General features: G+C 39.9%; 1 protein-coding gene and 1 pseudogene across 5 annotated transcripts; both read right to left on the bottom strand.

Annotated features, from left to right (window-relative positions):
• Nucleotides 1-16,976: 16,976 nt before the first annotated feature.
• Nucleotides 16,977-34,004, bottom strand: Zfp457 (zinc finger protein 457). 4 transcript variants are annotated; one of them, XR_015674295.1, is made up of 6 exons: nt 33,881-34,004; nt 24,316-24,442; nt 23,744-23,839; nt 20,248-21,778; nt 18,789-18,920; nt 16,977-17,314 (listed from the first exon to the last, which is right to left on the bottom strand). XR_015674295.1 is itself a non-coding variant. In XM_087640050.1 (4 exons), exons 1-4 carry the CDS (start codon nt 33,884-33,886, stop codon nt 20,505-20,507), a joined length of 1,503 nt encoding a protein of 500 aa, XP_087496176.1. In that variant the 5' UTR covers nt 33,887-34,004; the 3' UTR covers nt 16,977-20,504. The 4 variants fall into 4 exon arrangements, 1 of the variants encoding a protein (XP_087496176.1); XR_015674296.1 differs by having other exon boundaries at nt 18,847-18,920; XR_015674294.1 differs by having other exon boundaries at nt 16,977-18,920.
• Nucleotides 34,005-41,227: 7,223 nt separating this feature from the next.
• LOC134485873 (zinc finger protein 728-like) lies at nt 41,228-58,397 on the bottom strand (annotated as a pseudogene). Its single transcript, XR_015674301.1, has 5 exons — nt 58,290-58,397; nt 58,114-58,153; nt 48,268-48,394; nt 47,709-47,804; nt 41,228-42,815 (listed from the first exon to the last, which is right to left on the bottom strand). The product of XR_015674301.1 is annotated as a zinc finger protein 728-like (transcript).
• Between the last annotated feature and the right edge of the window lie 3,141 nt (nt 58,398-61,538).

Below are 61,538 nucleotides of genomic sequence, written 5' to 3'. Positions count from 1 at the left end.
GAGAGGCCCAACAAGCAGCTGACTGAGTCAGACACCCATACTTACACCCAAACAGTGGACTGAAGTTGGGGACCTCAGTGATTGAATTAGGAAAAGGCTGGAAGAAGCTGAGAAGGAGGGCGACCGCATAGAAGAGCAGTAGTCTCAACTAACCTGAACTCCTGAGATCTCTCAGACAGAGCCACCAACCCGGCAGCATACAGCAGCTGGTCCAAGGCCCTGACATATATACAGCAGAGGACTGCCTGATCTGACCTCAGTGATAGAAGATGTGAAAGGAAAGTTATACAGATTTAAGGTTTAAAAAAGTAAGTTTCAAAATTCACAGACTCAGGGCTAAAAACCATAAAAGGCAAGCCCAGGCAAGTCCAGGCATGAAGGGGCCCTCCCTGCCACTAGAACTAACAAGACCATAAAGATAAAGAAAAGGAATGCAGGAACCAGCCCGAGTTATCAGGACTGACTCATAAACTATCTAACAGGAGGGCATCTCCCCCAGCTTACTCAGAGTCACACTTTAACCAGATGTCCTTCAAACCCTGATAAGCCTGGCTTCTAAAATCCTGATGCCCCAGTCAGCACGTACTCTTCTGCTGTGTTGTAATCTCACTGCTATGTTGGAATGAGCCAATACATTATAGCCGCGCCAGAAATTAGCCAATTGTGTGTAGGCGCCGACAAACCCCCTAGTTTTCCCTATATAAACCCCTGATTTTTGAGTTTCGGGGTTGACTCCTCTGTCTCCTGAGTGAGATATGTGTCAGCCCGGAGCTCCGTTACTAATAAATGGCCTCTTGCCTTTACATCAAGCCGGACTCTCGTGTTTCCTGGGGCACGCCAACCCGAGACTAGAGCAAGGTTCTTTCAGATGTACCTAATCCTTGAGAGATTTGAGGTCCCATGGAAGGCGGGGTTTAGTGGGGAGGAGTACCCTCTTGGAGACAGGCTTCTAATATGCATTTGTGTGTTCACGTATGCTTGTGTTTGTTACATGGAAACTTAACTGAGGTACTTACTGATTCATATTAGAGGTGCTAATCCTTGAGGATGCAGTATTTATTCACAATTCTTCTGCATTGTTCGCTATTTCCTAGTGGAATTGTTTAATTCAAGAGGAGGAGGAGCTACCCTGGTGTAGGCCCAATGTGAGCACGCAGAATCTAAAGGTAGCCTCATTCAAGCAGGATATTAGGAACCCATAGTGTGTTTCACAAGCACATGTAACAGCAGTTCTAGGAGATCAGACCCCTTAATCTGTCATCTTAAGGCTTATGTACAAAAATGTATAAACACACAAGCAAGAGCACACATACATGTATGAATGCACATATTCATGCACGCAAATGTTCATAAACTAAAACAAATATTCACGATTAAAAATTTTAAGCTGAGTGTGGTGGCATACATCTTAAATCCCATGACCAAGAAGCAGAGAGTGTTTGATATCTGAGTCAGAAGCCAGCCTAGTTTTAGATTGAGGTACACAAATGTTATGAGTGCACAGAGAACCCTGTCTCGAAAGAAAAAAATAAAAACAAGAAAAAAAATTGAATCTCAGAAAAGGAATTGATATTTGAAGAAAATATTATCTCCCCACTCTTTAAATATATACAAAAACAAATGGTCAAATACCTGCCAGTTGACTTTTTAAAAAAAAAAATACATCCTTTCATCAGTGATAAGCAAATAATCCAGTGAAATAGACTCCTTGCTAGTGAAGTTCTCAAGACCACTATGTCCACCACACTGAGCCTCTCCCATTTCCCCCAGATGAATTACAGGCCCCTTTATCACTGCATCTGTTACAAGGAGGCACAGAAGCTGTGTAGAGTTCCATATTTTCTCTGTATACATACTGTGCTGGGTCATTAGGCCATTATTGAATGGTTACCCTACAGAAGACTGAGCAATGGACGTTATTATATGACTTTATAATACGTCCACATGCTACCCTCCACAACAGTAAACATTATACTATCCATTTGTGCATATGGGAGGGTTTACTACTTACCTAAGTGAACATGTGTCTTTTGTCAATCCTCGTGTGTCTGTGGTTATTCTTTTCTTGCTTTGAATAGATCTACCTATGTATTACATGCAGATACCCCTGGACCTTCTTTGCAACAGAATTATTGAGTGTTCATAGCATAGAATGCTGTGAGCATTCTATTTCAAAGAAATAGCTCAAGGTCTGGACATCAGAACACTCATCTCGACTTTGCACATCAACAAATGTCAGTAATGAATAGACACATTTGATATAAATTAGATTTATATTTCTTTTAGAATGGAAGGCCATTTGACCTTACATATCTGTGGAAATAAACGCATTACTTTTTACTTCGTGAGTATTAGTTGGATTCTCTCTTGTTGTGATGGAGTACTCTGATAAAAAGCAATTTGGGGAGGAAAGGTTTTACGTGGCTTACACCTCATAAATCATCATTTTAAAAAGCCAGGCAGGATTTAAACACTAAACTTAAGACAAGAACAAAGGCAGAGACTGTACCAGAATATGGTTTCAGCTGGCCCCACCCTCAGTAGCTCCATTGTTTAATTTGGGGTTCTATTTTGTTTTAAAATGGATATTTTTTATTTACATGTCTAATGTTATCCCCTTTTCCAGTTTCCCATCAATAAACCCCCTATCCCATGCCCCCATTTCTTCTATGAGGGTGTTCCCCCACCCACCTCTTGCTGCCTCCCTGTCCTGACATTCCCCTACACTAAGAAATTGAGCCTTGGCAGGACCAAGGGTTTCTCCTCCCATTGGTGCCCAACAAGGCCATCCTCTGCTACATATGCAGCTGGAGCCATAGGTCTGTCCATGTGTATTCTTTGGATGCAGGTTTAGTCCCTGGGAGCTCTGGTTGGTTGGCATTGTTGTTCTTATAGGGTTGCAAACCCCTTCATTCCCTTCAGTCCTTTTTCTAACTCCTCCAATTGGGACCCATAACTTAGTTCAATGGTTTTCTGCAAACATCTGCCTCTGTGTTTGTTTACTCTGGCAGAGACTCTCAGGAGACAGCTATATCAGGCTCCTGTCAGCATGCACTTCTTGGCTTCAGCAATACTGTCTTTGTTTAGTGGCTGTATGTGTATGGGGTGAATCCTAAGGTAGGGCAGTCTCTGGATGCCCTTTCCTTCAGTCTATGCTCCAAACTTTGTCTACATATCTCCTACTGTGAATGTTTCTGTTCCCCTGTTATGAAGAACTGAAGCATCAGAACTTTGGTCTTCCTTCTTCTTGACCTTCATATAGTCTGTGAATTGTTTCTTGGGTATTCTGAGCTTTTGGGCTAATATCAACATATCAGTGAGTGCACACAATGTGTGCTTTTTTTGTGATTGATTACTTCACTCAGGATGATATTTTCTAGTTCCATCCATTTGCCTATGAATTTTATGAAGTCGTCGTTTTTAATAGCTGAGTAGTACTCCATTGTGTAAATGTACCATATTTTCTGTATCCATTCGTCTGTTGCGGGACATCTGGGTTCTTTCCAGCTTCTGGCTATTATAAATAAAGCTACTATGAGCATAATAGTGGAGCATGTGTCATTGTTATATATTGGACCATTTTGGGGAATATACTCTGGAGTGCTATAGCTGGGTCCTCAGGCAGTATTATGTCCAATTTTCTGAGGAACCTTCAGACTGATTTCCAGAGTGGTTGTACTAGCTTGCAATCTCATTAACAGTGGAGGAATGTTCCTCTTGCTCCACATCTTTGCCAACATCTGTTGTTACCTGAGATTTTTATCTTAGCCATTCTGACTGGTGTGAGCCTGTATCTCAGGGTTGTTTTGATTGGCATTTACCTGAAGACTAAGGATGCTGAACATTTATTTACGTTCTTCCCAGGTGTTCAATATTCCTCAGTTGAGAATTCTCTGTTTAGCTCTGTACCTTATTTGTTAATATGGCTATTTGATCCTGTTGAGTCTAATATATATATATATATATATATATATATATATATATATATATATATATATATATGTGTGTGTGTGTGTGTGTGTGTGTGTGTGTGTGTGTGTGTGTGCCCTCTATTGGATGTAGGATTCCTAATCAGTTGCCATTTTGTCCAAATGACAGTGTCCTTTACCTTACAGAAGCTTTGCAATTTTATGAAGTCCCATTTGTCAATTCTTGTTCTCAGAACATAAGCCATTGGTGTTCTGTTCAGGAAATTTTCCCCAGTGCCCATGTGTTCGAGACTCTTCCCCACTATTTCTTCTATTAATTTGAATGTGTCTGGTTTGATGTGGAGGTCCTTGATCTACTTGGACTTAAGCTTTGTACAAGGTAATAAGAATGGATCGATTTGCATTCTTCCACATGCTGACCTCAAGTTGAACCAGCACCATTGGTTGAAAATGCTATTTTCTTTCCACTCAATGGTTTTAGCTCCTTTGTCAAAGATCAAGTGACCATAGGTATGTGGGTCATTTCTGAGTCTTCAATTCTATTCCATTGAATACCATACAGTTTTTATCACTACTGCTCTGCAATACAACTGAAAGTCAGGGATGGTGATTTCCCCAAATGTTATTTTATTTTTGAGTATAGTCTTCACTATCCTGGTTTTTTTTTGTTATTCCAAATGAATTTCCAAATGGTTCTTTCTAACTCTATGAAGAATTGAGTTGGAATTTTGATGGGGTTTGCATTGAACCTGTAGATTGCTTTTGGCAGGATGGCCATTTTTACAATATTATTCCTGCTAATTGATGAGCATGGGAGGTCTTTTCATTATATTTTTACAACAACAGCCCCAGAATCCAGAGACACAAGAACCCCCACCCAGCCAGGGGCATGGTCCCTTCTGGTCTGTACCCAGTCCCACAAAACCCAGAGGAAGCTCGACTCCCAGGTGCTCTAACATGCCCAGGATCACAGTTTGAAATTGCACCTGGAGCAGACCTGGGGCTCTGGCTCCAGACACTCACAACACCCACAGGAAGCTAGACTACCAGGTGCTCTAAAATGCCCAGGATGACAGGATCACAGAAGAAGCTTGACTCCCAGGAGACCAGACATAATCAAGAGCACTGGAGCTCTGACACATTCAAGACTACAGAGGCCACAACATTTTTCAACACCCAGTGTAAGTGGGACCCCCACAGGAACAAGAGACAAACAAACCCCTGCCAAGCCAGTTCCTAGTTCCTTCCAGCTTACACCAGGGCCTAGTGCAAACCAGGGCTCTGACTCCTCTCCCACTCCTGCAACACCCTGAGAAAGCTGAACTCCCAGGAGTTCTGACACAACAGAATCTCAGGAGTTTAGTCCCACAAGGATTTCTGGATCCCAGAGGCAACTTAACTCCCAGAAGCTGACAAACCCAGGATCTCAGGATCACAGGATCTGAGGATCATAGGATCACAGAGAAAGCTGGACTCTGAGGAGTTCTATCACAACTGGGATCACAGGATGGACAGGCTTCAGTCAAAGACAGAAAGGGCAGGTAGCACTAGAGTTAACCATATGGTGAAAGGCAAGCACAAGAATATAAGCAACAGAAACCAAGGCTACTTGGCATCATCAGAACACAGTTCCCCCACTACAGCAAGTCCTGTAAACCACATCACACCAGAAAGCAAGATTCAGATTTAAAATCACATCTCATGAGGGTGATAGAGAACTTTAGGAAGGACATAAATAACTCCCTTAAAGAAATATAGGACGGGGGTTGGCAATTTAGCTCAGTGGTAGTGCGCTTGCCAAGCAAGCGCAAGGCCCTGGGTTCGGTCCTCAGCTCTGAAAAAAAAGAAAGAAATATAGGACAGAACAGTTACCAGGTTGAAACCCTTAGAGAGGAAACACAAAAAACCCTTAAAGAATTAAAGGTAAATACAACCAAACAAGTGACAGAATTGAACACAACTGTCCAGGATCTAAAAATGGAAATAGAAACAAAAAATAAATCACAAAGAGAGACAACCCTAGTTATACAAAACCTAGGAAGAGATTAGGAGTCATAGATGCATAGATGCATCACCAACAGAATACAAGAAATAGAAGAGAGAATCTCAGGGGCAGAAAATATCATAGAAAACATTGACACAACAGTAAAAGAAAATACAAAATGCAAAAAGCTCCTAACCAAAACATACAGGAAATCAGGACACAATGAGAAGATCAAACCTAAGGATAATAGATATGGAAGAGAGTGAAGATTTCTAACTTAAAGGGTCTATAAATATCTTCAACAAAATTATAGACAACTTCACTAATCTAAAGGAAGAGAGGACCATGAATATACAAGAAGCCTACAGAACTCCAAATAGACTGGATCAGAAACTCCTCCCATCACATAATAATCAAAACACCAAATGCACAAAACCAAGAAAGAATATTAATAGCAGTAAGGAAAAAAGGTCAAGTAACATATAAAGGCAGACCTATCAGAATTACACCAGACTTCTCACCAGAGACTATGAAAGCCAGAAGATCTTGGGCAGATGTCATACAAACCCTAAGAGAACACAAATGCTAGCCCAGGCTACTATACCCAGCAAAACTCTCAATTAACATAGATGGAGAAACCAAGATATTCCATGACAAAATCCAATTTACACAATGTATTTTCACAAATCCAGCCCTACAAAGGATAATAGATGGAAAATTCCAACACAAGGAGGGAAACTACACCCTAGAAAAAGCAAGGTTTTAACAAACCTAAAAGAAGACAGCCACACAAACATAATTCCAACTCTAGTAACAAAAACAACAGGAAGCTACTGTACCTTTCTCTTGAGCTCCTCTGGACTCAAAAGGGCTCCTCAGGTTTTTGTCCTAGAATACTGTTTCACCTGTGTCCTGCCAGCTGCTACTCTGTAGTTCCTGCAAGCCCAAATAGAAATTTATCTCTTACTCCAAGATTTTCCATAAGGCTCTTCCAAGCAAAAAGTGAGAAGAGAGAGAGAGAGAGAGAGAGAGAGAGAGAGAGAGAGAGAGAGAGAGAGAGAGAGAAACATTTTTGAAGGGTCAATTGCTACCAAAGAAGTCAATAACTCCTCCCCTAAACCTGTGTCACCATCATGATGTGGGATTCTAACCAAAGTCAGTAGGGACCAGAACCTATTCTACTTTACAGTGGGGTTTCTCAAGGCCATCAAACTAACTTTGCCTTGTGTCATTGAGCAAAGATCACAAGACCTCTTCCAATCAACTTGCCTTAAAATAGGCAAGAACTTTCCATTCTTTAGCGTTCTTATCGATGGAGGCTTTAGAGGTACACCCAAACTAAATATCTTTAAGATACACAGACAAATCAATCTGATAAATCTATCTAACCTTGTATATATTGCTAACAATTAGGGGTTCGATGTACAATGATCAAATATCCTGTAACAATGCCCACCACATACTAATCAATACACTGCAAAGTCACTCAAGTCCCCAATAAAAAGACATAGACTAGTTGAATGGATGTGGGAAAAAAAATCCATCTTTCTGCTGCCTACATGAAACACACCTCACCATCACAGATAGTTATTGCTTCAGAGTAAAATGTTGGAAATATATTTTCTAACCAAATGGACCTAAGACATAACCTGGTGCAGCTATGCTAACACCCAACAAAATAGAAATCCAACCAAAATTAATCAACAAACAAACAAAACAACAAAATGAGCCAAACATGAAAGAACACTTTATACTCATCAAAGGAAAAATCCATAAAGATGATGTTTCTATTCATCTCAAACACTATCTTCTCAGATGCTAAAATTACCCCCACATAATCCACACACCTCTAGCATTCAGGGCAACACGACTGCATGTTTCTCTCTATTCCATTCTTTGAGCATCCATTGCTCTGGATGTCCTAGAGCCTTGGCTTCCTGATGTCACTGGCCCTTGGTAAAGACTATTTTACCTTCTTCTTTTATAAGTTGCAATTCTGTATCTTGAACATATCAATGAAACTATATAGTATCTATCCCTCAATGCCTGAAATAATTTCTAGTTTCACTCATATTATCACAGTTCACAATACTATTTTTTTTCTGAAAAACTGGTAAACTTAAATTACATTTCCCACATTCCTAGTCCTCTCATGTCCCCTGACAGTACATTTAAAATATGACATATTATTCTTTAGTTATTAGTATTATATGTATGTGTATATGCATGCAAATAACTATATAATTATGGCAGCTCCTCAGTGTCTCCTGTATTTATGTTATCAGTAGTAACCCATATTACTGAATGAATATGAGTGGGCTCAGCCCTGAGAACATCAGTTCTCCCTCTCTTGGCAGTTCTTAGGTGCCCATACTCTATTGTCTAGCCAGGAGAATCCCCCTGCAGAGCATCATGTGCCATTGTCATTGCTCAGGTAGGCATGTTGTTGGGTTTCAAGGGTGCAGCTTCCCTTTACTTTTTAGGATACACAGTCTCACAGAAGACCTCCTGGGCCTCTGGCTCTCATAATCTATCTACCTCATCTCCAGAAATATCATGATGGTTTAGTATATTGGCATTAGTATATTCTCAACGAGCTACCAATGGCTGTCTATGGTTCCAAGTATGATGTACATCTTCTCAATCCACATTTAAGTCCAATTAGACAGCTGCTGCTAATGTCAAATGTGAGAGGCCTGTGGCACATTTAGGATATCATGCCACACTGCTCATTGCTGTGGTTCACTGGTGTGACAGCTAAGCAGAAACATTTATTGCTTTTTTTCCCAATAGAAGCTGGTAAAACACCTTCCAACTATATGAAACCTTGTCCCTAGGCAGAAGGACTTCAGGTCAGATGCAGGTGTTATCTTGTATCTGCAGTTCCTTTGGTCTAATGGTCTTTTCACTATTAGAAGACTATTGCCACAAGACTTTTGTTACAGTAGAAATATATACTTTGTAAAGAATGTCACATGGAATAATATCTTTAAAGAAAAGATGGAGTTGAGTAACAATGAGGATGTCAACAGAACTCTAAGTCCCAGGCAAACTGAAGAAAATTGGTGATTCAAACATTCAGGATTTTCTCAAGTGAAAAGCAACTGAACTATCTTAAAATTGTAGTTCTTTGGGCATGTTCCCATTTTACGAGAAAATGAAGAAAGAATCTAACAAATATTTTTAGTTTTATACCATAACTATAAGATCAACAAGACCAGAGAAAAGAGATCAGTGTGCAGAATGGCAAGAGTCCAGAGCACAGTGAAGATGGAAATGTTATTCTCTGAGGGAATTGAAACAGATCCCCAATGGTGAATTAACTGCAAAGATCATTCCCTATGTAGCCCCACACTGTGTAGCCTCTGTTGTGCATGGTCAAGTGTCTGATGTCTTGAAGCCAATCTCCTGTGGGATTCTGTGGAGGAGGGGCAATGGGCAGGATATTATTTAGTAGACATTTTACCCAGTAAAGGTAGTGGCAAATATTTTATGGGCATATGAAACTGGCATAATTTACTCTCGATGCAAAACAAATGTAAATAAGGTCTGTTATGATGAAGGCAAACTGTCATTTATTAAAAACTACTATATATTCTTACACTAATTAGGAGATAGATATTTATGCTGCAGTTGACTGGAGACTGATCCCAGAGGCAAGCTGAGAGCAGCAGAATTGACGGAATAGATATATTAAAAACTCTTGCATTTCCTACTAGTGTCCCTCAGAGACATCTTTTAAGAGAACCTGGTAAAAGTAAAGACAAGTGAGACATTGGTGGGAACTCAAACTGAGACACAAAGAGAGGGCTGAATTCCTGATCAGGTTAAAAACAATAGTGACCTTCCATTTAGAAGGTGTTTATCTACAGATGACACAGTTTAGTGATTAAAATACACACCACACACATCATGAAGCAACATCTCCTAGAACTTGGCTTCAAAGCTTTATTCACATAACAGTGATTTAAGTGACACGATTTTAATTTTAGTTTGAAAATAAAAATCACATGCTTTGCTCTGTACATCAGGTGCCTAGATGAATCTGTGATGAATCTGTGGATTTTTATTTTATTTTATTTTTTTATTAACTTGAGTATTTCTTATTTACATTTCGAATGTTATTCCCTTTCCCGGTTTCTGGGCAAACATCCCCCTAATCCCTTCCCCTCCCCTTCTTTATGGGTGTTCCCCTCCCCACCCTCCCCCCATTCCGCCCTCCCCCCCCAACAATCACATTCACTGGGGGTTAAGTCTTAGTAGGACCAAGGGCTTCCCCTTCCACTGGTGATCTTACTAGGATATTCATTGCTACCTATGAGGTCAGAGTCCAGGGTCAGTCCATGTATAGTCCTTAGGTAGTGGCTTAGTCCCTGGAAGCTCTAGTTGCTTGGCATTGCTGTTCATAAGGGGTCACGAGCCCCTTCAAGCTCTTCCAGTTCTTTCTCTTTCCTTCAACGGGGGTGCTATTCTCAGTTCAGTGGTTTGCTGTTGGCATTCGCCTCTGTATTTGCTGTGTTCTGACTGTGTCTCTCAGGAGAGATCTACATCCGGCTCCTGTCGGTCTGCACTTCTTTGCTTCATCCATCTTGTCTAATTGGGTGGCTGTATATGTATGGGCCACATGTGGGGCAGGCTCTGAATGGGTGTTCCTTCTGTCTCTGTTTTAATCTTTGCCTCTCTATTCCCTGCCAAGGGTATTCTTGTTCCCCCTTTTAAGGAAGGAGTGAAGCATTCACATTTTGATCATTCGTCTTGAGTTTCATGTGTTCTATGCATCTAGGGTAATTCAAGCATTTGGGCTAATAGCCATTTATCAATGAGTGCATACCATGTGTGTTTTTCTGTGATTGGGTTACCTCACTCAGGGTGATATTTTTCAGTTCCAACCATTTGTCTATGAATTTCATACAGTCATTGTTTTTGATAGGTGAGTAGTATTCCATTGTGTAGATGTACCACATTTTCTGTATCCATTCCTCTGTTGAAAGGCATCTGGGTTCTTTCCAGCTTCTGGCTATTATAAATAAGGCTGCTATGAACATAGTGGAGCACGTTCCTTTTTTATAGGTTGGGACATCTTGTGGGTATATGCCCAAGAGATGTATAGCTGGATCCTCAGGTAATTCAATGTCCAGTTTTCTGAGGAACCTCCAGACTGATTTCCAGAATGGGTTTGTTTTTTTTGGGGGGGGGTTCTTTTTTTCGGAGCTGGGGACCGAACCCAGGGCCTTGCTCTTCCTAGGCAAGCGCTCTACCATTGAGCTAAATCCCCAACCCAGAATGGTTTTACCAGTCTGCAATCCCACCAACAATGGAGGAGTGTTCCTCTTTCTCCACATCCTCGCCAGCATTTGCTGTCACCTGAGTTTTTGATCTTAGCCATTCTCACTGGTGTGAGGTGAAATCTCAGGGTTGTTTTGATTTGCATTTCCCTTATGACTAAATATGTTGAACATTTCTTTAGGTGTTTCTCAGCCATTTGGCATTCCTCAGCTGTGAATTCTTTGTTTAGCTCTGAACCCCATTTTTTAATACGGTTATTTGTCTCCCTGCGGTCTAACTTCTTGAGTTCTTTGTATATTTTTGATATAAGGCCTCTATCTGTTGTAGGATTGGTAAAGATCTTTTCCCAATCTGTTGGTTGCCGTTTTGTCCTAACCACAGTGTCCTTTGCCTTACAGAAGCTTTGCAGAATCTGTGGATTTTAAAGAGTTCATATATTTTTCTGAGTCTTAAAGTACCAGTACAATGAGTGTATTCAGTAAACAATAGGAACATGTACCCCAATTCATCTGACTTATTTTTATATAGATTCTGGAAGGAAGAGAACAACAGAATACAGTCTTAAAGAAGTGCTTGCTGACAGGAGCCTGATATGGATGTCTCCTGAGAGGCTCTGCCAGAACCTTGCTGATACAGATGAGGATGCTTGCAGCTAACCATCTGATTAAGCACAGGGACTCCAATGGAGGAGTTAGAGAAAGGACTGAGGGAGCTGAAGGGGCTTGCAACCCCATAGGAAGAACAACAATACCAACCAACCCAGAGCTCCCTGGGACTAAACCACCAAACAAAGAGTGTGAGAGACCCATGGCTCCAGTTGCATATGTAGCAGAGGATGGCATTGTCTGGCATCAATAGGAAAAAAAGCCCTTGGTCCTGTAAAGGCTTGTTTCCCAAGTGTAGGGGAATGCCAGGGTGTTGAGGTGGGAGTGGGAGCATCATCATAGAAGCGGGGCAAAGGAGGAGGGGGATATGGGAGAGGGAGAAAAAGGGATAATATTTGAAATGTAAATACATAAAACATCCAATAAAAATGAGGGGGAGGGAGGGAAGGAGGGAGGAGAGAGAGAGAGAGAGAGAGAGAGAGAGAGAGAGAGAGAGAGAGAATTGGCAGGGTCACCAGACACTTTTCATACAAAATATGCCACTGATACGTTGATACGTTATGGCATTTAATAATAACTATGTAAGACACTGTGACAGAGATGTTAATAGCATAAAATGACAATGTAATGAGAATCTGTTTTTTTTTTTTTTGGTGGGGGGGGAGCTATTCCTTACATATCTGCTTGGCTCCTGTTCAAATCCTTTGTCATTTCTTTTCATGGCCACTGACATAATCACATAGATTGGGAATAAAGAAATGTCATACCACCACAACTCTCCTCAGAGTTTTCCAGAGATGACATGTTTAACACAGTAAGGTTCATCCATGAGCTATAAGAACAAATATCTCCTTCCCTCATACGAACATTAGGATATAATGAAGGAAGCCTGGGAGGAGAGAAAGAGAACTACACACCAAGGGGACCTGGACTTAAACTTGTGCAAGAGAAAGGAATCCCATGTTAGCAGTTTGCATTTCTCATTGAAGATGGCAGTTACCATGTGAAGGACAGTGGAGGATGTGGTTTTGTTCCTCTAACTGTAAGAAGCATCTGAAAGTGGCTGAGCTTCTGGGACAGGAACATGGGAAGGTAGCCAAGCTGCAGCTTCAGAAAAAGATACAGAGATGTAAACCACAGTAGCCTGCATCAGTTAAGAACTTCAGGAAGGAAATGATGGCATCTCAGCTTAGATATTAAAGGAGGAAACTGGAAGAATTCAGGGAAGACCAGAAGAAAGTATCATTAGGTCATGGCAGAATCTAACACAAGCTCTATTACCCAAAGGAGTGAATATTTCCTGCAAATAGGAGGAATATTAAAGCACAGGAAAAAGAAGAATTAGTCCCCACATAGTAAATGCAAATTAGTATCTAGTCACCAAAATATAATGTCTTTACAAAGAATAGGTTAATGAAAAAAGTTTAAATAACATGTGGAATTAGGCAACAGAAGTTAAGCACACAAAGTTTGCAAGTCAGAAAAGTGTTGATTGCATGGGTTTCTGTCATGGTACTCCCTCTAAGAAACAAGAAATGAACCATAGAAAAGCCTTTCTTATGTCCATAAAAAATATTTAAATGTTTTCTGACACAGACCTATGTAGTCAATTCTGGCCTTAAGTTTGCTGTAAAGCAGATAACCAGAAAGAGGGTCCTGCCCCACCTCACAAATGCAGAGATGAAAGGAATGTGCCTTAGAGTAGGGTGAAGTTTCTTTTTATCACAGGTCTGTAGTGGGTTTGGACTAGTGCTGCTTATATTATGTTAATTTGGGTCCATAAATTTGTTTGCATGAGAATCTGCATGTCTGCAAGTAAGACCCTAAAGGACCCTGTGACCCAGTTAGTTCTGATTGGTAAATAAAGCCTGCAGCAGCCAATCACTAAGCAGGACAGATAGAGGTGGGACTTTTAGTATTCCTGGTCTAGGGACAGAGAGGAAGGAGTAGAGTAGGAGTAGGAGATCCACCATGCACTTGAGAAGGTGAGAGACAGAGGAAATAGCCACCATATAGGAGCTAGAGGAATGTGTCCCAAGAGCCCCCACTCCCACCCCACAATTGGGTCCAGGGCATCAAAGATGGAATATAGGATTTAGTAAGTAATAGCTCGGGAATACAGGAGGGAGGTAGATTAGTCATGTGAAGGTTAGGTAGTGACCCAGCCATTGATCTGTTCTAGGAATATAACAGTATAAGATTGTGTGTGTGCCTTTCATTTGAGAACTCAGAACATTTGGGTGGATAGCAAGGAATGTGATACTGCTAGAGTCAACTTAAGTACTGAATTAGCTACTACTACACAGATGTTTACTTTAAATCACTACACAGGAGTCTGTGGGTTCTTTCTCTTTGCTGACACAAAAACCTGTGTGATGGTTTGTGTATACTAGGTCTAAGGAGTGGCATTATTAAAAGGTGTGATCTTGCTAGAGTAGGTGTGTCATGTGAGTGTGGTCTTAAGACCCTCATCCTAGCTGCCTAAAAGTCAGTTTTCCACTAGAAGCCTTCAGATGAAGATATAGAACTCTCAACTTTGCCTGTACTATGCTTGCTTGGATGCTGCCATGCTCCTACCTTGAGGATAATTGACCAATCCTCTAAACCTGTAAGCCTGCCCTAATTAAATGTTGCCCTTTACAAGACTTGCACTGGGGGCTGGAGAGATGGCTCAGAGGTTGAGAGCACTGACTACTCTTCCAGAGGTCCTGAGTTCAATTCCCAGCAACCACATAGTGGCTCACAACCATCCGTAATGGAGATATGATGCCCTCTGACATGCAGATATATATGCAGAATAATGTGTATATAACAAATAGATCTTTAAAAAATAGACTCGCATTTGTCAATTGGTCATAGTGTTTGTTCACAGCAGTAAAACCCTAAGACAGAAGTTGGTACCAGGAGTGGGGTATTGCTCTGATAAGCCTGACCTGACCATGCTTTGTTTAAAAGAATGTGGATTTGGGAACTTTGGATTTGGAAAGCCATGGAATGATTTAAGTGTGTCTTAATGAGCCATTATAGTAGGAATATGGAAGTCTTTGTTACTGTGAGTGATTTGAACTGTGCAGACCTGGCCCAAGATGTTTCAGAAGAGAAAATTTCAGTAAGTGACACAGAGACTGCTTTTGTGGTATTTTGGTGAAGAATGTAGCTGATTTTTGCCCTTGTCTGAAGAGTCTAACTGAGGCTAAGGTAAAGAGATTTATATTAATTGCATTGACAAAGAAAGTTTCAGAAACACCCAGCATAGACTTTGTTCTCTGATTAAATCTCATGAAAAGCATTTTGAATAAGCATAGCAAGCTTAGAAAGAAAAAATATAAAGGGCATCAGGAAGTGAAATGGAGTTGAATCCTGTGTTCATAGATATTAAATTGAATTAAGGGAGTGTTGACCTTGGGGCAAGATCCCATCTAGCTAAGTTTAGGTTCAGGTATTTAGGTATAAGTCTTTAAACACAGGAGGCAAAGGCAAGCATTCAAGGCCAGTCTGGGACAGAGCAAGTTCTAAGTGAAGAAAAGCTTAAATATAACTATGGTTGTACATACCTTTAATCCCAGTGCTTAGGAGACAGGCAGGAGTTCAAAGTCAGTCTACAGAGCAAGTTCCAGGACAGCTAAATTTAAGCAGTGAAGAAGTTGGAAAACAGAAAGCTGGCAGTAACGGAATATAACAATTGGGCCATGTTCCAGACACAGGAAGCAGCAGAACACAGTAGCTTTGGTCATTTAGCTCTGGCTTTATATTCAAGGGGGAAAGATTATGGGGACAATTGATGCTGGTTAGCTAGAGCTAAGAAATCAGTGGTGATTAAGAAGAAATCATCATAACTGAAATGAAATCATCTGCCAAGTGTTTTCAGAAAGCACAAAGAAGCTGTGTTCCAGAGATAGTCAAGGTTGTACCTCATGCTGCAGCTATATCTAGTAATGTATAACCAGGTGGTACTGGTTTTGAAGCTGTTAAGGGGTCATGAAGAGCAGCTGAGGCTAGGCATTGTGAAAGGCGAGGAAAGGCCATCTATGAAGTTGCAGCTTCAGTTTCAGTTGACAGCCCAGGACTGAAGGGGTCATGCAAAGGATTTGAGACTTGGCATCATAAAAAATACTTAGGAGAGTCTCTTGGTAAAGCTTAGATGCAGTGGAAGATTCCAGTTTACTGGAGATGCCAGTACTATGGGATGATCGCCAAGACTATCAGTAGCCATGGAGTGGATCAACCTAAGCTTAGAGTGCTACGGAGGGCAAAGGTGGAGAAGTGACACCAGCCTTTGGAGGAGTCCAGAAGTTCATGTGTGGATCCCAGACATTGAAACAAAAGCTGTAACACTGAAGTTGCCTTGGAGACCCCAAGATGTTTAAGAGGTAGAACTGTGGGCTATCTGCTGAGAAAAGCTGCTAACAGAGAGTAGATGTAGCCGAGGAGAAAGAAGTGTCACTGTCAACAAAGATGAAAAAGGAGTTGGAGATCTGAAGAGTGTTTTGATGTCAGACATAGGGATACATAGTTTGGTGTTGGCTCAGCTGGTTTCCTGTCTGGCTTTGGGGTTTACAGTTAAGTGATTTGATGAATCTCAGAAGAGACCTTAAACTTTGAACTTTTTACATTGTTGAAACTGCTACAGACTATGGGAACTTTGGAAGTTGGACTAAATATATTTTGCATTATGCTATGTTTAGTTGGGGCCCTTATAGATTCATATGCTTGAACAACCCTATGGGGGCCAGGGATTGGAATGTGATAATTTCTATGTGCTTGGTCTAGGGAGTGGCACTATTACGAGATGTGACCTTGCTGGAGTTGGTGTGTCACTGTGGGCATTGGCTGAAGCCCCTTATCCTAGCTGCCTAGAAGTCAGTCTTCCAGTAGCTTTCAAATGATGCAAAACTCTCAGATCTGCCTGCACCATGCTTCTCTAGGTGGTACCATGCTCCCACCTTGATGTTGATGGACTGAACGTCTGAACCTGTAAGCAGGCCCCAATTAAATGTTGTCCTTTATAAGATTTGCTTTCATCGTGGTGTCTGTTTATAGCAGTAAACCCTAACTAAGACAAGTTCATTTGAAAGTTGCCATTAAAAATTGTTTAAGATAGTTAAGAAATGCAATTTAATAGCCAGATATTAGGATCCAAGAATCACAAAAGAATGATACTCCAGACTCGAATAGTATGCAAAAGCAAAGAGCATTTATTCAGAAGAATTTCCTACATGCAGGGGTCTCTGCATTTGGGAATGGAGACCCTTAGTAGACTCACAGGCCCAGCTTTGATTGTCAGTTAGAGGAATTCCAGGAAGGGTTCTGTGCCCTTTAACCTTGATTGATTAGCTCTATTTCTACAGGTGTAACTGATTCTACAATTGGTTAGGCTTTGGAGACTTCCCATGGGATTTGCTTAATCATTTTAGGTACCTATGCTTACTTCAGGCCAGATGACAAAGTGTCCTCAGATTGGCTCATGGCTGTGGTTGGATGATCATAGGTTCTGGTTTCCATGTTCTAATCTGGAAAAGAAAAATGTAGTCCTAGTATCACAAATTGCCAATTTGCAGCCTGTCATGGAGTCGGCCCCACTCTAGATAATTCAGTCCTCTTAAGTCATTCACACTTGTGGATTTGTTAGGTACTAGTTCAGTTAATCATAGATATTTTCTATGTCAATGAGATAGTAAACAGCTAAAGATAAGCAACATTTACTTATTCAAATATACAGAAACTGTTAGATGGTCTTCAGAAACATTAGAAATCTGTAGAATATGGCATTAAAAGATATTTTATTAATTTTTGACAATTAGAAAGATCAACTCCTGGTAGCACCCCTGTACTACTTTGAAGATGATGACGAGCATCAGGGACCTCCTAATGGAGTTTGCTGCAAATGTGGCATGCTACCATTGGCTCAACTGCTGATCGGATACTGTCTAAACTGTGGACAAGCAGGACACAACTTAGACTGCTGAACTCTCCCAGGACAAGATAGAGAAATCCTTTATATATCTTGTTCACAGAGAAATCTGTAAGGTATTCTGGGCCAATAGTCCAATGCTGCAGGGGAATTTTTGGAGACTGCCAAGCTGCCAGATGTCCCTAACATTTCTATAGTTTGGAAGCTGCTTGCTCTCCACTTCCTGTTTATTCAGGAAATATTTCCCTTCTCAGGTATATAATGGGTTAAAGACCAGTTAGCTATAGTCTCATAATTAAGCTTAAGTTGATGTTTTAAGGCACAAAAATATGTTTTTAGGTTGGTAAATGAAGTTATGATAAAATGTTATTTAGATACAAAATGTTGAACTCACAATAATAGAGGACAGACTATGTTCTTCAAAGTTAGCAAATAGAAATGGACTGGTCATTTTGAACGTAATACTTACCATATACTATGTAGTTCATTGATGTTAGAGAAAGAGTCTTTTATTTAGATAAAAGGTGGGAATGTTGCAGGATATTTTATCACATTATGAACCCCAAGATTGTGAACTGGAAAACCCTTTTTGTATTGTGGCTTAGCCCTAGTACACACCTTTAATTCAAGAGTCAAATAAATACAACCATAAGTGAAGAGACAGAACAAGCAACAAGCTAGCAGGGAGTGAACATAAATAAACAGAAAGGCAGAATTTTGAAGTGTATTTAAGACAGGGTGGAAAAGGAACAAAAGAGCTTTTTCCATCTGGGATGTCAGTGGAGAAGTAAGGTCAGTTGGGTGAATTCTTTGATTCTTTGAGCTAGCAGGCTTTACAATGATATCTGGTTCCTGAGTCCTCATTGGTAAAACTGAACAGGAGTTTTTGTTTCTAGGCATAGCTTGAGTACAGAATTCAAAGCCCACTCCCACAATGACACACATCCTACAACAAGGAAACCCAAAAGCCCACATCTCCTAATAGTGTCACTCTTTATGGGACAAGAATTCAATCACATGAGTCTATGAGGGCCATACCTATTCACCATCATAGTATTCTAAGAGATACATGCCTAGTCCACTCAATAGAGTAACTTTCTCTGAAAGCTGGTGGAAAATGGAGGTACAAACCCACAGCCAAACATTAGTCAGAGCACCCAGGTTGGAAGTCTCCATCAGGTTTTTTCCTTGGAACTTGGGGAATCCTGCAGAAGAGAAGGAAAAAGTATTCTAAGAACAAGATGGGTTGAGGACACTGCAAAAGAACTGCCTGAGGAATCATTTAAGCGGGGATCATATGGTGTTTCACAGAGACTGAAGCGGGAATCATGGAGCCAGAAGCAGTCTGTATTAGGTTCACAGCATACATTATGGTTGTAGACTTTGGGTTTTTGTGTGCATTCTGACAGTCAGAGTGGGGTTGTCTCTGAGGTCTTGCCTGTTCCTCCTATTGGGTTGGAAGAAACCCAGTTGATATCTCTGAAAGGCTGGCTCTTTTCTGCAGGCGATACAGTGGGAGGGACAAGTCAGAGGGAGACAGGAGGTGGGCAGAAATAAGACAAGTTGCTGTGGTTGGGCTGACACGGTTCCCATCCCTGAAACAGGGCCAGCATGTGGCTCCATAAGTGTTGATGGCTGCTGTGGTCATAAGGCTTGCTTGTATAATAATGTACATATATGTTCCTCCTTCAAGGAATGTCCTCTCTGTTAATTTTTAATGACTCCATGATAATTAACCAGGAGTCAAAGGTGTAGCTAATGCCTCAGCAAAATGGTAAATACTAAGACCAGCAGGACAGTCTTTAAGGCTATGGGAAACAACCCTGAAGACATGAGTCCAAAGATATAGAATTTCTCAGCAATGCAAAATATAAGAAGGCAATATGAATTACATGAGTGGCTTCACAAATCTAAAAAAACAAAAGCAGCTGCACTCAAAGACAACTTGTCAGAAGATACTATGGAAGACATAAAAAGATTTAGGGAGGAGTAATGGAAGAAGATACCACCCAGCTTAGTTTTTTGTTTCTGCTTACAAGGGCAGGAAGATTCATGAGTTCAGGGTCTGCTTGGGACAGAGCAAGGTTAGGCCTGGTTGTGGTAGGAATGGCAATCTCAGAATGAGGTTCCACACAGCTAGCTTATTGTCTATGCTTAACAGGAGCAGGCAGATGTCTGAATTGTTTTGCAATGTTGAGAAAAGTGCTTCCAATCTCCCAAGAATCAGGGGGTTGGGCTTATGAGATGCTGATTCATGGGATAATCAAAAGGGAACTTGGATAAATTGCTGGGTTGACATGTAAATAAGACTGGGTTTTAATCTAAAAAAGATGACCTATCCAGAGAATTTTTCAGAAGAGCAAGCGAGAACTGCTTAGAGAACTGTCTGGAGCAGAATATACAGAAAGCAGTCTCAAAAGCTGTCTCGAGCTCAATATAGGCTACTAGCTTGGACCCACAATTTAAATTCAAGTTATTTTTTCACCACTCCCAAACATCCATTCTCTCAAAACCCCTCTCCAAGCCACATACTTCACCATGTTAGGTATTCTCTCCTGTTTGAATGATCGTGTTTAGAAAGTAAAGATGAATAATGTAAGGCCTTTCCATGTGCTTCACCCTTGTATAGCTTTCCTTTTGTATAAATTTCCTTATGTTTGGAAAATCTTGATAGAGAATGGAAGGCCTTTCCACAGACTTCATCTTTGTACAGTTTCTCCTGTATGAATGATTTTGTGTTTAGAAAGTAATGATGGATATTGGAAGGCCTTGCTACATATTTCACACTTCTATAGTTTCTCTTCTGTATTAAGTTTCTTATGTTTGGAAAGTCTTGATGGATAACTGAAGCCCTTGCTACATATTTCACCACTGTAGGGATTCCCTCCTGCATGAACTTTCTTATGTTTGGAAAGTCTTGATGGATAATGAAAGGCCTTGCCACAAACTTCACATTTGTAGGGTTTTTCTCTTGTATGAATTCTCTTGTGATGAGAAAGTTTTGATGAAATATTGAAGGCCTGGCCACACACTTCACATTTGTAGGGTTTTTCTCCAGTATGAATTCTCTTGTGTACAGAAAATATTGATGGACAGTGGAAGGCCCTGCCACATATCTCACACTTGTAGGGTTTTTCTCCCGTATGAATTCTCTTGTGTACCGAGAGTAATGATGGAAAGTGGAAGGCCTTTCCACATACTTCACACTTGTATGGTTTCTCTTCTGTATGAATTTTCTTATGTTTGGAAAGTCTTGACGGAGAACCAAAGGCCTTGCCACATACTTCACACTTGTAGGGTTTCTCTCCTGTGTGAATTATCATGTGTTTACGAAGTGATGATGAAAAACAGAAGGCATTCCCACATATTTCACACTTGTATGGTTTTTCTTCTGTATGAATTTTCTTATGGTTGGAAAGCCTTGATGGATAATCAAAGGCCTTGCCACATATGCCACACTTGTAGGGATTTTCTTCTGTATGAATTATCTTGTGTTTAGAAAGTCTTGATGGATAATGGAAGTCCTTGCCACATACTTCACACTTGTATGGTTTTTCTCCCGTGTGAGTTTTCTTATGTCTGGAAAGTTTTGATGGATCGTGAAAAGCTTTGCCACAAACTTCACAGTTGTAGGGTTTTTCTCCTGTATGAATTCTCTTATGGTTGGAAAGTCTTGATGGATAATTGAAGGCCTTGCCACATACTACACATTTGTGTGGTTTCTCTCCTGTATGAATTTTCTTATGGTCAGAAAGTCTTGATGGATAATGGAAGGTCTTGCCACAGTCTTCACATTTGTAAGGTTTTTCTCCTGTATGAACTATCTTGTTTTGAGAAAGTAATGATGGATATTGGAAGTTCTTGCCACAATTTTCAGAATTGTAGATTTTTTCTCCTGTATGATTTCTTTTGTGGTCAGAAAATAATGATGGAAAATGGAAGGACTTGCCACATTCTTCACACTTGTAGGACTTTACTCTTAAATGAGTTCTCTGGTGATTCTGATACACGTTTTTGTGTTCAAAGCCTTTGCCATATTCTTTGCACATATAGCCTTTTGCCCCTGGTGAGGAAGGGTTGAGAAATGAATGAAAGCAGATTAATATTCTGTATATTTACAGTATATATTTTAAAAATCGAAAATTTACTTATACTTGCATTTGTCTATAAAACTGATAAGCTACATTGAAATTTCTACCATTACTCATTGAAACCTAATTTATAGCACAGCATAGGTGAAAGTCATGCAAACTTCCACTGAAATAAGAAGACCATGACTACAAAGAACTAGAAACAAGGGAATGTTAATCAAAGTCAAAATTGTAAGGAAAGCATAACATCAACTGTGAAAACCCATAATAGCATCATATAAATACAAATCAAACCCTTAAACAAATGTAAACATTTTATGATGAGTTAATAACAAAGTATAAAATAGTGTAACATGGAAAATACCTGAATAAACAATATATATATTATTTTTTCTGAGTATACAAAACCTGAATGAACAATATACATGTATGTGTATATGTATTTGTATGTATATACATTGAGTATACATATACACACATTAAAAGTATATAGTTTAATTTTGAAAGTTCAGTGGCATTAGAACTCTCCTGCACTGTGGCTGCTGCTGCTTGTAGGTAGTGACATTCTGAGTGTCCTCGTTAGTAATCCCAAGTCGCCCTCTGTGTTTACATGTACTGAGGTAACTGTAAACTAATGGAACCTGGAAGAACTTTTCCACATTTAGGAGCTTTTGTACAGCAAGGTCACATGTCCTGATTAAAAGAAGAAGACATAGTATTACCCATATGCAAGGGAAAAAGCTGAAATGAGGAACTGTCATTGTGTTAGCTGTCTGTTGAATTGGGAAGCGATGGCACAGGTTCTTAAATTTGTGTTTCTCAAATGTGAATTGTAGTCTGATGCTGCTCTGTGTAGACTGTATGTGCTATGAGTAGTCTCAGCACTGAACATGCACTGATAACCTCGCAGATGAACGAACGCAGCCTTTGTCCTAGGTTTCCCTACGCCTCACCGAGTGTCTGAGTGCTGGAGAACTTGCGTATCCTGTTTGCTAGCAGAGCTACTTCCTGCTTTTTCCTTTGTTGTTACATATTTTTATCTTTGAAGTTTAATTTTTACTACTGTTAATTTAAGTAAGATTTGTTCCATGTATAAAATGGCATTGCCAGTGAGAATCAACAGTTGAGTTCTAACTAAAAAAAAAAAGAAAAAAAACACTTTCCATAATAACATGAAATAATAAATTTCAAGGACCCAAGGCAAAGAGTTTTATAAATATCTTTAGGCATAGTGTTTTTGTACATCATGTAAAGATTATCCTCGTATTATATAAAAACTGATTTTTCCGCCCCCATATGTTGTTGCCAACCAGACATGGCATTGTAATGCTTATTCTCAGAATCTCCAATCTCAAATTTGTATAAGTAATGGTCCCATTTATTCTTTTACTTGTCAATAAAAACTAATCAGCCAATGGCTGGGCTGAAGAGAAAAATAGAACTGGACTGCTGCCATCCCAGGGAAGAAGATACACACACACACACACACACACACACACACACACACACACACACACACACACAAATTCAAATACACAGAGAAGGGGGAAAGGAAGACTAGCTATGAAGGAGGAGTCCAGAAACACATTATTGTCTTTGACTCTTTCATTTGTGAGCTGGCTAGGGATAAAGAAAAATCATAACTTTTAAAAATGCATGTACACATATCTTATGAAAAACATAAATAGCCTAGTTAAAGATTACATAGAAATGACGGAGCTTAGGCTGTCTTGGAAACACAAGTTAATCTCATGGTAGAAGAAGACAAAACTTATGGGACTCAAAGCATCCTAAACATTACATGATGTTCTCCTTTGAAAGAAAAATAAAATCAGATCTTTAAAAGGTGAGTTATAACAGAATATTTTGTCTCAATGGCTTTATGTTGTATCTTAAAATTCCCTACTCTTTTCTCTGACACCCTCCTTCTGACACACCTGGGTGCACAGTGATGGCCTCTTGTTTCTTCATATCTGAAGAGTCTTTTATTTGTTCCAGTAATGTGACCAGGTATGGCTTAGAGGAAGCAAGACCTGTTTGTGGGAAAAGGGAACATTGTTAGTATGTTCTCCTGGGAAATAAAATGTCCCTCCAGGATTGTGTGTGCAAGGATGAAAAGATTTAAAAATTAAACAAAAAAAAAAGGCATGTACAGGATTAGTTCTCATGTGTTTTCTGTTCTAAGTATTCTATTTCAGAATACTTAGGAGGGACTTAGAGTTTGTGGGTTCCAAGCTTCATATCCCTCAGTTACAAGGAGAGCTTTAAAACCTAAGTGTGTGTCACAGTCTCTTTAAGGCATACCACTGACGTTCTAATACAAATGATACATTTAACGGGGTGGTATGAACACAAGAAGAAATAGTTCTAAGCTATATGAATAATGTTAATTTTCCTTTAAAGTACTCTATGAACCTCACTGGGGAAGCACAAGTTCCCATGAGGTACTGTACAAAGGGAATAACTTTCATACTGACAACTAAGAATTCATCATAGAATTTGTCCTCACCCAAGAACACAAGGTTGCTGTAATTTTCCAACATCACATCCCGGTACAATTTCCACTGATCAGGACCCAAGCATTCCCATTCCTCTGCTGAAAAGTACATAGCCACATCACAGAATGACAACATATCCTGAAAAAAAAAAAGAATAAACACCACACATTATTGTTGGGGGGTTAGTCTGGTGCTTCTATGTATTCAAATGCTAATTTCTATACCCCAAGATCTGGCTGCCCCAAGACAAGTGAATTCTCATGTACACCAGTGTTTGTTGTGTAAACCTTGCTTTCCAATTTAAAACTGTTGGTTAAATCAAACTGGCAATAATCAATTATGGGGGAAAATAGAGGTAGGCAGGGATTAGTGACTGGGCTGGAGGTCAAAGGTAAAGACCAAGTGGAGGAGAAGGAGAAATAGAGAGGGGAAGGAGAAGACGGGAGGACAGAAGGTCTCCATTAGACATGCTAAAGTGAAATGCCCCTGCCTCCATTCTGGACAGACTGATGGACCAGAAATAATTCAGGAAAGACTCAAACAGCAAAGATTTGGGGAACACAGATGGGGAAGTAGCCAGTCTACTATTTAGAAAAAATAGATTAGGAGTAATGCCCCAGTAATTGAGCAAACACCAAATAAATAATAAGCTGAGTCTCATTCATTTTGAAGCTGAACTGGGATAGAAATAACCACTTTTATTCAATAAGCTGATTATAACCATGAATAATAATATAAGTACCAAGAGACATCATGTGCTTCTGCATATAAATCTAAAGGTGGCCCTGACTGAGAGGAGAGCTGTAAATACTTCTGATAGAGATAAGTAATAGCCCTAAAATACTATTGATGTGATGCTGGGGGGTAACACAGGACTCATCTCTAAGGAAAGTCAATGGCGGAAGGTCCCAGAAATTTCTGTGGTTTAATACTTTAAAGGACCACAAAATGGAGAACAAGAACAACTACAATACAATGTGCTGGGGCTGAAGAGATAGCTCAGTAGTTAAGAGCACTGTTTACCCTTCCAAAGGACATGGATCCTAAATGCCACATAGCCAGTTACAACTGTCTATAACTCAAGTTAGAGATGATCAAACAATCTCTTAGATATGAATAGTACCAAAATATAACACATTGATGTCTGAGTTACAGCTTCTATTCCTGCCATTAAACTCTATGATCAAATATCAGTTTGAGGAGAAAGGGGTTTATTGGGCTTATAAATAGCATGGTTCATTATTGAAGGAAGTCAGGAGAGAGATTTAAACAGGACAGGAACCTGCAGGTAGGAGATGATTTAGAGATAATGAAGGGGTTCTCCTTATAGACTTGCCCTACATGACTTGCTCAGCCTGCTTCTTTATAGAAACCATGGTCACCAGCCCAGATGTAGCACTTTGAATATCAGTGTGTGCCACGTTCCATCAGTCACTAGGAAAGCACTCTACAGGGTAACACGCAGCCTGATCTTAGAAGTGTATTTCCTAAATTGACGTTTCCTATACTCACATATAGTATAGCTATACTTTATTTCAAGTGTACATTACTCTAGCCAGCACAATGAAAAATAGAAAAACAGTACATTTTTTCTTTCTTTTTCTTTTCTTTTTTTCCTGGAGCTGAGGACCGAACCCAAGGCCTTGTGCTTGCTAGGCAAGCCCTCTACCACTGAGCTAAATCCCCAACTCCTACATTTTTTTCTTAACATATACATTTAGTTCCATGATTGTATTATAATACAGCACACATTGTGCACATAGTCTCACAGTAGAGAGCTGTGGTGATGGAGAAGATATTTCTTAACCCAATATGCACAATCACAATGACCAATACGATGAAGATGCAAATCTGATGAGCACCTTTCAGCTGAGGTCCGCATCCTGAGCATGTACAGAGAGATGCAAATGACAGTGCACTAAGGGTCTGAGTTTGAGCAGTCAATGGGTAGAAGAATACATGAAGAATTGGTAGATAAAAACAATCAAAATATATTAGCAAGGTTTAATAGGAAATTCAGCAATAAGTTCAGTCACTGTGGGGGAATCTAGCCAGACACAAGGCTGCCTCAGAGGCCCCATGCAAGGACAATGGGAACTTTAGTTCTCTGTCTTCGTCCAGTAGTGGACGTGGCCAGGCAAATCTGACACAGGATGCAGTGCCATGAAGGAGTCAGTTACATGGGGATCTCACACTTCTCCTGTGACTGTGGTTATCTGCCCCAAGGCAGCTGTTTCTGAGCTACCATGTGTTCTCATTGCCAATATTGTGACTCATCTCTGGTGACCTTGGCCATTTTCCATCTACTAATATTACAGTGCTTGTTGTACCTTGCTTGCCTTTGGGTCATCAGTTCATAACCTGCTCCTGCTCTTTATCCTGTTCCAAACTATTGCTTTTGTCTTCTTTATGTCTTTTTCTTTTTCAACCCAGGTCCACCCATTGCCATTTGAGGTCTTAATTCCCATGGGTTCAGTACAAAATCCATATCCTAAAATTCCTTTATCTTACATAAATGAAAAAAGACATCCATTGATCAATATTCTGCCAAGTTTCCTTTTCCTGAGATTATTGGCCAATGGAATAAACATTATATCTTTAACTTGATTTATAATCTTTTGGATTCAACTTTTGATACTCTTAGATTTCTGAGACAGCATAAAAAGAGACAGAAGACAGAAAACAGACAGGAGTCTGATCTTTGACACACAGGAGTAAATTGATTAGCTCACAAACTGAAAGACAGACTCACTCTCATGGGAAATTGAGTATAAAAAGAGAGGAAAGAAGGCTGAAATCATTTATAGGGGCAGAATAAGGAGTTTGGGAATGAGGCACAAATTCCATTTTTCTCTCCTGAAGTCTCTCCTTTGCCAAGTTGTTTTCTAAAGTTGAGACAGGTTAACTCTTCAGAAATTCCTCTCTAGAAAGAGTAAGAAGACTGGCAAAGTCACTTGTAATCTCAGAGCACCAAGCAAAGTGGATTAGTTCTAGTGACCTGGGTCAGCAGTGCTCCTGATACAGGTAAGTCAGTCTGATAGCATAGGAAGCAGGGTCACACAGCAAGTGGTACTTGTCTATTTATGCCTGAAGCAGTAATGTCCATTCTCATCTGACAAATCTTGCTTGTAAAAACAGGATTCCAATGTGAATACAGCTGACTTTCCTCAACCTTACTTCTCTGCTACAACTAGCAAAGCGATGTTTTGTGGGACAGCCTGTCATCCAAGCTAATCTGTCTTGCCAAAGCAGACAACATCAAGAAGGAGAGACTGCAGACCTGCATGAGGCTCCTAGAGCAGCAGCATCTTCCTCATTTCCCCCAACTGATAGAAAATAGAAATATTTGCAATTACACATAACTTAGATGAACACTAGCCCCTCACTTGTCTCTTTACAAGGTACAAGCCAGATTTCTCCATTCACACAACACTCATCCCATATTCCTGTGCACCTTTTCGTGTGTACTGATATGTAGTCCTATCTGTTGCTCTCAACTTTTTCCTGATCTTCTTCTCTTTGTTCATGCTCACAAATCTAACAACATTCATGTTGTAACAAATGACCATATTGAATCTTGTATCATCATTAAATAGTATCTCAAATTAATCAAATTGTGTACCACAATTCCCTTATTATTTTCTTTATGATTTAGTTAAACTTCATATTAATTAAAGAAGTTCACTTCCAAGGACACTAAGATGAACTCAAAATCAAAGAAAAGGGGAATATAATGAAAAATAGGGTGTTAAAAGAATACAGAGCTGTTTTATAACGGAAAAGAATAAAGGGAGCTATTATGAAGTAAGACTTAAACCTAATTAAACAATATTTAATTTTCCTGTGGATGGGCTGACTGCTAGGACATGCCTGCATTTTCTCCTAAAAACCTTATGATCAGTTCTCATAGAAAAATAAACAATATAAAAGGTCACACTGGTATTTCTCCTCAATATTCTACGAGATAGAAATATTGGCAATTATGCATTACTTAGATGAACACTAGTACACGGATTTTATAAGTACAATCATAAACTTCACCAAAGACTCCAAAACATTTTTAAAAGGCATAAAGAAGCATCTCAGTGCCATTAAAGACAAAGGTCATAAGGAGAATGAATGCTGCTGTGATGCCCAAGAAACCAAGAACATCAGAATGATGGAAATGATAAAACATTCGAGGATTTCAAACTGGAATTCAATAAAGAGAAACACTGAAGAGGTCTCTAGCAACAATGAAGACAGAAGTCAAAAGCCCAAAATCCAAAATGAAAGCTTAAAAGAAAAACAATAGAATTAATCAGCAGAAGACAGCATATAAGAACTTAAAAGATAAGGTAGATGATCTAGAAAAAAATAAAATAAGAATATGAAATAAAATAAGAAAAAAATCTGTGGGAATGAAACATATAGGAAATATTAGAGACTGTGAAAAGGCCATGTCTTCAAATTACAGGTATAGATGAGGGAGAAAAATTCCGAGGCAATGGCACATATATGATCTTCATAGAGGCTGTAAAAGAAATCTTCCCTAAACTAAGGAAAGAGATACCCATAATAAATTAAAAAATTCTACCAATAACACTAATTGGATAAGACCAGAAAATAAAATACTCATGGAATAAAAAAAATCTGTAAGTGAAAAAACACATTTATTAAAATAACAGCCTATATCTAAATGGATCTTTGAAAGCCAAAAGAACCTGAAGAAATAAATGTCTTCCAAGTCCTAAAGAAGCTATGACGTCCAACCTAAGCTACTGTACCACACAACTGTCTGCAGTAGCTGAAGGAAAAAGAAAAACTATCCACAATATAAAGAGCATTTCAAGAATTATATTCTATAACCCAAACCTATAGAAAATACAGATCACAGCATTTTAGGCTATAGAGAGGGATGAGCACAGCCACAAGCCTCTAGAAAGGAATGGGAAGCAAAAATTACTAAAATACAAAGGGCCACTGAGAACACAAGCAACACTGAAAATGAGGAACGCAGTGACAATTAGCACTCACATAAAAGAACAAGGATGCCCATAGTCCTCCAGTCCTCCATCCAAGAGAGTCAGGATGATAACTTTTAAATTTTCCAAAAAGGGCAAGTTTTCAAAATGTTCCTTTTTGATTGTCTATTTTTTTTGTGTGTGTCTGTTGTAATGTCTCCTTGTTCATTTCTGACCCTTATCATTTGGGTCCTATTTTTCTTGGTGATCTGGGTCAAGTGTCCCTCAATCTTGTTTACCTTCTTAATGAATCTTCTGTGAATTGGATGATCATTTGAATCTTGTTATTTGACCTATGTTCAATTATTTTCCTTCTGGTTATTTTGTTTCTTTGTTTTCTTGTTTTGTTTTTTTTCTTTCCTTTTTATTAATTTGACAGGATTTGGATTGTGTTTGTTCTTATATATCCAAAATTTCTTCATTTTACCATTTTTATCATTTCTCTGTATTCTTTCTCATAGTTTCATGTAGGTAATTAGAACTACAATCTTCACCTATAGGATTGACCTCAACAGGTCTCAAAGCTTTAGTCTTCTTGAGATTTTATTTTCATTCTTGTGTATGTTTTACATATAAATAAACAAAATCAAAGGGGGAAAATTAACACTCTTAGCAGACTCAAATCAAATGGGGTGACCGAAATTTCAATAAAAAGTTTTCCAGCTAAAAAAATATTCTATGCCCAGATGGATTCACAACAATTCACAGAGGCATTCAAAGTGCTACAATTAATCCTTCCTCAACCATTAAATAAATATATGAACATAAGGCCCACCTAAAACCTATTTCTATGAAGCTATTATCACTCTGATAACAAAATTAGGTAGAGACACAGCACAAACTACAAGACAAAAACACTAGTAGCCAATATTCATAAGGTAGTCAGATTCGAAGTGCTCAAAAAAAAAACTTGCAAAAAAAATATAGACACATGTCAAAAACATTATCAACCGTGACAAATTGGCTTTATCCATTAAATGAAAGAATGGTTCATCGTATGCAAGTCAATAAATGCAATAAATGACAGAATATTATGGACAAAAATCACATGGTCATCGCAACTGGAGCAGAAAGATCTTCAATGTACTCCAATATGCTTTCATGATAAAGTGGAAGAGAATGTAGTACAAGTGGGTTGTTACTTCAAGGGAAGGAATGCCAAAATGAAGAAGAAAGAAAGAGAGAGAGAGAGAGAGAGAGAGAGAGAGAGAGAGAGAGAGAGAGAAAGAGGGGGAAGAAGGGAGAGAGGAAGGAAGAAAGAGGGAGGAAGGGAGGGAAAAGGGAAAAAGAAAAGTGTCTTTGGACTCACTGACTGAAATATTTTTTTTTTTTTTGGTTCTTTTTTTTTCGGAGCTGGGGACCGAACCCAGGGCCTTGCGCTTCCTAGGCAAGTGTTCTGCCACTGAGCCAAATCCCCAGCCCGACTGAAATATTTTAACTTAAAAGCAGAAAATTGGGGTTGGAGAGATGGCTCAGCGGTTAAGAGCACTGACTGCTCTTCCAGAGGTCTTGAGTTCAATTCCCAGCAACCACACTGTGGCTCAGGAGCATCTTGTAATGAGGTCTAGTGCCCTCTTCTGGCTTGCAGGCGTACATGCAGGCAGAAAGCTGTGGGATGTATACATAATGAATAATTTTTTTTTTAAAAGCAGAAAATTATAGCAACCTGTGCAACTCAGGTTTATTCATTTGTCGTTTTGAAGCCCATTAAAATCAGTACAAATAAGGCTTGTGTATTCCTTTCATGGCCTCTGACAGCCATCACCAGGAACTGAAAGACATCACCCAACACAAGGACCTTTCAACGTTTTCCATAAATGACTTGTCAAACATGACAAGGTTCCCACCTGAGTCTGTTAAAATCAGTAAGTCCTTCATTCATGTCATCACTCACATAACATTCAGGTGAAATGAAAAGAGCCGTTGAGGAAAAGGGCAGGATTGCTCACAATAGGAGATTGGACTCCTCCCTGAGGAAGAGGGAGGAATCCCACCTTGACAGTTTACTCTACTGCCTGGATGTTGGTGACACCAGAAGTGAAGGACAGTGGTAGATGTGGTTATCACTTCCCATCTGTAGAACTGCAATGCTGTTTCTTAAAAGATTCATGTAAATTCAGAAGAAATCTCCCCAAGATCATGACAGAAAATAACAGAAGAATATGCAAAGATAACTAACACTCCCTGCAAATACAGAGGAATGGTCAAGGCAGGCAAAGAGGAGAATCTTTCCCCACACTATAAATAGAAACAAGCTTCTAATTCCCAACACTAGTCATTAGCAAAAAGATGCTAGTGAAAATGTGGGTTTAAGATTTCAAATACATTCCATAGAACTTCCTAAAGCACATTAGTAACATCTTTATAATTAGAAGATGTCAATTGTATTAATTTCTGTCAGGTCACTGGTGCTCAGAAGTGAAAGGAACTTGAAGAAGTTATTATAACACCCAAAGAACTATGCTTTAAGAATCTTTTTAAAACACAGGGTCTCATATAGACTAGGCTAAACTTGAGTTGAGTATGAAGGAGAGGATGACTTTGAACCCCAGGATTCCTGACTCCTCCTCAAAATACAGACTTGACAAAAATGAATCACAAAATACACTTAAGCTCATTCTTCAATCACTAGGCTGTGGAATTTTAAATATATATAAATATTTGGTGCCTGTACCTTATATGTGACCATGCTGCTGGACCACTGTAAGATGTGCTTTGCTGTACAGGACAACACAATTCGCACTTTACAAATTGTTATATTTTTCCTACAGATTACCAAGATTAACTATCCTAGATAAGGTTGCAAAATCATTGAAAATCCCAGTAGATAGGACAAGGTGGTCTGCAGTCCATGCTTCCTGAGGGTAGACTTGAATACCATAAGCCGAATCTCCAGTTCACTAACACTCAGTTTGACTGAAGAGTGACAATATAAGCAAGATTACCTTAGATTGGGGAGGGGCTGTGGAGGAGAAATCCTAAAAAACAAAAACCCTGTGTCTGGTTGTAAATGAAAAACTCTTGTGTACAGAGACTGATGGCCCAGGTGGAAATTCATTGAGGGACAGAGCCTGGAATTTTACAGGTTCAGGGGTAGCTGTATATATCTTGGGCTGATTTTACCTTCAGAACAGTCACTCCCTGCCTCATTCCATAGTGGACCACACAGCTTGTGAAAACAGATAAAATCCTCTCACAATCCACTGACTTGGCAGAACATGAGCTTCTACCAGTCCGAAAGCTAAAATCTCATTAGAAGGTATCTTAGGTGAATAGAGTATCTCCCATGTCTCATAGTACATGCCTCTATCAGACTCACACCAATGTATTTTAAACTTTCCTTAGTTAATGACATTATTTGCTCTGTAAAACCATGAAACTGATTCCATGTTGGAGTATGGAATTTGGATTAAACTAAATCTGTTTTCTCAGATCATGGCTAGTCACACGGCTCTGGAGTAAACTATTCTCTTAACCCTTTAAGAGGAGAACTGTGCATTTTGCATGGACAGGAACCTATGTGAAAATTATAAGACCCCAGGTGTACCACAGCTTTCCAAATTTATCTTACAGCTTTTCAAACACAGTTGAAAAACTTAGGGAATTCTTTCTAAAACAATTAAGTGTGCATCAGTAGGCCTGAATGTCACATTGAGGGACAGAGTAAATTTAAGAGGGTTCAGACACTGCTGATAATGTGAACAGACAGAAGAGAGGCATTTGATAAGAACATAGTACAGATCCTGGCAGATTAAAGAGAACAATGTACAGAGCTTGGGAGAGGAGCAGAGCCATTTCCCCCCTTTCCTTTCAGACAGTCCAGACCCACCAACAATCGTTCATCGCACCAGTCATCTCCCATATGAGAAATGGACTCCAAATTTTGGATAGTACACATACTCAGAACTGTTGAAGTATTGCTGTCTGGCGACTTTAAATTTGATGTATAAAATCCATAATTATCTGGATTGTGCACATACTGGTTCGTACCAATTCCAACATTATTCTGTGGTTATATAGCCATCTCTTGTGATGATTCAGGTGATAGGGTTGTACACTGTGAATTCCTATTCAAACCGAGGCATTCATAAATCTAACAATTAATTCCAAAGGAAAAGGAACTAATATCCCGTACAACAATCACCCTCACAGAACTCTCTGTCACTGGACACTTGGAACTTTAGGAAGCTGTTTGAGCTCAAACCAGTAGTGGTCTTTAGGACATACAGTATAGGAGGTAGTAGATGTCCCCAGGTTCTGTATGTCTGACTACAGCCACTTGAGAACGGCTCAGCTAAGCAAAGCACGTTTCCGCAGTAAAGATGATCGAGCTCCCTTCAGCATCTCAGCACAGGCAGTCAGCAGACCCAACCTGCCCTTGCAATCATGTTTTCAACTTTCTCCTCTTCAAACCAGTGCCCAGGCGCAGTGGCCCATCCTAGGTCAGCACAGCACCTCCAGGTCAGCAGCATCTCCTGTCTCCCAACCAGCTCAAGTCACCTCCCTCTGCGTCCTACCCGCCACCCTGCACAGTTCCTCTGATCTGCAAAACGGCGCTGCTGCCTGCACCAACCTCCATGACAGAGATCCAAACGCAGTGTTCAAAAGTACAACTGCACAAATAATGAGGAGAAGCGAAGTTTGAAGAAAGAACGCGGAAGCCTGATGCTGACAGCTCATTCTGATGACGCCACAGTGGTTGGGACTACATTTCCCACAAGTTATTTAGAAGGACTTCCGGGAACCCAAGGAAGCGTTTTTGTATGCCTGCAGGTGGGCGTGCACGGGAAACTTGGGCTCTTTCCTTTCACCCTAATGTTCCCACGCTATCTCTGCTAAAACGTTGTGATTTGAAAGCTCAGATTTACTTATAGAATCTTATTCAGGAATGAAAAATTCATGCTTTCATGATCTGCTTTACATAAAAATATTAAAGCAGGAAGTAAACGTAGGAGGGAGCATTATCTCTCTCTTTTTTTCACCATCTTTATTAAATTGGGTATTTCTTATTTACATTTCAAATGTTATTCCCTTTCCCGGTTTCCAGGCCAACATCCCCTTAACCCCTCCCACTCCCCTTCTATATGGGTGTTCCCCTCCCCATCCTCTCCCCATTACCGCCCTCTCCCCAAGAAGCTCGCAACAATCACGTTCACTGGGGGTTCAGTCTTGGCAGGACCAAGGGCTTCCCCTTCCACTGGTGAAGAGCTCTACATCTTTATCTGCAGGAGGCAGATAGTGAATATCTTCTGCAGTCAACAAGGAAGAGGTGGTCACACTGGCTAGAACTGACCATATGTGTGAGACATCAAAGCCCCCCCTCTACCATGACTTGATTCCTCTAGCAAGACTAAACCTCAAATAAGGCCACCTCCTATCAGTGTTACTTCCTATGGACCAAGCATATTCAAACTACCACTGTCTCCTTGTCACATAATAATAAAACCACCAAATATTAGAATCAATTCCTCAAAAACAGACACAGGATAAGTTTTCAATAAAAAGAAATAGACAAACTGAATGGATACAAGGAAAAAAGTCCATCCTGCTGCCTACAAGAAACATACTTGTTATGTTTCATCAAACATAACATCAAAGATAGCTATCACCTCAGAGTAAACAAGTATAAACTAATTTTCTAGGCAACTGGACCTCAGAAAGAAGCCGATGTAGTTCTTCTAAGTTGTAACAAAATAGCATTCAAACCCAAATTAATCATAAAACAAACCAAACAGAGAGGAACACTTCAAACTCATTGAAGGAAAAATCCACAAGGATGTTTCAATTAACATCTGTGTCACAAATTCAAGGACACTCTGTAAGAGAAACATTACCAGGGTTAATCCCACACTGGCCATAACATATTAATCACTGGAGAGTTCAATATCCCATTCTCACCTATAGAGATAGGTTACTCAGCCAAAAGCTAAACAAAAAATACCATCACTGACAAACATTATAAACCAAATGGATATGACAGATATCTACAGAACCTTTTATCAAAAACAAAAGAATATATTTTCTTCTCAGCTCTCATGGAACTTTCTCCCAAACTGACCACATACTTGATCTCAAAGCAAACTTGGAGGAAGATGGAGGAAAAAGAAGTGGAAGGAAGATGAAGCAGAAAAACATGGCCCGAAGAAACCGCAAATAGCAAGGGATCTCATAGCTGGAGAAGAGAGTAGTATGGTGGTAAATCTGCACGATGTAGTCATGCAGCTTGTAAATATTTTAACTGAGTTGTTTTTTTTTACACAGGCTTATTGGGGTTGGAAATTTATTTCAACAAATTGACACCCAACACGGGGCAGATATTGAAATGCCATATGTTGCAGAAATATTTTAATCCTGGCCCAGGGTTTCTATCCCGCCTTTACCACTTAGTTCCTGAATAAGAACACACAAAAGTTTTATATTTACAATAAGCCTTATATATTACAAAAGATGGGCAGATACCTAGCCTTCATGCTATCAGAATCTAAATTCTTATTGATATATTTACTTCAAATTATTACTTCATAGTTACAGTATTTCATCTAGACTACACTTAACTCCAATTAGTCAGCTCACATTTCTTGATGGCTCACCTAACCCATAGCAGCTTCTCCTTCTCCCTCCTGCATGTTCTTCTTCTCCTGGTTCTCCTGACCACAAGCCCAGGAAACCTAAACAGTACCAATGTCTCTTCTGCCTAGCTATTAGCTTGTTGGCATCTTTATTTACCAATCAGAAATAATGTGGAGCAGGATCACAGGGGCTAGGTGAACACTCCAGGTCTTGAGGGCCTCCACTTAATGTTACAATAGACAGGAAAAGGCAAAATCTCAACATATACTGGTTTAGTTAAATCACAGATGTTTTCTATAGCAGTAAATAATAGAAAAGGATACAGGATACCATGACATGCTACCTCCTGCTACTCTCTGTTCCTAGCAGTATCTCTGTTTCTATGGCTGGCACCACATTGGCTCTGGCTACTCTCTGGCCGCAGCAGCGACCGCCACCTTGGGACTCTCTGCTGGGAACCCTGCTCACATTCCCAGCATCTGCCCCCCATGGTTATAGTTACAACTCCCAGTAACCTATTAAAATCAAAACTCTTAAGTCTTGTAATTTATCAATCAGATATATATCAGTAAATTCTCACTCCACAAGATGTCCACACAATAAATTCAGAGCTAATTCATATTGATATACACTGCTCACCTAGATAAGACAAATTGTCCTGTAATTATCCATCCCTTTTATGCTTTTCATAGCTACCCGTGGCTATTTAAAGCCACACAGAGGTGGGTCATCCTTTTTCTCCTCCATCTTCGTTTCTTCTCTTCTTCCTCCTCTCAAAAACTCTGTACCCACATTACTTATTCACTGCCCAATCACAGGCCTTGTCTTATCTTGTGCCTACCCTACCCTTCATAAAGTCATCAATCCACAGTTTTCTAAATGAATGGCATAGTAAATAGCTAGAGACATGCAATGTATGCCTATTCAAATATGCTGAGAATGTTAGTCTTCAGAAATATGAGAAATCTGTAGTGTACGGCATTGAAAGATATTTTATTAATGTTTGACAGTGAGAAATGGCAGCTGTTGGCAGAACCCAGAGAGTCCTTTGAAGAAGATGCTGAGCATTGAAGAACCTCCTTATGGAGTTTGCTGCAAATGTGACAAACTGCCACTGGACAAGAAACTGCCCTTGCCTCAACTGCTGACCACATATTGCATAAGCTATAGAGAAGCAGGACACAAAGAAAGTAAATTGAGTAAATTGCCAAACTCTGCCAGGACAAGGTACAGACGTCCTTCATATTTGCTGCTTCACAGAAAAATTTGTCAGATGTTCTGAGCCAATAAGTTGAAGAGATAAATGTTCCAGTGTTGCAGGGGAATCTGTGTGACTTTCAGGCAGTTGGCAGCCACTAACATTTCTATAGTTTTGGACACTGCTTGCTCTACATATGAGTTTGTTCATGTAAATATGTGTGTGGGTATGTAACTAAAGAAGAGAGGAAATACTTTTGGGAGAAGGGGGCAAATGGTAGAGAAATAACGGGAAAAGGGAAAAATTACTTGATTCATATGTATTAAATGTCACATTGAAACTTGCATTATGACATGAAGATTTAGTAAGTGTTCTCATGGCAGTGATACAACATGTACACAAGAGCAACTTGAAGGGTTTAGTTTGGAACATAGTTCAATTTCATTGTTACCATTGTCTTAGTTAGGGTTTTAACTAATACTGCTGTGAACAGACACCATGACAAAGGCAAGTCTTATAAAGAGCAACATACATTTGGGGCAGCCTTACAGATTCAGAGGGTCAGTATATTATCTTCTATGTGGGAGCATGGCAGCATGTAGGCCAACATGGTGCAGGCAGATTTGATAGTTCTAAATCTTCATCTGAAGGCTCCTAGTGGAAGACTGACTTCCAGGCAGATAGAATGAAGGTCTTAAGCCCATACCCACAGTGCAGTGACACACCTAACCCAAAAAGGCCACACCTAGTAGTGTCATTTCCTGGACCGAGCATATATAAACCATCATATTACACTCCCTGGCCTCCATAGGCTTGTTCAAACATATGAGTTTATGGGGGCCATACCTAAACATAACATAAGGAAAAATACATTTAGTCCAACTTCCAAAGTCCCCATAGTCTATAGCAGTCTCAACAATGTTAAAAGTCCAAAGTTCAAAGCCTTTTCTGAGATTCCTCCTACCACTTAACTGAAATTCCCAAAGCGAGACAGGAAACCAGCTAAGCAAACTCCAAACTCTGCATCTACAAAGCTGATGTCAAAGGAGGCTTCAGCTCTCCTACTTCTTTTTCATCTTTGTTGTCTGCAACAAACTTCTTTCTTCTGGTCTGGTTCCACTCCGTTAACAGCTATACTTAGCACATAACCCATGGCTCTGGCATCTTGAACATCTTGGAGTCTCCAAGGCAACTTGAATGTTACAGTTTCTTGTTCCAATGTCTGGGATCCACACATGATCATGTAAGCTCTTTGTAAAGGCTGATGTCACTTATTTATCTCTGCCCTCTGTAGCACTCTAAACTCAGGTTGATCCATCCACTCCACTGCTGCTACTGTTCTTTGTTATCATCCCATGGTACTGGCATCTTCAATTTACTGTAATCTTCTGCTGCAACTAGGCTTCACCAATAGCCTCACATAGGCTCTCTTCATGGTGCCAAGCCTCAAATCCTTTGCATGACCCCTTCAGTCCTGGGCAGTCAATTGCAATGGAGACTGCACATTCATCAATGGCCTTCCATGGCCTCTCACAGTGCCAAGCCTCGGTTGCTCTTCATGAGCCCTTCATGCCTTCAAAACCAGTACTACCTGGGTGATTCTTACACATTACCAAGTACAGCTGCCACTCAATGTACAACCTTGGCTATCTCTGGAATATAGCTTCTTTGTACTCTCAGAAACACATGGCCAAAGCTGTCACATTCTGCTGATTGCAGGAGCTGCAACATTGGCGCCCTTGTTCTATTACATTATCACTAGCTTTCAATTTTCCAACTCTTTCATTCCTAAGCTTGACTGTCCTAGATCTTGTTCTGTAGATTGACCTTGAACTGAGATCTGCATACCCATCTGCATGTGTGTACCACCAGGCCTGGGTTTAAGCTGTTCTTCACCTAGAACTTGCTCTTTCTCAGGCTGGCCTTGAACTCAGAGATCTGATTGGCTTTATCTCCTGGGATTAAAGGTGTGCACTATCATGCCTGGATCTAAACTTAGCTGGGTAAGATCTTGCTCCAAGTCTCACTTCCTTACTTTAATTAGATATCCTTGAACACAGGATTCAGCTCCGTTTCACTTCCTGGTGCCCTGTTAACACTTGAACCATATATTTTATATGTTTCCTTTCTAAGCTGCCATGCTTGTTCATAACACTCTTCATAAGACTTAACCAGAGAACAAAGTTGATGGGTGTTTCTGAGACTTCCTTTTAATTACTCTGAGTAATTCTCTGCTATTACTTTGAGTCTCTTCAGCTTAGTCTTAGGCAGACTCTTCAAACAAGGACAAAAATTAGCCACATTCTTCACCAAAATACCACAAAAACAGTCTCTAGGCCATATACTGAAATATTTCTCCACTGAAACCTCTTGGACCACATCACCACAATTCAAATCACTCACAGCAACAAAGTCTTCCACATTCCTTCTAGTGGCCCATTAAGCCCCACTGAAAGCATTCCAATGCTTTCCAAAACAAAAGTTTCAAAACGCACATTCTTCCAAACAAAACCATAGTCATAGGCCTATCACAGCAATACCCGACTCCTGGCACCAACTTCTGTTTTAGTTAGGGTTTTATTGCTGTGAACAGACACCATGACCAAGGCAAGTTTTATAAAGGACAACATACATTTGGGGCTGCCTTACAGGTTCAGAGGGTCAGTACATTATCATCAATGTGGGAACATGGCAGCATCTAGGCCAGCATGGTGCAGGCAGAGCTGAGAGTTCTACACCTTCATTTGAAGCTTGCTTGTGGAAGACTAACTTCTAGGCAGCTAGGATGAAGGTCTTAAGCCCATACTCACAGTGCTACACCTATTCCAACAAGGCCACACCTCCTAATAGAGACCCTCTGCTGGCCAAGCTTATACAAACCATCACAACCAATGGAGTCTTACTCAGTGTTCTATTGCTATGAAGAGGCACCAAACCAGGATAACTCTTATAAGAGAAGGCATTTAGTTGGGGTTTGTTAACAGTTTCAGAAGTCTGTCCATAATTATTGAGGGGAGCAAGCTAGGGAGCAGGTTGGAATGCGGGCAGACATTGAGCTTGAGAAGTAGCTGAGAATTATCAATACTGACTCAGTCATTAAAAGAGGGTATCACTGGGTCTGACCTTTGAATTCTCAAATATGGCCCCAGTGACACACATACCTATGATGCCACACTTCTTAATCCTTTTCCAGCAGTGCTTAATCCTGATGATTAAGCATTCAAATCTATGAGCCCTTAGGCAAATTCCTATTTCAACTATAACACATAGTGAGAAAGTTAAAACAACAGGAACTTAAAGCAGCTGGTCATGTTCCTTCCATAGTCAGGAAGCAGGACATTGATGAATAGTTGCTCTCAAGGTATTATTTTATACTACAACATCTCAGGCAAACAGGCTTCCAATCACAATCAACAGATCTTCTGAAATCAATTAAACTAATCAAGATAAATCCTACAAATCAACAAGAGGCTTGCAACTCCAATGATTCTAGAACTCATGGTGCTAACAATTGAGACACAAGAATTAGTTCTTGTCAACAAAATTAGATGCTTGTCCACATAAAACACAAAGTCATTTCAAAAGCATAGTTAAAGTTTATTTATTGCTAGGTACACAAATTTTTGTTTGTGTGGAGACCAATGCATAGAGGTCAGAGGACAAACTTCAGAGATAATTACCTCTTTTATTTTGTGGGTACTGGGAATATTAACACGGCTATGGGTCTTGTTGGCAATTAAGTTTGTTCCCAAATCAACATGCTAGCTCTATCCACAAAGCTTTAAATGATAACATTTTCCCCAACCTTACCTTTACTTCATAAGTAAAATAGGCTACAACTTGAAAGGTTCATAAAGGATTTAACAGTTATAACACTTTGAAATACTACAGTCCATATGTCATGTGAGACTCAAGGCAATTTCTTAACCATGAGTTCCTACAACATAAAAACAAGTGATTACTTTTCTACATACTGGTATAGAATAAGGGTTTCAATTCTAAAACAAAGATAACTTTTAGGGTCTGGAGAAGTATTAGGATTTTATGAACATTTTAACATTTATACTATTTCACTCCAGTTTGAACTACCTTGTGTTAAAAAATATAAGAAAGCTTATTTAAGGGTTTGTAACATTTTTCACACTTGTGACATTTCAGTCTAGTATGAATTATGTTTTCCTCAAGTTTACACTAATTCCAAAAGACCTTGGCACATTCTTCACACTTGTGTGGTGTCTCTCACAGATGGATTCTTTGATGTTGCTTAAGACCAGAAGACTGATAATAGTGTTTGTCACATTCTTCACATGTGTGGTGTTTATCTCCAATAGGAATTATCCTGTGTTCATACCATGCAATGGAACTTCAAAAGTTTTTGCCACGTTTGTATGATTTCTTTCCAGAATGAATTCTTTGATCATCCCTAAATTTGTTGGCCATTTTGCCAGGTTCTTTTGATTTGTAAATATTCTCTTCATTGTGAGCTAATTTTTGTAGATATAGGTATGACTTTGTAGAGGAGGCTTTTCCACATTTCTCACTTTTGTATGGTTTCTCTCTAGAATGAATTATCAAATGAGGAGAAAGAATCTGGGAAGTTCTGAAGGACTTGACTGATACATCACAAGTTTAGGGTTTCTCACCTGTATAAATTCTCTTCTTTTCAGAAAGTATGGACAATAGAAGGCCAGGCCACATACTTCATATTTGTAAGGTTTTTGTAAGGTTTTTCCCATGTATGAATTCTGTTTTGTTTGTAAAGTCTTGATGGATAATTGAAGACCTTGCGACATACTTCACATTTGTAGGGATTCTCTTCTGTATGAATTATTTTTGTGTTTAGAAAGTATGGATGGATAGTTTAAAGCTTTGCCACAATCTTCATACTTGTATGGTTTCTCCCTTGTATGGATTTTCTTATTGGAAAGTATTGTTGGATAATGGAAGGCCTTGCCACATACTTCACAGTTTTATGGTTTTTCTCCTGGATGCTTTCTCTTGTGTACACGAAATGCTGATGGAGAGCGGAAGGTCTTTCCACATAATTTACACTTGTATGGTTTCTCTTCTGAATGAACATTCTTATGTTTTAAAACTCTTGATGGATATTCAAAGGCCTTGCCACATATTTCACACTTGTAGGGTTTCTCTCCCATATGCATTCTCTTGTGTTCATGAAGGGATGATTGAGAGCGGAGGAAATTTCCACATACTTGACACTTGTAGGGTTTATCTTCTGTATGAACTACCTTGTGTTTTGAAAGTAATGATGGATAACGGAAGGCCTTGCCACATATATCACACTTGCAGGGTAAATCGCCTGTATGAATTCTCTCATGTTCACAAAGTAATGATGGAGAGCGAAAGGCCTTTCCACATACTTTACACTGGTATGGCTTCTCTTCTATATGAATTTTCTCATGTTTTGAAAGCCTTGATGGCAATTTGAAGGCCTTGCCACATATTTCACACTTGTAGGGTTTCTTTCCCATATGAATTACCTTATGTTTAGAAAGTAATAATGGAATGCAGAAGGCCTTGCCACATACTTCACATTTGTAGGGTTTTTCTCCTGCATGAATTCTTTTGTGTTCAGAAAGTAGGGATGAAAAACGGACGGACTTGCCACATTCTTCATACTTGTTGGGCTTCATTCCTAAATGAATTATCTGGTGATTTCGAAATACTTTTTTCCCCTCAAAAACTTTGCCATATTCTTTGCAGATATAGTATTTTCCCCCTGCTGAGTAAGAGTTGAGAAAAGAATGAAAACAGAGCAAAAATCTGTATATTTATACTGATTGTCTTTTTAAAAACCAACATTTACTCATACTCGCATTTATCTGTATAAATGATAAGATACACTCAATTTTCTGTACCTGAAGTCAGTAAAGTACAAATTAAAACTCAGAATAAGTGAAAATCATGTAGACTTCCTTGAAGTAAAAAGGCTATGGCAACATAGAGCAAGGAGGGAATAGAATTTTAAACAAAATCAAACATGTACAAAAGCATAATATCAACAAAGAAAAACCACAATGGCATTATGCAAATGCAAATCAGCCCCTTAAAGAGACACAAATTTCACTAGTAGCTTAAAAACAAAGGATAAATTAGTCTAATTTGGAAAACACCAGAATAAACAATATTTATATAGTATATGTATATATAATATTATATCTATAGTCTAAGTAGAGAGTTTTGTTTTGGAAGTTTTGAAAGGTGACTGAAGAAGACTTTCCTTAAAAACATTAAAGATTCAAGAAAAGAGTTTTATGCATATCTTTAGGCATAATGGTTTTGCGCATTTTATCCATGTATTATTCAAATGCTTGTTTTTTCTGCCCCCATATGTTTGTGCCACCCACACATGGCATTGTAGTGCTCATTCTTAGAATCTCATCTTAAGTTTGTGTAAACATTGTTCCCCATTTATGCTCTAACTTGTCAATAAAAGTTGATCAGCCAATGGCTGGGCTGAAGAGAGAACATGCTGCACTTCTGCTATCCCAGGGAAGAACAGAGAGGTTGGGTGGGAGGCGGGTGTTCTCTATAAGGAAGGGGTCCAGACAAAAATAATGGAAAATCCCCTGAAGCTCAGAGAGCCAGACAAGTACTAAAATGCAAACGTCATGGGTACTTTGCCTGGGAACTAGCCAGATTACCTTAGAGGATTAGACCCAATTATTAATGTTCCAGTAACTGTGCTGTAAAGCATACCAAGTAAATCTTAGAGTCTCTGTCTCATTCATGTGGGAGCTAGCTGAGATAGAGAAAACTCTATTTAAAAACAGTTTTAAAAATGCATGTACATATATCTTACAATAAATAAATAAATAAATGCCCAAGTTAAAGATTACATAGAAATGACAGAGCTTTGGCTGCCAGGGAAAACACAGGTTAATCTCATGGTAGAAGAAATCAAAGATAATGAGACTCAAAACATTCTAAATGTTAAATTATGCCCTCCTTTGACAGAAAAAGACAGAAAATTAGATTTTTAAATGGGAACGAGCATGTAGTCTTCTGATAGTCTCAACCCAGGAGCTGACTCAGACAGATACAGACACCCAAAGCCAGTGGATAGAGCTTGCGAACTCCTACAGAAGAATAGGAGAAAAGATTGTGAGACCCAAAGCAGATAGGAACTCCACAGGAAGACCAACAGAGTCAACTAACCTGGATCCTTGGGGTTCTGAGTCTGAACCACCAATCAAAGAACATACATGGGCTGGACCTAGGCCTCATGGCTCATATGTAGCAACCTGTTAGGCAAGAATTCACTAGAAATTTAAGATTATCGGTCTGGAGTTAGAGTTTTATTTTCTAAGGGAGAGAAAGGTAGCCCTGAGACAAATCATGTGGACTCAAGTGCAAGAACCTTAAAACAAAGAAACACAGGGGGAGTCTCTGCTCATAGGCTCTGAGGTTCCCTAATGTGAAAACAAACAAGATGGCTTCTCTGAGTCAGAGAGCTGGAGAACGGAAGCTGCCTGCTTCCTTAGAAGATGTTGATTGGAGTATGATTTCATTCAAAGTCTGGTTTGTTTATTTTTAAGAAAAATTTATATACAGAGTTTGTCTGAATCATATGGGGAATTTCACCTGCAGTTCAGAACTAGGATAGGGAAAAATTAGTCACTGACTCCAAGTAGAGAGCAGTGATAATTACCTACTATAAAAGGTATTAATAAATATAAGTCTACAGCTCCAGGTAGAGAGCATAACAGATAACGGTATAATACAGCCTACAGGAAACTCATATTCTCTTGTGGGTGGCATGGGAATTTTGGGTTACTTTCCTGGCATGACAAATCAGAGAAGCCTGCGAATAGCCTCACACAGCACTTTAGTTTACCTCATTGGCTTTGGAATTTTTTTAATTCAAAATGGGTGTGATTTTGAGATTTGCAGTTATATTATTTCTCTGGGAGAGAATACAAGATACAAGCTTTTCTCGTGGCTGGCTGAAGGATATGCTGATTTGGGAGAAAGGTTTAGTCATTCTGTTTTTAGAAAAGGTGATTAGGCTCTGGACATCTTCCAGAGCTATATGGATCAAATTTGATAGAGGGAGACCCCTGGAAAAACTAGATTCAAGAGAATAAAACAAAAAGGAGCAGAATTTCATCCTAACCAGTCTGTATGCCCTAAACAGACTGATGCAACCCATACAGATATCTTGATGATACTTAAATTTTGTTTTGAGATTGTATTGTTTTGTATATTACAGAATGTACACTTTGGTGAGTCTCATCGCCAAACATGCTGAACTGACCTGCTTAAACTCCTGATCTCAGGGACTTTTAGCCAGATCCAGTTAGGACAGATATCAGTGACTACAACAATTGTTGGTGTGGCCTTCTTAAGGCCAAACAATGATTCTCCCTATTCCCCACTCAAAAATATCTCAAGACCCATATACAGCTAGAAGTAGTCATGAAGAGTCATTGCCCTGTTTTCTTGCCTTATCGGTCTAGAGGAAGTTATTCTTTCTGGGGAATTTAACAATGGTCATGATTTGAAAATGGAGGGAAGAGCTAGAATTGATTATGTAGCCATAATCTCATTTGATAGAAATATTTATAATAGTTACTAAGTTGAAGTCATAATTCCTTACTTTGGTACAGAATTTATTTGATACAAATTTAAGGTTGTCATTGGTATGAATTTCTTATTGATGTAAAATCGAGATTAATATTCTTACTCTCATATAGGCACTGTGCCTATGCAATAAATTTAACAATACAAGGCTTAGACCCAGTCTTTCCGTAACTGTTATTATAAATTAATCTGGAATGATTAAGCAATACAAGTTAAGGGCCACATAGCAAATTCTTGGCTCTGAGTTAACTGCTAGGGTTCTTACAAGATATTTGATTTAGAAACAGTTGAGGGTAGTTATGGACAACAGTCCAGATTACTTTACATAGATAGATAGTTTTCAAAAATGTCAAACATCCACAGAATGTGACATTTAATGTTATTTATCATTTGTTGAGACATATCTGCTCCTAACAGCTCCCCATTTGTGGATTCAAAGAAGAAACTGAGCATGTACTTGCAGGTGAGGTACATTGTGGTCAGATGGCCACAGGGCAGAAATTGCCTATTTCTCCTACAGACCTGTACTGTCCTCAAAAGGACACAAATTATAGGTTAGGACACCTTAGTTCTACCAAGACAGAATAAGCTAATTCTTAATAATTCCTGTTTCACTAAGGTCTGTCAGATTCCTGGGCCACAAGTCTGAAGAGTGATGCTCCAACTTCCTGACATACTGGGGCTGTGTAGGTAGGCAGTTGTCTCTACAACTTGTCTTGGTTCTAGAAGCTGTGTTAGGCTTCCTATATTTTCAGGGAGTATTGGTTGTTCTCAGGTTTCTGGTGGGGTTAAAGACTAATTATAGTTGCATAGCCTACCCAGGCTATTTAGTATTGAGCAAACATATTTAACTGGATAGTGTTCAGATAGTATACAAGCTAGCCAGGACATAACATACGGATTTTAAGCCTTTCTTAAGTTAGGATAGATAACTGAGTGTTCTACTTAATTGACAAAAATGATGGACTGGGTGTTAGGTGTATCTTATACTTTATAATTTACAAATGGTAATAATTGTGTTCAATTTATATTTGAGAGGAAAGAGCCTTTTAACTGGACAAAAAGGGGGAAATGTGGGTTGCTGTCTATATGCGGGTAAGAGCAGGCCCAAGATAAGGCAACAGCCTGTGATTGGACAGTGAAAAAAAGTGGACTGACAATTTTAGAGATGGGAAAGAGAGACGGAGAGAGGAGAAGGAAGGAAGACGGAGGAAGAGAAGGAAGACCCAGATCCATGTGGCTTTAATTAGCCACAGGTAGCTTATATAACAGATGGATTTAACAGGACAATTTGTCCAATGTAAGTGGGCAGCTTATATCAGTATCAGTTGGCTCTGAGTTCTTCATTTGGGCATTTTGTGGGCTGAGAATTAACTGATATACATCTGAGTGACAAATTACAAGCCTCTACAGTGTTGATTTTACCAGGTTACAAGGATTTGTGACAGCTAACTGCGAGGTGGGTGGTCGATGCATAGGGCTGGCGTGGTAGTGACCTACCATGGGATCGTAGCAAGCTGTGTAGAGAGATTCGGGAGCTCCGGGCCAGAGAGTCTGAGAAGATGAGAATAGCCAGTCGGTGCCTAATGTGGGATGGTGGCATTTTTTAGTATTTCCCACAATAGATGAGCAGCTTTATCTTCATGTGGGTACTGAAAGGGGGATATCCTGAAAGCTGTTGCTGATATGTGGGATATAGACTACAAGCTAGGCTGCCTTGTCTGGCCTTAGTGGGAAAAAGCCTAGACTTGCAGAATCTTGAAGTACCAGGGTGCGGGGAGGATACCCAGGGAGCAACCACCTGCTTAGAAGAGAAAAGGATGGCAAATGAGGGAAGGATTGTTGGAGGGGCTGACCAGGAGGGGGACAGTGAGTGGGATATAAGGTGAATAAGAATATATATTAAATTATATATATATATATATATAATTTAAAATTAGATTATTTATACTAGAATATTGTATCTCAATGGATTTATATAAGATCTTAGAGTTTCCACACTGTTCTCTGACATCCTACCCTGACATACCTGAGTATTTAGAATTGGCCACTTGTCTCTTTACATCTGAAAGCTCTTGTCTTTGCTCCAGAAGTGTGACCAGGTATGGCTTAGAGGAAGCAAGACCTGTTTGGGGGAAAAGTGGAACAACATTGTTACAGTGGTCATGTGGCAAATAAAATGTCCCTACAGGACTGTGTGAATAAGGAAGGAGAAGATATAACAAAAGAGGATAGAGCGCTGGTTCTCATGTGTTTTCTGATGGGCAAGGCAGAATCCTTAGGAGGAAGTTGGAAATTGCAGGTCCTGAGCTTCACACCCCTCGCTACAAGGAGAACATTTATAACTGAAATGTGTGACGTGCTCTTCGAGGTGTACCACTTATGTTCTAATACAAATGGTACCTTTAAGAGGGTGGTATGAACACAAGAGGAAATAGTTCTAAGCTATATGAATAATTTTTATTTTCTTTAAAAGTAGCCCTATGGACATCACTGATGGACGTGGAAGTTCCCATGAGATATTGTACAAAGGGAGCAACTTTCATGCTGACAATTAATTAAAAATTCGTCATGGAAAGTATCCTCACCCAGAAACACAAGGTTGTTGTAATTCTCCAATGTCACGTCCCTGTACAAATTCCACTGAGCAGGACCCAGGTATTCCCATTCCTCTGCAGAGAAATATATAGCCACATCCCAGAATGACAGCGTATCCTGAAAAAAAAAAGATAAAATTAAAAAAAAGTAAACATCAGACATCATTGTTTGGGGTTGGTATGGTGCTTCCATGTATTCAAATGCTAAATTTTGTACCTCAATATCTGGCTGCCCAAGACAAGTGAATTCCCACAAGTTCACCAGCAATTTTTGTGTAAAACATGCTCCCCAATTTAAAATATTGATTATAACTAGCAACAGCCAATTATCACGGTAGAGGTAGGCAGGGCTTCACTGACAGAACAAGGGGGGGGGGGTGCCAAAAAGATCTACGAGGAGGAGGAGAAATAGGGAAGGAGAGAAAGCTGTGAGGACAGGTCTCCAGTAGTCAGGATAGATCAGCAGCAAGGCCCAAGTGAAATGGCCCCAATCCTTACCAGACAGATTGGTGGAGGAGAAACAATTCTGGAAACACTCAAACAGCAAGAATTTGGGGAACATAGATTGGGAAGTAGCCAGTCTAGCTTTAGAAAAATAGATTAGGAGTAATCCCTGAGTAATTGGGTAAATGGCAAATAAATTAATCATGCTCTGAGTCTCATTCATTAGGAAACTATCCTGGGATAGAAATAACCACAATTATCTTACACATTATGCTAATTATTACCATCAATAATACTAAATACAAAGAGGCATCAAGTGCTTCTGCATATACATCCAAAGGTGACCCTAAATGAGAGGAGAGCTGGAAGCACTTCTGACATAAGTAAGGAAGAAATATACTTGATGTGGTACTGTTTGTAAGAACCATAAAATGGAGAACAAAGCCAACTAAAACTGTTGCGGGGGAGATAAATGGCTCAGTAGTTAAGAGCCTGTATCTTTATAGAATCCAGGACTACCCTCTCGAGAGTTCTGCCCTGAATATCAGTGTGTGCCATGCTCCAACATGCACTAGGAAAATGCTCTATGGGGTGGCACACAGCCTGAGCCTACAGAGTATTTCCTCAACTGACATTTCTATACTCGCCTAAGTATAGTTTGTCACAAGTGCACACTACTCTAGCCAGAACAATAAAAAATAAATAGTAAAATCTTGGGAAAGTGGAGCTTCAGTGTCCTATCATTGTAATATAATATCGCACACATTATGTACATTTTCATGGTAGAGAGCCAGTGATGGAGAAAGAACTCCTCAACGCCAATATGTACAACCACCAGGACAAATACAATGAAGATGCACATACAGTGTATGCAGTGTTTGCTAAGGGCTGGCTTCATGAACATGTACAGAGAGATGCAGTTGACACTGCACCAAGAATAAGGAGTTTGAGCAGCCAGTGGGTAGAACAATTTGTAGACAAATGGAATCAAAGCATATTAACAATGGTACTGTTCAGAAAATTGAACAGTAAGTTCTGTCACTGTGGGGGCTTCTCCTGAACCAACACTGTCTCAGAGGCCCCATGAAAGGACAATGGGAACTTTAGTTCTCTGTCTTCATCCAGTAGTGGAATTGACCAGGCAAATCTGACACAAGATGCAGTGCCATGAAGGAGTCAGTTACGGGGATCTCACACTTCTCCTGTGACTGTGGTTTTCTGCCCCAAGGCAGCTGTTTCTGAGCTACCCTGTGCTCTCACCGCCAACATTGTATGATTTTGATGTTTGGTGATCTTGGCCATTTTTGTCTACCAAAACTATATTGAATGCTGTCCTTTTTAATAAACTTGCTTGCCTTTGTGTCAATTGTTTAAACAATACGTCTTGTTCCCAGCTACTGCTTTTGTCTTCTTTAAGCCTTTTTCTTTATTTTTCATCCCTGGTCCACCCATTCCACACTTTGCCATTTGAGATCTTAAATCCCTTGGATTCAGGACAGGATCAGTACCCAAGCATTCCTTCATCTTATCTCAATGAAGAAGAATATCTATTGATTAATATTCCTCCAGGTTTCCTCTTCCTGAGATTACTGACCAATGGAATAAAAATTGCATCTTTCACTTGATTTACAGCCCTTTAGATTCAACTTGTGACTGACTTGCTTAGATCTCTGAGGCAGCATAAAGGTCCAAAAGACAGAAGAGACAGGGAGTCTCACACAATGAAAGTCAGACTCGCTCTCATGGGAAATTGAGGAATATAGAAACAGAGGTGAAAGAAGGCTGTACCCATTGATAGGGGCAGAATGAGGGGCTTGGGAATGAGGCACAAAGTCCAACTTTCTCTCCTGAAGGCTCTCCTCAATCAAACAGTTTCCCAAAGTGGACACAGGTTAACCATTCAGACAGTTGTTTCTTGAAAGAAGGGGTAAGTTGGCAAAGTCACCTGTAATGTCAGAGTGGTCTGCTTTACCACAAAGCAGAGTGGAGTAGTTCCAGTGATCTCAGCCAGAAGTGCTCCTGATATAGGTGAGTCAGTCACAAGAAGCTTGATCACAGAACGTGTGGCACTTGTCTTTTCATGTCTGAAATAATAATGTCTTGCCCCATCTCATAGTCTTGCTTGTAAAAACAGGATTCCTATGTGACTACAGCTGACCTTCCTCAATTTTATTTGTCTGCTACAAGTCAGAGAACTATGTTTTGGGGTACCACCTGTCTCTCAAGATAATCTGTCTTACCTAAGAAGACAATACCAAGGAGGAGAGACCGCAGCCCAGCAGGGAGCTCCTAGAGCAGCATCAACTTCCTCATTCCCAAGCCCCTCACTTGTTGCTCTAAAAGGTCCAAGCCAGGTTTCTCTCCTCACACAACCCACCATCCCACACTTCCAGGACAGCTGGTGCTCCTCTCTGTGTATTCTAATAAAAAGTCTCATCTGTTGTTCTCAGCCTATTTCCTGCTTTCTTCTTTTTGGACTGTGCTCACAAATCTAGCATCAGCCATATTGTCAAAAGTGACCATATTGCGGGGTTGGGGATTTAGCTCAGCGGTAGAGCACTTGCCTAGCAAGCGCAAGGCCCTGGGTTCGGTCCCCAGCTCTGAAAAAAAAAAAGAGAAAAAAAAAAGTGACCATATTGCATCCCTTAACTCCACTGAATGTTATCCCAAATTAACCATGTGTACTACAATTCCCTGATTATTTTACTTTTATGATTTAATTAAAGTTCACTCAAATGAAAGAAGTTCATATGAAGACCACCTCAAAATCACAGTAAAGGGGAATATAAAGAAAAATAATGTATTTGGGTTAAAAGAATATAGAGCTCTTTAATAACTGGAAAAAATAAAGGAAGCTGCTATGAAGTCAGGCACATAAAACAAACAAAACAGCATTTAAGTTTGCTGCAGATAGGGTAAATGCTAGGTCATGCCTGCATTTTCTCCTAAAAACCATATGGCCAGATCACATATAAAAATAAGCAATATAAGAAAATCATGCTGACATTTACCCCCACCAACATACAAGATACAAATATTTGCCATTACAGAGTTCTTAGATGAGTATTAGGATACAGACTTTAGAAATACAGTCATAAACTTCATCAAAGACTACAAAACATTTCAAAAAGGCATGAAGAAGCAGCTCAGCGCAATTCACGACAATGAACTTAAGGAGTATAAATGCTTATATGACGCCTAAACAAGCAAAAACTTTACAATAATGGAAATGACTACACAATTCAGGATTTGAAACTGGAATTCAGGGCTGGAGAGATGGCTCTGTGGTTAAGAGCACTGACTGCTCTTCCAGAGGTCCTGAGTTCAAATCCCAGCAACCACATGATGGCTCACAACCATCTGTAATGAGATCTGGTGCCCTCTTCTGGTGTGTCTAAAGACAGCTACAGTGTACTTGTATATAAATAAATAAATCTAAAAAAAAAAAAAAAAAAAAGGAAAGTGAAATTCAATAAAGAGAAACACTCTGTTAGCAACAATCCAAACTCTAACCCAATCATTCTAAAAGAAAACTTAAAAAAATTTTTTTTCAATAGAATAAATTGGCAGAAGATAGCAAGCATATAAGCACTTACAAGTGAAATAGATGATCTGGATAAAATAAGCTAAGCGTATGTGTAGTGGCTATTCCTGGTTGTCAATCCAGAATTGGAAGGCTCACCTATGATCCTGATCTTGAGGCTGGGAGATACAAGTTTCTGACCTGGATCTTGGCATGGAGATCTTGAAGCAAAGTGGTTATGATCCCAGGAGCTTAAGGCAAGGAGATCTCAGCTCCAGGCATGGTGGTACATACCTTTAATCTGGGACACACTTTCTGCTGGAGATTTACATAAGAACATTGGAAGAAGGAAGAGTCTCTCTCTCTCTCTCTTTTTTTTTTCCTGCCTGCCTGCCTGCCTGCCTGCCTGCCTTGTGGGACTGAGCCACTGCTAGATCCTTGGACTTCCATTCACAGCTGCTGCTGATCATTGTTGGAGAATTGGACTGCAGACCGTAAGTCATCAACCAATTGTCTTACTATACAGAGACTACCCATAAGTTCTGTGACTCTAGAGAACCCTGACTAATACAATATGAAATAAATGAAGGAAAAAAATCTGTGGGAAGGAAACATACAAGGAATGTTAGACAAGGTGAAAAGACCAGGCAATGGCATAGGTGAAGTGGGTTTGGCCTAATGCTGCTTGTATTCTAACACTAATTTTGGTCCCCAAAACAGCTAACATAGTGTCTGTACATAAGACACTGAGCTACCCTACCACAGTTGGATCTGATTGGTAAATAAAGATGCCAGCAGCCAATAGCTTGGCAGGGCAGACAGAGGTAGGACCTTTAGGATTCCTGGGCTTGGGACAGATAGGGAAGAGAAAAGGCAGATTCCTCATGACTCAGAGGCAGACAGATCAGACTTAGGAGCTACTGAAGAAAAATCATCCATAATGTAGGTGGAAGGGGTAAGGAGCCCTATGGGTGCAGCTCCCCAGAAGGTAAGAGGACAGCAAAGATAAAACATAGAATTAGAAGGTGTTAAACCAGAAACCCCAGAGGGAAACATATGCTAGGCCCAGGGAGGATTACAAGTACCTAACCTCTATGCTAGCCAAGACACATCAAAAATTAATGGGAGGGAGGGAGGGAGGGAGAGAGGGAGGGAGGGAGAGAGAGAGAGAGAGAGAGAGTCTTTCATTCAAGAATCCAGAGCACTATAACTAAATTACCACTACACAGATATGATTTCAAGAAGGTTGTAAAAGAAATCTTCATGAAACTAAGAGAGGTACATCGATAATAATAAAAAAAAAAGTACTCATAACACTTAATTGGATATCAGAAAATAGAATCCTCATGGCATACTGAAACCTGCAAGTAAAAGAACACATTTATTAGGATACCAGCTAATTCCTATACGGAACTTTGAAAGCCAGAGGAGTCTGGAGTAATGCATTCCAACTCCTAAAAGACAATGACATCCAACCTAAGATACCGCACACCACACAGTGATTGAAAGAGTGATCGTGGGAAAACCATCCACAAAATAAAAAGCATTAAAAAATTTTACTTTACAAACCAAACATAAAGAAAATACAGAAAGAACCATTGTAGGCTCAAGAGAGAGCTGAGCATAGCCAAGAAACTGGAAAGAAATGGGAAGCCAAAATTACTGAAACACAAAGGGCCACTGAGAACACAACACTGAAGATGAAGAACACAGTGAGAATTAACACTCACATACCAGAACAATTATACCCACTGTCCTCCATTCAAAAGACACAGGCTGGGAGAAGGGGTCAAGAAATGAACCCAGGGGCTGGGGATTTAGCTCAGTGGTAGAGCACTTGCCTAGCCAGCGCTAGGCCCTGGGTTCAGTCCCCAGCTCGGAAAAAAAAGAGAAAAAAGAAACGAACCCATCTGTATGCTGTCTACATGAAGGAGATATGAGTGATGTCTTTTAGATTTTCCAATTAAACTGGAAAGACTTTCAAAATATTCCTTTATGATAGTCTAAATTTTTTGGTATCCACTGTCATGTCTCCCTGTTCATTTCTGATACTGATCATTTGGATCTGGGTCAAGTGTCACTCAATCTTGTTTATCTTCTTAATGAACCTGATGTGAATTTGTTGATCATTTGAATCTTTTTCTTTGACTTAGTTTCAATTATTTCTCTTCTAATTATTTTTAAAATTATTTGCCATTGACAGGATTTGAATTACATTTGTTCTTGTTTTTGCCAAATTCCTCAATGTATTATTCAATCATTTCCCCATGGTCTTTCTCACAGTTTCAGGCAGTTAGAGCTATAATCTTCACCTGCAGGATTGCTTTCAACAGGTCCCAGAGGTTTGGTTTTGTGTGATTTCATTTTCACTCCTATGTATATTGTATACATAAATAAAAAAACATTAACAGCTTTATTCGTAACAGTTAGAAACTGCAAACAATCCAGATATACCACAATGGCTGAATGGAATACTACTCAGCTATTAAAAACAAGGACATCATAAAATTGGCAAGCAAATGGATGGAACTAGAAAACATCATCCTGAGTGAGGTTACCCAGACCCAAAATGACATGCATGGTATGTACTCAATTATAAGTGGATATTAGCCATAAAGTACAGGATAACTAAGCTAGGTCCAGAGCTAAAGAAGCTAAATGACAAGGAGGGCCCAAGGGAGGATGCTTGAATCTCATTTAGAAGAGGAAATAAAATAGTCATCAGAAATGTATGGAGGGATGGAGGTGGGTGGGGAATTCGACAGGGAGGGGCATGGGTGGTTAGGGGATTCATTGTAGTGAGAGCCTGGGAGAGAGGGCCAGAAGAATGAATGAAATTCGATGACAGGACTGGGAAAGAGGGATCTCTGGGACAAGTCTGAGGCCAGGGATGCAAGAGGCTCCATGGAGTCTATGAGGGAGACTCTAGTTGAGTTCCTAGCAGTGGGGAATATGGAATCCACAGTGGCTTTCTCCTGTAGTCAGGCAGAACTCCTATTGGAGAGATAAGGACACCAATCTAAGGACAAAATCCTTTGACCCAAAATTTGTCCTACCTACAGGAAGTGCAGGGGAAAAGATGGAGCACAGACTGAGGGATTGGTCAACCCTTGATTAACAGAACTTGAGAACCATTCCACAGCAAAGTACCAATGCCTAACACAATGAGTAATACTGTTAGTCTTGCAGACAGGAGCTTGAGGTAAATGTCCTCTGAGAGGATCTGACTGACCTACAGCCAAATATTGGAGCTTGGGGAGTCTCCTGGAACAGTTGGGGAAAGTATTGCAGGACCAGGAAAGGATACTGGCTACACAAAATACCAACATACTCAGTCTGTTAAAGTCAGTAAGTCCTTCATTCATGTCATCACTCACTGTAATATTTAGATGAAATCAAAAGAGCCTTTGAGGAAAAGGGCAGGACTGCGCATCATAGGAGACTGGACTCCTCCCTGAAGAAGAGGAAGGAATCTCAACATGACAGCTTACAGCCTGGACGGTAGTGATATCTCATGTGAAGGACAGTGGTAGATGTGGTCATCATTTCCCATCTGTAGAGCTGCAATGCTGTTCTCAAAAGATTCATATAAATTCAGAAGAAACCTCCATGAGGCCATGACAGAAAATAACAGAGAAGAGTATGCAAAGATAACTAACATTCCCTGTAAGTACAGAGGAATGGTCAAGGCAGGCAAAGTAGAGAGTCCTTCCCCACACAGCAAATGGAAACAAGTTTCTAATCTAGTTGTTAATCTAGTCATTAACAAAAGGATGCTAGGGAAAATTTGAATTTAAGGTTTCAAATACATTCCATAGAACGTCTTAAAGCACATTTGTAAGTTTTCATAATTAGAAGATGTCAATTGGATGGGTTTCTGTCAGGTCACTGGTGCTCAGAACTGAGACCAACCAGAAGTCGTTACTATGTGGGGAAAAAAAAAAACCTATGCTTTAAGAATCTTTTTAAAACAAAGGGTCTCATCACAATGAGTTGACTATGAAGGAGAGGACAATTTTGAACTCCAGGATTCCTGACTCATCAAAATGCAGATATTACAGAAATGAATCATAGAATACCCGTAAGTTCACTGTTTAATCATTGGGCTGTTTAATTTTAAATATATAAAAATATTTGGCGCTTGTAAGTTATGTCTGACTATGCTGCTGTACCCTCTCAACATTGTAAGGAGTGTGTTTTGTTGTAAAAGGTAGCACATGATTCCCACTTTATAAACTGTTATAATTTCCTTACTGATTAGTAACATTAACTAGGAAATGTCTATTTATTCTAGATATGGTTGCAAACTTATTGAAAATTCCAGCAAGCAAAAAAGGTAGTCCGAAGCCCATGCTTCCCGAGAGTACTTTAATGCCATAAGCCAGTCACTGGCTCACAAACACTTGGTGTGACTGAAGAGTGACAATATCAAGAAGATCACCTGAGAGAGGGGGAGGGGCTGTGGAGGAGAAATCCTAAAAAACAAAACCTGTGTTTGGCTGTAAAGGAAAAACTCTTGGAAGGAGTCTGTGTGTGCAGAGAATGATGGCCCATGTGGAAGTTCCTTGAGGATCAGAGACTGGGATTTTGTAGGTTCAGGGGTAGCTGTCTTACTTTGGGCTGGTTTTCTCTTCAGGACAGTCAGTCCCTGCCTCACTCCATAGTGGACCTCAAAGCTTTTGGCAATAGATAAAAACCTCTCAGAACCCACTGCCTTGGCAGAACATGAGCTTCTACCAGTCCAAAAGCTAAAATCTCATTAGAAGGTATCTTAGGTGCATGGAGTATATCCCATGTCTCATAGTACATGCCTCTATCAGACTCACACCAATGTATTTTAAACTTGCCTTGGTTAATGACATTATTTGTTCTGTAAAACCATGAAACTGATTCCATGTTGGAGTATGGAATTTGGATTAAACTAAATCTGTTTTCTCAGATCATGGCTAGTCACACGGCTCTGGAGTAAACTATTCTCTTAACCCTTTAAGAGGAAAACTGTGCATTTTGCATGGACAGGAACCTATGTGAAAATCGTAAGACCCCCAGGTGTACCACAGCTTTCCAAATTTATCTTACAGTTTTTCAAACACAGTTGAAAAACTTAGAGAATTCTTTCTAAAACAATCTAGGGTGCATCAGTAAACCTAAATGTCACATTGAGGGACAGAGAAAAATTTAAGAGAGTTCAGACACTGCTGATAATGTGAACAGACACAAGAAAAGCACATGATGAGACAACGATGTACAGATCCTGGCAGAGAAGCAGAGCCATTTTCCCCTTTCCCTTTCAGACATTCCAGCCATACCCAGCGATCTTTCTCTCATCACACCAAGTCATCTCGTACATCTGAAAAGGAGTCCAAATTTTGGACGGAAACATACTCAGACAGAACTATTGAAGTACTACTGCCTAGCAATTTTTAATTTGATGGGTAAAATCCATAATTATGTGGATTAGGCAAACACAGGATCATGCCAATTACAAGATTACTCTGTGCCTTATATAGACATGTATTGTGATGATTCCGGTCACAGAGATTTCTATTAGAAATTCCCATTCAAACCGAGGCATCCATAAATTTAACAATTCATTCCAAAGGAAATGTAACTAACACCCCACACAACAATCACCCTCACAGAGCTCTCTGTCCCTGGACACTCAGAACTTTAGGAAACTGAGTCAAACAAGTAGTAGTGTTCAGTACGTAAAGCGAAGGTGGCGCTAGATATCCACGTGTTCTGGATGTCCCGAGAATCAGAATACAGCCACATGAGCACTGGTCAGCTAGGGAAATCACATTTCCGCATTGAAGATGAGCGAGCTCCCTTCAGCATCTCAGCACAGGCAGTCAGCCGACCCAAATTACCTTGGCCATCTTGTTGTTTCCAACCTTCTCCCCTTCAAACCTGTGCCGGCACAGCACATCCGGGTCAGTATCTTCCCCTATTTCCAAACCAGCTCGTCACCTCCCACTGCGCCCTACACAGCACCCTGCATAGTTTTTCAGATCGGCAGAACGGCGGCGCTGTTCCCTGCACCAACCTCCATATCAGAGATCCAAACGCAGTGTTTAAAAGGACAATCGCACAAATTTGAGAAGCGATGTTTGAATAGGGAAGTTTGATGCTGACTGCCCTTGTTGATGTCGTCACGTTGGTTGAGACTACATTTCCCACAAGTCACTTGGAAGGACTTCCGGGAACCCACAGAAGAGGTTTTGTGCACTACCTGGATTACAGCCCAACTGTGAGCAGGTGCACATGGGCATGCAGGAAACATGGGCTCTTTCAAAGTTCATGGTCACAGCATGCTATGTTAGCCTGTGAGTGGAACCTTTCACAGATAATGTTTCCACGTTATCTCTGCTAATATGTTGTGATTTGAAAGCTCAGATCTACTAATAGAATCTTATTTGAAAGACCCCTGGAGCGGGGAGACCCTCACTCAAGTCTCGGGATGACATGACCCCCCCAAGAACTCACACAAGACCGTCCTTGCTGCAATCACATGAGGTTTATCGATAACAAGTGCACTGGGGTTGAGACTCGTATCCCACGCAGGGGCACAGAAGTTGGACCCTGAGTGGCTGGGAGAAGGGCTATTTAAAGGAAGAAGTCACAAGCCCCAGGAGATGAGAGGACGTCAAAAGGAAATACCAAAAATGTCACAAGGGGAAACTCTCAAAGTCACAGGATTGTTCTTAAGACTCTAGGGTTTAAACCAGGGGAAAGGTCAAGCCCTCATTCTCCTGAGAACAGATCTTGATTCCTGTCCTTTAGCGTAAATGTTTGTCAGAGTTGACAAAGCATCTGCATCTGATACACATCTGGTTAGGCTTTGGCCCGGTTTCCTGGAATACTATCTGCAGGACATAATGGCTGGAACATTATCTGTAGAACACAATGGGGGCTTGAACAAACATCACAGGGGCAGAAAAGAACCCGTTACTCATTTATTAACGTCCAGTGACATCCGGAGGGTCAGTGAGTCAGCACCAGTCCTCCTGCATTTTTAACTATCTGTCTTCCTGAGACAGATCCTGTTGCTGAGTTTTGAGCTAGTTTAAAACTCTATCTCTCATATTCACGAATGGAGAATTCATGCTTTCATGATCTGCTTTACTTAAAAAAAATGAAAGCAGGAAGTTAACGTAGGAGTGAGCATTATCTCTTTATGATTCTATTGAAACCATCCCAGTTGCTTAACACAGAAGAATTGGAAATCGGAGCTGGTCACCACCAGGTGTTTTCTGAGCACAGACTTTCCTCTTGTGTAATGTCTCCCAGGGGAGGGGCAGACCTCCTGGGATCACAGTGGTGTATGTACTGACTCTTGATCCATTGTGCACTATAGGATTTCCCTCTGCCTTAGGTTTGCTATTCCTTATTAATTTGCCTGTCTCTCCGGACTAATCCTGTCATCGGTCATAATTGGCAATATTTGAACATCAGTGATATCTGTCGTGAACTTCCCTCACTTCTCCTAAACAAAACACTGAGATGTTTTCTCTTTGAATACAAAGTTATCAGAAATATGTTCATATTATTGTCAATGAGCTCACTGCATTAAAGAAGTCACAATGGAAACATGGAGTATTGAGAATTCCCATCTCTTCTTGGAAAGGTTTATTCTTGTGTAGTTCATGCCTGAGTCGAAGTTACAAACTGTAGATTGCTATCTGTGTGCGGGTGTAGACAGGTGAAAGATAAGGCTACAGCCTGTGATTGGGCAGTGGAAAAAGAAGGGGGGCTGAGAATTTTAGAGATAAGGACAGAGAGACAGAGGGGAAGATGGAGGAGAGGAGACAAGACTTAACTATAAGAGAGAAAGAGGAGCCAGAACCACACAGTCCTGGGAGCCACAAGTATCAGGGATTTCTTACATAAATATATGTAGGGTGTGTTCATTTGCCCCATCTAGGTGTGTGGATTGTGTTTATATCAATTAGATTTTAAGTTCATTGTGCAGGCATTTTGTGGGTTGAGGATGTACTGATATAAATCTAACTCATAAATTATGAGCCTCTAGAATTTTGATTTTTTTTCAGGTTATGGGGATTTACGACAGCTAACCACAGTGGGCAGATGGCTGGGAATGGAGCATGATCCTCCACAAGAGAATAGCGGGTTGGGTGGCAGCTACATGGAGACCCTGGTAGGGGGAAACCACAGTACTAGAGCATAGCTGGTGCCAGTGTGAGTGGCTGCCTTGTTTTTTTATATTTCATGTGACAACAGACACCATTACAGAAAAGACTTCATGCTTCATGATTCCTAATGATTCAAAAGGGAGCTCCTTCAGAGCAGAGACTGTGCAGTCCCTACTGAATTCCTCTTTTCCAGGGAATGTGTTTATCCAGAGAAACAGAATAGCTTCCTCAATTGAGAGAAACTACAATCAATGAGCATGTACCTGTACTTGATTGACAAATGACATGACTGGTCTTTCCTCCTAAATGTGGCAGTGGAGGGCACTGTCATCAACCACAAGGACTTAGCATTTCTGAGCATAGCTAGTTTTCCGGTATGTGTATGTGTTGAGCTTTGGTCTGTTGCTATGTATTGTAATGCTAAATTCTTTAACCAAAGGTCTAGACCTACCACTGACTTCTCACGTTTACAAGATTCTGTGTGCAAACCTTCATCCTTGATTTAAAACTATTGGGTAAATCAAATTGGCTACAGCCCATTACTGGAGGGATTAGAGGTAGGTGGGTTTTGAGTTACCTGGTAGAGGGTGGAGGAGAGAGAGAAGACAGACCAGGAAAAGGAGGAGGAACAGGGAAAGAGGACGAAGCTGACATAAGGGGAGATGGCCAGGAGAAACAAGTATCTGGGGTACACCTTTGGGAAGATAGCCAGGACAGCAGTTAGAAGAGTAGATGAGGGAGTTGCTGCCCAGTAATTGTTAAAGCTAAGTGAAATAATCCTAGTCTGAGTTGTGTTTATTTGTAAGCCAGTCAGAAATAAGCTTAAATTCATTGTACTACTTGTGTGTATTATGTACATGTGTGTTCGTGTCTGTTTGTGTACACCTACCTAAGAGGGTAGTCATTCATGTAAGAGGTGCTAATCCTTGAGGATGCAGCATTCATTTCCAACGTTACTGCAATCTCGCATTTCTTTCTTTTTGTGACTGTGTGATTCAACGGAGGGAGGAATTATGATGTGTAATCACAACCTGAACATGGTGGTTCAAAGAGGAGCCTCATTCAGCAGAATATTAATGACCCAGGGATACTTATGGAAAGGTTTAGTCAGATTCTCAAGCCTAATATGTTTGTTTAGACCA

The sequence above is a fragment of the Rattus norvegicus genome, chromosome 2 (genome assembly GCF_021556685.1).
Source record: "Rattus norvegicus strain SHRSP/BbbUtx chromosome 2, alternate assembly SHRSP_T2T, whole genome shotgun sequence".
Lineage (NCBI taxonomy): Eukaryota > Metazoa > Chordata > Mammalia > Rodentia > Muridae > Rattus > Rattus norvegicus.
The sequence above is the reverse complement of the archived record's forward strand: the minus strand, read 5'-3'. Positions and strand labels throughout refer to the sequence as shown.

Excerpts from the sequence above, each read along its gene's own strand:
- Zfp457 (XM_087640050.1), bottom strand. Across the intron at positions 23,840-24,315 it reads CAGCAACCTTGTGTTCTTGG|GTCTTGCTTCCTCTAAGCCA; the intron begins GTGAGGACAAAT and ends TCCCACAAACAG. Across the intron at positions 21,779-23,743 it reads GGCCATCACTGTGCACCCAG|GGGCAAAAGGCTATATGTGC; the intron begins GTGTGTCAGAAG and ends CTTCCTCACCAG.